Below are 72089 nucleotides of genomic sequence, written 5' to 3'. Positions count from 1 at the left end.
ATCATATGGTGCCCACCACTAAAGCAACGCCCGCGACGCCTGCGAACGTTATTCTAAGCATCCGTAATGTATGACAGCGCAGTTAGCAAAGTTAGCGCTATATATGTTGTCTTGAATGTGCCTTTTATTGTTCATGTCCTTTGTCTGTGCTGTCATATATCATCATGCGCTATTCTGTACCCGCTTGTTATGCTTCTTGAGGGAGTAGTTTTTCCGGCCTATACCTCACACTCTTCACTGTCATGCTATACCATACCAATTGGTATGGTAGCATGTTAGTAGAGAGTGTGAAAATTGGGTCCCCAAGGAGCTTGGGGAGCCAAGACGCTTGCAACGTGCCAGAGCGCATGCGCAGAAACCAAGCCAATCTTGGGCTCTTGCCTTCGTGCTGACCCAAGGCCCCAAACGCTTTGGTTCAGCACTACCAAAGCTATGGGCTGTAAAAAGCCACACAAGTGCGCAGAAATACATAGTCCCAGATACAATAAATGCCTTAAAATGACCGGGTTGACTAAAATTGGCATTTGCTTGGTGTGTGTTACTCCCCATCATTATGTGATACGTTTATTGTTCACATTTAGTTCGCACGCATGAAATTACTTTTGTCTCTTATTCCCGGTAACTGCGTTTGCAAGTCAACATGGCATCATCCATGCAGAAGCGACCGCCCGCTTCGATCCGTACTTGCTCCTGCAACACGCCCACTGCGCTGACAGAAACAAATGAATGGTGAAATCCACCATCGATTTGTTTCATCTTACTATGAGAATAAAACATCAGGTACGTGTTGTCGTTATTAGCGAGATATGCTGCTTGCTTAGCCACACGTGCTAAGACTAACGAGCCGAGGCAATGCTTGGGCTGTGTCGCCAGGCCAAGAACGCTGCATCTTCAAACATTAGTCATGCAACATGGCACAGTGCTTCGTGCGCGTCAGATCCTCTTTCGGTGGAAACACAACAAGAGAGAAAAGAAGAAATCCAGCGGAAGACGCGAAAGAACGCGTCAATGGAGAAGCAGTTATACGAGAACCACAATAAGCGTCGGAAAGAAACGGACACAGAGTAAAGTTATCCGCTGGCATGAGCGCCAACCGATCTTCAGCGTGCAGAGCAACAAATTCGTGGTACGCTTCAAGTTCCTGACGTGTCTGTTTGTTTCGGTTTTACGGTGTTTTAGGGGCGAAGCTCCTTATAGCGGCACCCGTTCGTCCCTCGTAGTCGTAGTAGTAGTGTGTAACCAGTCTTACATTTTGACCTCGAAGGTGGTGCCGGTGAGAGATTTCTTCTTGTTGAACAATAAAAAATTCTTATCGTGCGCTTTGACTAAAAGCCGAATTCTCTTGTCTCTCATCCCCCCTTAGCAGCCATTGGCATGTACATTAAGCACTATCTGACAAGAAAGGGTTGCTACTTTATACTCGCTGGGCGTGACCTCCTTGGTTTTAGAAAGGTTTAGGGAGTGTTGGGCCGCAGTGCCATGAATAGAGTGAACTAGTATATACAATGAACTCGAGGTGGTTAAAGGTGGGAAGTAGACACGAAGCGCAAGCCGTAAGAAAGTGTGCGTGTGCTTCCTCTCATTCAGTCCTTGGAATGTCCGCTGGATAGCCGTGCTTCTATATTAGGAATATATGATGAAAAGATGCGAGATGGTGGTACTTGGAGCATTGAATAGGTGGACGAACGGACACACACACAGATGCATGGACGGACGCATGGATGGCTGCACAGACGGATGGACGTATGGACGGTTGGAGGAGCGGTTGCATGGACGAACGCAGGGACGGTCGCACAGATGGACGTGCGGACGCACGAATAGACGCACGCACGGACGGGCGGATGGACGCGCGGGTGGCCACACAGACGCACGCATGGACGGACTGAAGCAAGAACGAATGGATGGATGGATGCTTCGCCCCACTCTCCATCATTCACTCCGTGGATATGCTGCCATTTTTTTAAGTTAATAAACCAGCCTTATCTGCAAAGTGTGTGTATTAGACAATTCGGGGGACAAATGCCGTGAAGACGGTGAGAAGACGACATCGAGCGAATGAATACATGTGGAGAAGCTAATCGCCCTTTCTATTGGCCTGGGGTCCCGTAGCCTCCACAGTGCTGAAGGGTGGGGCACCAAGGCGTCTTGGATTGCCAGCGAGACGAAGTGGACGCAGTGCGATACATCAACACCTCCTCTAGTTGGATACACGGTGCCGTATTTCCCGCGTCTCGCATAATTTCGAATTTGGCCACCGGTGGCGCCCCGTGTGTTTGACCCAATGCAGCCTGCGTTTAACCCAGTTCTCAAACTCTTCTGATCCTGCGAACGCAAGAGCAACCTACGCAACGAAGCTTGGGGGACCCAGTGTCTTGGGCCCCAATTCTCAAACTCTGTAGTATGGAGGTTTAGAATAGCGCACCACAAGCTCTTGCGGTGCGCTCACTGCTACTGCGCATGCGTCGTAACGTAAGCCACCATTCACGTTTGCGGCCCGCCCACAGGAATCCCACAGTTATGTTCTCGTTCTGGCTAACTTGTTGCGTTCTCTATACGAAGGTCACAGGTTCAGTCCCTGTCAACGGCAAGTTAACTTCTCCTGCAATTTTCATTCTTTTATAATATATAATTTTATTTGTTGGGTTTTAACGTCCCCACACCAGCATATGATTACGAGAGATGCCGTAGTGGAGGATTCCGAAAATTTCCACCACCAGGGGCTCATTAACGTGCACCCAAATCTGAGCACATGGACTTCAAGCGATTTCACCTCCATTGAAAATGCGGTTGCCATAGCTGGCATACAGGTCAGCAGCCGAGTGACTTGGCCCCTAGACAATGGACCGTAGCGTGTCACTTTTCTTTTTAAACATATACATTACGCTTACCACTAATAACAACCCCTAAACGTTTTCTGATGTGACTGCCTGTTCGTTTGCATGAATGTTATCGGTATGTATTTGAGGCGGTCGTCTTAAGGCTATGCAGCGCGGGATCTTGGTCTATGGGGAATTTACAGCATGCTCTGTTGTATTCATAGTTCAGAGCATACGTGAATCTTCTATATAGATGTCATCTGTGCTGAAATGCTCTCTTACCGGCATGCTTTATTTTCTTTATTCAGTTTCTCAGTGATAAACATGTTTAGGTTAATGGCGATAGTCCATGATATGTCAATTTTGATATTGTACATCCTTTTTTAGTATAAAGGTGTTAGCATGGTGAAACTCTCGTAAGGGTGTAGACTGCTTTAGTTGTGCACTGACTCTAATACTGGTATTTTTTATTGGCAGGATGTTTCACACTCGTCTTGCTGTTTCTTAACAGCATCACTTTCGTTAATAATTTTCTGAGCTGCATGTTAATAGACAACCTAATTGGAGACTTTGTTTTAAATACCTCTATTTTACCATCATGTCAAATACTCTAAATTGAATTCATTGCTGAAATACTGAGGCAGCGCGTAAACTTCAAGTATTCATTGTTACACGTGTCGTTTGCCCGAAGTATCGACTACACATCTTTTTCCGCTGAATCCTTCCAGAACATATGACTGACTTGCCTAATCGTACCACACCACACTTGGTGATTACTCTGAACAATAATTCTACGTGATTCCTCACTTTCATCGTGTTGTAGTGATGATCAGTGAGTGCTGGTGACAACTAAAGTTGGCAGCCCATTGCTTGAGTCAATGACGAACCGTCTTACACAAGAAAAGCGTCCTGGCTCTGTCTGAGGTGAGAATCTCACCGTAGAATGGGTTTATAACGCAATGGCTTTTTTTTGTTGCATAGTGGGACACTTTTATTGACATTGGCAGTTTTCTGAGCTCCTGTTATCCGCAACATCACAGGTTTGTTTGTTTTTTCTTTATGGCGTAACCGCTTTCTCGTGAAGGTGGAATAAAGAAGGGCTTTGATACGGTGTTGAACTACGGGCTTAGCGAAAACCTTACTGTCAGAATAAATTCGGAGGTTTAAAAATGAAGTGTTTGTAATAAGCAATCGACCACTTCTAGTCCTTGTTAAATTAAATTTTCTTTTTATTTTCTTTTTACGATTGCCAGTGAACACATCAATGAACTATATTTATATATATATATATATATATATATATATATATATATATATATATATATATATATATATATATATATATAGAGAGAGAGAGAGAGAGAGAGAGAGAAAGAGATGGCTTTTTCGCTGTGCCAGCCAAACGAAGATGTAAATTATTTCCGCGAAAAATGAGCATGTTTGTTTCTCTCACCTGACATTTTCTTCGTCCAGGTCTAGAGAGGCACTTTCTATTGAATGCAAGGGCGTAACATTCACTTGCGCTGAGTGGACGAATGCGCGTACAGCTTCGTCCAAGTGTTTAACGTGGATGTTTAGAGCCCAAATGTCTTGTATCCCGAGTTGAGTGGAGGCCTCGTCTAGCAACGCACTCGTCAGATCAGAGGCATTGCTGAGAACGAAACAGAAGCAGCAAGCTTACAAACGACGCTACATAGTGACGCCAGCGCGTTAAATATAATGTAATAATTGGGAGAGGGGAGTGCTTTTAAACTAAAAGAAAAGAAAAGTGGACCCCGTCACTGTCCCTCAGGGGGAGGACACCTCAATGGTAGCTCACGAGGGCTGGGGGTAAAGGAGGAATTTAAAGGATATGATTAGAAGGTAAAGATATAGAGAGAGAGGAAGGGAAGGGCGAGGCGCAGGGACAGTGAATGACAGAAGCAAGGAGAAGATAGGAAAGATGGAGACGGTCACAGGAGTCCAAGGACGGGGCACCACTCGGCGCGAGCTCTTGTCGACGTCAGGAGATGGCGTAGGGCGAGTCCAGTCGGCCAGAGCTGCGCTGTTGTCGGAGATCGCGGAAGCACAACCGGTCGGCACGAAATCCAGTGAGCGAGTCCGAAATTATGGTTAGGGTTGACCGTCCCAAAACCACCACATGATTGTGAGAGACACCGTGGTGAAGGGCCCCGCAAATTTTTACCACCTGGGGTACTTTAACGTACACCTGAATATAAGCAGACGAGCTTCAAGCATTTGCGCCTCCATCAATAATGCTGCCGGCGCGGTCGGGATTCTATCCCATGACGTGCGAGTCAGCAGCTGAGTGCCTTAGTCACTAGAACAAAGTGGTGGGTTGTAGCGCATTCTAATGCAAACGGAAAACTACAGTGACGCCAAACGTTCACAGTGAGAGGCTATACGTTACCAGACCATATATTAATGTCCCTAGTCAGGAGATGGGCGTACCCAACCGTCCTACGTACGCAGCACGATACGTTGTTTATGCTGCAAGTGAAGCACTCAACAACACTTTTAATTGATCGTATCGACCGTACCGAGATGCACTTCGTTCAAGTCGATGTGTCACATGCAAAACGAAACAGCTTTCGGGCGATTCAGGAAAACTTGTGTGTGCAAGTAAAGACAAGGACACGGAAAGACCGGAGAGAGAGAGCCGCATCAGGCGCTTGGTCTGTCTTTATTTGCACACATCTGTTAACCTTGGAATATGAGTTAACTCGCCCAGCTTCAAGTTTGCTTAACCAGATTCCCGGCGCTTCTTTGCGTCATCGTCTGAAAGCGACCGTGCTAACGGTACTGGCATTCAAGTTAAAACAATTTGTTGGATTGATGGTTTTACGTTGTGTGCCATCCTGCAATCTTACTGATCTTTGATTCAATATCTCGTGAAAGAGTATCGTAGCCAGCACTACATTTCGTTATGTTTGCGTGTGTCGGGCCTTTCTTTTTTTTTCGGACGTATGCACGCATCGGTAGAATAGAAACGTTATGTACTGCGCATGCACATTTCTCTCCCGTAGTCATGCTGCCTACGTAAGCTCGTTACATACGCCCAACTAAAGTTTCTAATCCCGTTGCTATCGTATACGCTTGCTTACCCGTACACGTCAATTAGGCTGCCTGGGTACACGTCAACTGTTCCATCTTTATGGCTGTGAATCATCAGAGCAGACGGCAGGTGGCTCTCCAGAATTCCACGAATCATAAGTTGAAAGAGCGCTGAGAAGGTGGACGCCTGCATCCATGCGTCCGTGTTCAATTTAGCAGCATGCCACATTGAGCTGAGGTGACCTTTGGAGGTCGTATTAGCGAAAAAGGCGATGCAAGATTGGTACGATCTGGCCACCCGAAATCGGAAACAAAAGTGATCCTGTAACAAGTTCACAGCGTTGGTATGCATTCCCAATGTAATAATCTGGCCTCTCCGTGGTGGTCTGCTACTTGGCTGCTGACCCGCAGGTCGCGCGATTGAACCTGGCTGCGGTGGCTGCATTTTTGATGGAGGTGAAAATTCTGTGACCGTGTGCTGAGATTTAGGTGCACGTTAAAGAACCCCAGGTGTCCGAAATTTCCAGAATCCTCTACAATGACGTCTCTCAATCATAAGGTGGTTTTAGGACGTTAAAACCTACAAATCAATAAACCATGTCATAATCTTCATGAGAATTGAAACTTAAGCAAGTTGGTACGTATTCATCTTTATTTTAGCAGCGAACTGGGGGACGAAGACAAATGAATTTTATTGAGAGAACAGGAGCAGAGGGGCAGAGCAGTGGGGAGTGGGGGAAAGCAGTGGGGAAAGCAGGGTCACACGATGTGCCAGTGAAATGCGGCCCGCTCCCGGAGAGAAGGTGAGACTGGGATGAGTGCGGAGACCATGTGACAGGAACAGCAGCAAAATACGCCTGAAATCGGACAGTCACTACTTCATTAGCCTAGTACATAGTACATTAGTGCAAGGACGCATTTGGCAGACGTTAAGCTGTCATCGTCACTACGCGTAGAAAAGCCGGGGAACAGTGATTTTAAACTACACATGATTCCAACCATTGCCACCGCACTCACCGGCTGAATAAAAATGGGAGACAGTGACGTTCAGAGGCGACGTGACTTGTTGTACTGCACCTACTGCACTCTTCAAGCTAGAGCACTATACAAACTGCTCCTCGCTTCTCTCGGCGCAGCAGAAGTGCTCTCGCTCAACCAATAAATGAAAGGGCTCTTGCACCTGTTCGACCACTAAAACACACCGGCTCTGAAGAGAGCACTTTCAGCGTTCTGTTGAGTGCACCAGCTCTCCTAGTGGAATTCACCATAGAAGATCCGTGTTGTGCATATTCTTTTTTTCTTAGTCCTCGTCTTCTGGTGCGCTGCTAAAATCAAGTTAAGTCATAATCTTCTATGTTTGAAAACTTCCGATAACCGCACGTTTAAGTAACATATGCGCACAATCTGTTTTATTGAAGTGGAAGGCTGACGATCACCCTTTTCACGTATATCGTTGTTTGTGGACGTGACATTGCGTTGCTTTTAAACATCTTCCACCACGATCGGAAGATGGAAATTTCATGCACAATCTTTAAAAATCGGCGGCTCATGCTTGATTCACGGTTAACAACCGCACAATCACCATTTCTTACATTAATACAGGTATGTATTTCACTATTCTTTTCGGTCCCATGACTTGCAGCTGGCAGTACCACCTGTTCATGCCTAAATCAGTGAATGCACTAAAGCAAGTACACACGTGAATATTCAACCTTTGATGTGTGTGCATTTTCTTGCATATCTATGAATAGCTGTATGCTTCTCTAATCCCTGGAAAACTATTTCGTACTTTGCCTGATCAAGTTGGCAGTAGAGTCTCATGAATTGCACAAGGTCTTGACACTCCCCACCATTGCACAACATTAGGATGTCTGTAACAAAAGAGCGTGAGCAATAGCATAACATTTTGGTACGTTCTGGTGTGTAAGATCTTCCCATATAGTGTTGGTCACCTTATTAATTATATCTAGATTTTAGCTCTTCCACACTACGATATGATTTTGGGAGATGTCGTAGCAGAGGGCTCCGGAAATTTTGGACTTCTGGTGTTGCTAACTGTGTTTCGACATTTTACAGAATCACAGACTCGCAGTACACGGGCCTCTAGCATTTCACCTCCATCTAAATGCGAATTTCACCTCCGGGATTGAACTCACGACTTCTGCGTCCTCGTACGTTAACCACTACACCAACGCGGCGGGTGAGGGTCGCCTTTAAGGGCCGATTAGGACGTTCGATCGCGACGTTAGCGGACGGACAGTACGAAGGCTGCAGCAGCGTTTCGCATTCAGGATGTGAGCGAGAACATTCGCTATGTTCTCGCGTTACAACTGAAATAGGTGGCACTCTACCAAATAAAACTCGCCGCACATGCATTAAACTGTCAGTGCAGCACCCGCAAATTCAGGTTCATGGTGTACCGCTCTGGAATCGAAACTCAGCTAGTACCCTGCGTGGGGAAGGATCGTTTCTGTCGTCGTCATCGTCTGTGTTCTTGGACTTGAGTAGTTCCAGCATCCTGGTGTTCACGTGGGCGACGTAGCAATCTTCAAGCCACTACTGATAAGTGCCCGAGTGGTTGCCGCCATCCTCGAGACCCTGCTGCGATACGTTCCAGAGTCCGCAGCAGAACTGGTAGAAATCGAAGCACGGATTGACACCACGAGTACAGACAGAGTCAGTGAGGGCATAGGCGGCTGTTCGGCAGTCCTGAAACGCAGTTATAGGAGAATGAAGCAGAAAAACATAGGCAGGAAAAAAACTATTATTGTAACTAAAATAACATCATTGCAGTCACTGAGTCTTCGGGTTGCCACTCTTTGTTCAACAATTATTCAGCAACATACGGCTATTGTTCTTGTTCGCATTTTTACGCCTTTGTTCTTCTAATCGATCGTCAGCTGAGTGTTATGACCATCTGTGTCCCGTGCAGGGTCCATAACATGACTGTAATAAAAAAAAATAAATAAAGAACTAAACACTTTTGATGAACGTGTTGCGTGAACTCCTGTGATGAAATCTGTGGAAATATGTTATTTTTTGCGTTTTCCTATCTTTTAAATTTTGGTTGTAAAATCTCGAAATGATTATTCAATATGAAATTAGCACTGAAGAGAATTCAGTATGTTTCCGGTAAGGTAGTCGTATTTCCTCAGGAGGGTAGCTGTAAAAATACACATGTACTCAATTTGCTCCACTGTCTGATGTTTGATACAAAATAGCACACTTTGGATATTTGGAGTGTTGTGCATCCGGCTTAATGCGGTTCCGCATGACGATACAGAGTAGAGTTGCTCTTCCTCAAGCCAGAGAGTAATTCGGTTCCGCATGACGATGCAGAGTAGAGTTGCTCTTCCAGACGAAATTGTGTATTAATAAATTCTCATTGCCAGAGAGTGGCGTCTGGCACATATTTAGGCTTATTTAAAGCTGTAGCACAGTAGTGCGGGCAACCAAATTCCGACCAGCTGAAGACGATGATGGTGCAGCAAGCACAAGATGATGGCGCCTGTTCCTGCTGGTGTCCGCAAAGATAGCTTCAGAATAAATACATCGTGATCTCGAAGCATCGTCATTTGTCTCCTAGTTTGCGGGAAACAGGTACACGTGTCACGCAGTTCATTTACGTACAGACCTACTGGAAGGCCGAGGAACGCCAACAGGCCGAAAATACAAAACAAACGCAAGCTCGGGTCGCACGCTTGCACCAACGCTGTGGCTTGCTTCAGGCGACTCACATGCACAGTTTCTCGGCCATGACGGCGTAAGTCATGAGACTTTGTCAAAGGCCCAATCTCGTAATTGACAGGTGACGTACGGACGAGAATGCGGTAGGGCCCGTGGTATCGTGCCAGTAATTTCGACGAAAGGCCAGGAGTGCTCGGTGGAATCCAGAGCCAAACGAGAGCATCAGTCGTGAAAGTAGAGAGACTTCGGTCGGTGTCATGCCGTAGCTTCTGGTGGCCTTGGTCCTCGGTTGTCAGTGAACGGGCCAATCGTCCGCAATCTTCTGCGTACCTGGCAACATCAGAAATTGCAGTGTACTCAGAGGAGTCGGGCGTATATGGGAGGATAGTGTCCAGCGTGCACGATCGTTCGCGTCCGTACAACAGAAAGAAAGGGAAGAACCCTGTTGTCGCGTGCGTAGCGTGTTATACGCATACGCGACGAATGAAAGGACAGTGTCCCAATTGGTCTGGTCTGAAGCTGTGTACATCGTCAACATATCACCGAGAGTGCGATGAAATCGTTCTGTGAGGCCATTCGTCTGCGGGTAATATGCTGTCGTCATGCGATGAACCATGTTGCACTGAGCGAGCAACGCTTGAATGGCGTCAGACAAGAAAACACGCCCCCGGTTGCTGAAAAGTTCGCGGGGAGCACCATGGCGAAGAACAAAGTTGCGCAGGATGAAAAACGAAACTTCCCTCGCGGTTGCTGCGGGTAGTGCTGCCGTCTCCACGTAACGCGTGAGGTGGTCCACGCCGACAATTATCCTCCTATTTCCAGAAGACGACGTGGGAAGTGGTCCGTATAAGTCGATACCGACGTGGTCAAATGGACGCGCTGGACAAGGCAGAGGCTGAAGTGTACCGGCAAGGCGTTGAGGTGTGACTTTACGTCACTGGCATGCAGTACAAGCACGTACGTACTTGCGGACAAATGTGTACATGCCGCGCCAGTAGTACCGCTGACGTAGACGGTTGTACGTTTTGAGAGCGCCAGCGTGAGCGCTTTGCGGGTCGTTGTGGAAAGCAGTACAGATTTCCGAGCGCATGTGGTTGGGTATCACTAACAGCCACCTCCGACCTTCAGACGTGTAATTCCGCCGATAGAGTAGGTCTTCTCGAATAGCGAAGTGTGTGGCTTGACGGAGGATAGTTCTTGAGACCAAATTAGCTAGCGGATCAGTCAGAAAGGCGAGAAGTTGGGAAATCCATACATCTTTGCGTTGTTCCAATGCCATGTCTGTGAAGTCGATTGGTGTTATGACAGCTGAAGAAGGTGACGAGGAGGAGGGGTTGGCCGGTAGCGGCGAGCGGGATAGCGCATCAGCGTTGGAGTGCTTGCGGCCGGATCGGTATACAACACGAATGTCGTATTCCTGTAGGCGAAGTGCCCAACGACTAAGGCGCCCCGACGGGTCTTTGAGCGATGATAGCCAGCATAGAGCGTGGTGGTCCGTGACGACTTCGAAAGGGCGGCCATAAAGGTATGGGCGGAACTTTGTCAAAACCCAGACAATTGCGAGGCACTCTTTCTTTGTGACGGAATAATTACACTCGGCTTTCTTGAGGGTTCGACTCGCGTAAGTGACCACGTATTCTTGGTACCCTGGTTTTCGTTGAGCCAATACAGCATCAAGACCGACACATCTGGCGTCTGTGTGGACCTCCGTAGGCGCATCGGGGTCAAAATGACGTAGTATTGGAGGTGATAATAATAACCGCCGAAGCGCGGTGAAGGATTCATCGCACTCTTTTGACCAAGCAGAAATGCCTTTGGAAGTTGTCAACAGGTTGGTAAGAGGCGCGATGATGGAAGAGAAGCTGGCCACAAATCGACGAAAGTATGAGCACAGGCCGATAAAACTTCGAAGCGTCTTGATGAATTTGGGCTTCGGATAGTCGACCACGGCGCGGAGTTTTGCCGGATCCGGGAGAACACCCTCTTTGCAGACGACGTGACCCAATATAGTGAGCTGACGTGTGGCAAATGGCACTTCTTGATGTTAAGTTGAAGGCCAGCAAAGGTGAGACACGTGAGAATACCACGAAGACGAACAAGGTGAGTCGAAAAGTTGCGAGAAAAAACGACGATGTCGTCTAGGTAGCAAAGGCACGTGTTCCAGTTGTAGCCGCGAAGGATGGTGTCCATCATCCGTTCGAAGGTAGCTGGGGCGTTGCAGAGTCCAAACGGCGTGACGTTAAACTCATACAGCCCATCAGGTGTTACGAATGCAGTCTTAGATCGGTCAGGATCAGCCATTAGAACTTGCCAATATCCTGAGCGTAAATCTAAAGAGGAGAAATATTCTGCTCCTTGCAAGCAATCGAGAGCATCGTCGATGCGTGGCAACGGGTACACATCCTTCCGAGTCATCTTATTGAGCCGCCTGTAGTCGACACAGAATCAGATAGACCCGTCCTTTTTGCGCACAAGTACAACAGGGGACGACCAAGGGCTCTGCGATGACTGGATGACACCACGCTTGAGCATATCGTTGACTTGTTCGTTGATAATACGGCGCTCTTCCGCTGAAACTCGATATGGTCGTTGGCGTAAGGGAGCATGAGTACCGGTGTCAATGTGGTGCGTGATGTTCGCTGTGCGACCCAGAGATGGTTGAGCGCAATCGAAGGCAGAACGGAACTCTCGAAGAAGGGACAAGAGTTCCTTTCTTTGTGTCGGCGATAGCTCAGCGGCAACAGAGGGCTGGAATGAGTTCGGCACGGGCAGTGTGGCCACAGGTGGCATCATAGCATTGAGCAGGAGGTGAGGTGGGTGTTCAGCGAACTCTAGAGGGCGCAAGCGGTCAACGTCTTGTATGTTACCCAAACATTCTCCGCGAAGTAAAGTAACTGGCGGCGATAGCGAGTTCGCGACGAGCATGGCGGTAGCACCGGATTTCACGGTGAGTACTGCAAAGGGCAGGTGTAGGCTATGGCGGCAGGTAAATACGTCAGACGGAGTGAACAAAACAGTTCCGGCAGAAGCGGCTGTACAGGTCAGGACTACAAGGGTGGATGTTCTCGGTGCTATTTCCGTGTCAGCAACAACGACAAGTTTGTAAGCTTCAGAAATAGAATCCGCCAAACAAGAGGTTGGCAGCGGTGTAAGGGCAACTTCTGCACGTGAGCAATCTATGATGGCCCGATGACGCGAAAGAAAGTCCCATCCGAAAATGACTTCGTGGGAGCATGATGCCAGCACAAAAAATTCAATGACATAAAGTTCACCTTGGATAATGACACGTGCAGTGCACACAGCTGTAGGTTCTATGCACTGCGAGTTGGCCGTGTGGAGCATCAGGCCCGGAAGAGGCGTCATCACCTTTTTCAACTTGCGGCCTAAGGTCTCACAGATTATGGAAACGGTGACCCCTGTGTCGATAAGCGCTTGTGCGGCGGTCCCCTCAACATTGACGTCAATAACGTTTTGCGGCGAGAAAGATGGAGGCCTTAAGCAGTTCGAATTGTATGCAGCTGTTGCCTCCTGAGCTGCAGCGATCAGTTTCCCTCTTCCGTAGCAGGTCGGCGACGCATAGGTGACAGGGAGCGTCGTCGGGGCGATGGTGACCGATGGTTTGCGTAGGGTCGAGGACCGTCAGTGGTGTACCTTGATGGTGTCCTAGACGACGCCACCGTTGGCCTGCCCACAGTGTCGACTGGAGAGGGATCTCGGCGACAGTGGCGGGCGACGTATCCAGCGATACCACAGGCGAAACAGATGGGCCTATTATCCGGCGTCCTCCAAGCGTCTGAGTGACGGTAAAATGGAGCTGACAATCTCACGTAGGGATACGGCGCAGCAATTGGGGTTGTAGGCACGACATAGGGGGGCGTGGCAGGTTGAGCATATGGCATACGCTGTTGCGTAGGCCGAGCAGCGACGGCGGCGTACGTGAGAGACGTAGTGACTGGTGGTTGCTGATGCATCGGCGGAAGGGCCTCAGCGACTTGGGTCCGAATGACGTGTTGGAGGTCCGGTGCCAAAGCTTGCGTGGGCTCATGTGCCAGTGGCAACAGTGATAGCTGGCGCGCTACCTCTTCGCGGACGAATTCATTGATTCTTAAAAGCAGCGGCTGCTGATCGGTAGGATTGGCAGCTAGGGGCAAGCTTGCGAGCGTGTCTGGCGTCGTGAGGGCTTGACGAGCGATTGCGTGCTGCCTACGCAATTCATCGAAGCTTTGACAGAGGGAAACGAGGACAGCAATTGTGGAGGGATCTCTCGCGAGCAACATCTGAAAGGCTCCGTCGTCAATGCCTTTCAATATGTGCCTGATTTTTTCTTCCTCAGGCATGGTAGAGTTGATGCTGTCGCATAGGTGCAACACATCTTCAATGTAGCCCGTCTTGGTCTCGCCTGGTTGCGGCGCACGGTGACGTAAACGGTGCTCGGCTTGAAGCTTGCGTGTCGCAGATCGTCCAAAGACGTCCGTAATAGCAGTCTTGAATGGAGACCACGTAGTAATGTCAGCTGCGTGGTTATTAAACCACAGTTGCGCGGTGTCCGCATGGTAGAATGTGACGTAGCCCCGCTTACTTGGGTCGTCCCATTTGTTACTTGTGCCGACTTTGTCGTACCTCGCCAACCAATCTTCGACGTCCGACTCAGTAGAGCCCATGAAGATAGGAGGGTCTCGTTGAGGATACACGGCGCCGCAAGTGAGATGGACGGTCGAAGGTCCCACCTGGAGAGGCGTCTCGGTGGCCATGTTTGTGTCACTTAGAGGGGGAAGCTTACGGGAGCGAAGTTCCAGGTTTGTACGGGAGTCCACACACCTCCACTAGATGTCACGCAGTTTATTTGCGTACAGACCTACTGGAAGGCCGAGGAACGCCAACAGGCCGAAAATACATAACAAACGCAAGCTCGGGTCGCGCGCGTGCACCAACGCTGTGGCTTGCCGTTTCATGCTGCTTCGTCGTCGTTCGCATAGATCCCTACACACAGAATAAAAACTTGACAACTGCGATTCAAACCCGAGGTTTTCGAAGGGGAAGCGGGTATTCTACCGCTGCAGCACTTTGGTGCAGCGGCGTGCCGCTTTCAAGGCAAGACTCATTTCAAACTACTGATTTAGCACCCCAAGTGGCTTGACCCTGTTTGGGCATCACTTTTCGACGCTTGTTCCGGATGCCCCCCTGTTCTAGTACACTCTAACATATGTGAACATAAAATCTCAAATTTCCTTTGGCTGCGAAAAAAACTCGCTATGAAGACAGCCCAAACACGAATTTCGCTTCCTAAGTTGACGGAGTCATATATTTACTCGGCCCCGTATACTGACTTAGTAGCAAGGAAGGTGCTGCGAAGGATGTCCCCCTTCTCTGCCGGGACACCCTGCTAACGCATATGACAAAGAATAACGTAAGCTACAACATCTAGCAACTCGTACCAAATATGACGTACCAAATCATCTCCATTAAATACAAATCTTACTTGGGAGGTACAAGATTTCATCACGTCCTTGATCAGGTGACGAAGTTTAAGTGGGTCGGTGCCGTTTAGCGCTTGGAGTGCCTTGGCGAGCATGATGCTGAAGGACCAAACGCCGAGGCAGAGGATAGCAAGGGCAATCACGAGAGCGCCGATGACAAGGAGCAGAGATATGTGCTCGGCAGCCTCTTCGTCATCATCCACATCCTCACCACCTGCATCGGTCTGGCCTTTCGTTTTCAACTTCACTGCATCAGGAGCAATCGATTAGTTAGAGTACAACTGCGCCTTTCGACAGCATGAGTAGCATCCGCTTTTGATCAATTTAATGGAAAGCTCTGAATTATCCAGTCGAATCAGTAAAGAGAGAATTTACTTCATAAAACAAGCTATTATTCCCAGCATCCAGAGTTAAATCAGAGACAATTATTTCCTTTAAGATATAAGACTGCATTAGTCGTTCTTTGTTCAGACTACAATTTGCCCATATATACTTAAAAAATTAGGTGCCAAAGTGAACTATAACTGACTGATAGGTTTGTGTGAGCAAAATTCAATATGAAAATAACAAAAGTAAAACAACGAACAATGCACTGTCGGCTGACCGAAGTATTGCAGGCTAGCACAATGAAGAATGCATAGAAGAAGTGTAAAGTAGTAATTTTGAAGAAGAAAATAGAGAGGGAGAAATAAAAAGTAAAAAGCATCACCACTGTCGCCAACCTCCTTCGAAGGAACCAGCGAGGAACTCGGCGATGTACTGTACAAAACTATATAACGTAATACACAAATAAATTTTTCGAACTCAGTCTTGATTTGCAAGTTGTTGACTTACAAATATACAAATACAATGTTTTCGCTCATTTTTTTTCTTTGGCTTGATATTATTTTCTATCTTCCAAGGTGAACCCTCCGTCTTCCTTGTCTCTTCCTTTCACGTGCTTCGCTCCACTTTCTTGTGTATCACAGTGAACCATAAATAATAAAGCTGTGTCGTGATGCACGTGTTCAAATGAATCGTTAACACCATTTGAGCTTAATCGAGTCTTTGTAGCCACCGCCACTGTACAAGTTAAAGCTAACGTTGGATTCAGGGCAGGGCTATCCAAACAAGATGCATTGAAGCTTATCAAACACCAGGTCGTCGACAACGAAACGAGAGACGTGAGAGCCATTCTGTGCCTAGATCTAGAAAAAGCGTTTGACAACATCCACCACTCATTCATACTCGAAGCAATTTCCAAGCTTGGTCTGGGGAAAGCCTTCTATGACTACGTATGGTCCTTTCTTACAGATCGGAAAGCTGTGATGAAGATTGCAGATATCGAGACCGCAGCAATCGAACAAGAAGCAAGGGGCACGCCGCAAGGGGCAGAGAATTCACCGATGCTGTTCAACATTGCCATGATTGGACTGTCAAAGAAATTATCGAGCATTGAAGGATTGAAGCACAGCATCTACGCAGATGACATAACCATCTGGTGCACAGGTGGAAGCGAGGGGCAGATTGAGAGCGCCCTGCTAGAGGCGATTGACACCGTAGAAGAGTACCTTCGTCCTTCTGGGCTCAAGTGCTCCTCGAGTAAGTCAGAACTTTTACTGTATAGGACTGCACGCCGGGGACCGAAACCCAGGGGACGGAAGCCGTTAAACCAGATAGACATCCACCTACGTACAAATCAAGGGGATTCCATCCAGAGGGTCGACTCCATCAAAGTCCTGGGCATGCTGATAGAGTCTACCGGCGCCAACAGCAAATCTATAGCCAAGTTAACTCGGAAAACAGACAGTGCGGTGCGCCTCATACGCAGAGTGGCCAACAAAAGAAATGGGATCAAGGAAGACAACCTCATCAGGTTGATGCATGCGTTTGTTCTAAGTCACTTCACATACGAGGCAGCAATGCACAACTGGTCAAGAGCAGAGTCCGAGACACTGAATGTGCTCCTCAGGAAAGTTATCAAGAAGGTCCTGGGCCTACCCATACATACCAGCACCGAGTGTATGCTTGAGCTTGGCATTCACAACACGCTCGAAGAAATAGCAGAAGCCCAAGAGAGAGCACAGCTTGCAAGGTTATCTACAACAAGGTCGGGGAGAATGATCCTGCAGGAGCTGGGCCAACACCCAATGGCAATCAGGTACAATTACAACGATATCCCCGACAACATGAGGGAGAATATCACGGTGTCTCCTATACCAAGAAACATGCATCCAGAACACAACGTCGGAAGAAGAGTAGCGAGGGACAGGACTATATTTCGTCAAGTCTCAAACGAGCAACGAGGGGTCGTATTTGTTGACGCGGCTTCCTACGCCAATGGCAAAGCGTTTGTGGCAGTGGTGGTCGATGGGGCTGGCCATGTCGTTAACTCAGCGACGGTCAAGACGAAAGACCCAATCATTGCGGAACAGGTGGCCATCGCCTTAGCACTCAAGATGGATAACATTGAAGTCGTCTACAGTGATTCCATGGCAGCACTACGGGCGTTCGCCAAGGGGACGGTCTCTGAACAAACGCTGAGAATACTGCAAGGCAAGAACATAACGCATCATCTTCTGAGTTGGTTCCCAGCTCACCTTGGGCAAATCAACGATTCCCCTCCCAATCTCAATGAAGCAGCACACGAGGCGGCGCGAGAACTCTCCAACCGCGCCTCCCCGGGGATGCGTTCTACCGGTGAAGAGGATAACCAGGAAATTCTTACAACATATAACGAGCTCACTAAACATTTCTACCCGTTCAGAAGGATTTTCCCTCCACCTCACAAAAATCTAACCCGGCCCCAAGCACTTACATTAAGGCTTTTGCAAACGCGGATGTACCCTACTTTGAAAATGTTACACCTCATGTACCCTGACCTATACCCAAGTAATCTTTGTCCACATTGTGAAAAAATAGCTTCATTAGAACACATGCTCTGGCAGTGCACCAAATTCGCTCATACATCGCACATCACCTCTGCCAGATGGGAGGCGGCAATCCGCAGCTCGTTCTTGGCAGATCAGCTCTGGGCTGTCCACCAAGCCCGCGAGGCAGCTGAGGAGCTTGGCATCTCAGTCCCCACGTGGGAGCTGCCCGCAGCACAGTGACCTGTGTTTTGGAGGACCAAATGAAAGTTTATCATATCCAATCCAATCCAATATATTCTGACGCCAGGCACGACCAGCATCCATCCATGCGACCCGATGGCAACCAGCGCGAAATGCGACATGCTGCAACTCGCGCCGATGCGTTACCCAGACAACACTGCGCATCCCTCGTTTCGTGACGGAGGGACGCCAGACGCGCTGAAACTCGCATGCATCAAAGCAACACAGTGCGGCGCGCGCCTGCGAGTATATGGCAAGACTGGGGCGTTGCGTGGCAACGCTGGCATGATCCGACGAAATGAACGCCGGTGAGAACGTGCACCGCGTCTCGTCGAAGTGTATGACTGTGGCATGTAGTGATGTTCTCACATGACGCGCATCTCATGATTATCATGTCTGCACCAATCACATACCTTCATCATTCATTGGCGTCACGTAAAACAAAATTTGGCACAAGTAGAGCTAGCGAAAAGGCCGCGAGCGCATCAAGAACGTGGCATGTAGTCATGTTGTTACATGACACATATGTCGTGATTTTCTTGTTTGCATGGGTCGTTTACCTATGTCGTCCGTTCGCGTTGCGTAATACCCAGTTTGGTACATCTGACGCTAGCGAAACGGCCACCAGCGCATCATGAGCGTGGCATGTAGTCATGTTACATGACACGCATGTCATGATTTTTATGCTTGCACAAGTCAGATACCTTCGTCACCCATTTACGTACCGCATATATAAATCCAAATTTGGCATATGTGACGCTAGGCAAACTCCCGCGAGCGCATCATGAGCTTGGCATGTAGTCATGTTGTTACATCACACGTATGTCATGATTTTCAAGTTAGGGTCTGTCACTTGTGTTCGTTATGCAATCATGTCATACCATACCAGTTTTGCAACATGCCATGTGAACGAAATCACCGCAAGAGCTGCAGTACCATGAAATGTAAATCATGACGTTCATGACATTCATGCCATACTTTTCATGTTATGACTAGCCAAATATGTCCTTCATACAGTCACGTTATGCCATACCAAGTTTGGTATCGATATCATTATCGAAACGGTCAGGAGAGCTAAAAGTCGCAGCGGCTATATAGATAGATAGATAGATAGATAGATAGATAGATAGATAGATAGATAGATAGATAGATAGATAGATAGATAGATAGATAGATAGATAGATAGATAGATAGATAGATAGATAGATAGATAGATAGATAGATAGATAGATAGATAGATAGATAGATAGATAGATAGATAGATAGATAGATAGATAGATAGATAGATAGATAGATAGATAGATAGATAGATAGATAGATAGATAGATAGATAGATAGATAGATAGATAGATAGATAGATAGATAGATAGATAGATAGATATGCCCAAAGTCACCGAAGTTCGCTAAGAAATGCTTCGCATTTAATAAACGCTTCAGCATTAAACGTGAACACCTTTTCTCTATTGTAATGTGCTTGCTTTTTCAGCTCGCTTTTCTGTTAACCCCACTACGGTTGTCTAATTTATATGGTGCTCGACTGCTCACCCGATGGTCACGGTATCGACTCCCCAGCGCTGCGGCTGCATTTTCGATAGCGACGAAAATACTCGAGGCCTTTGTATTTAGATTGAGAAACGCATTAAGAGAGCCCAGGTGGTCGAAATGTCCTGAGGTATCCACCACGGCGTGTTTTATAATCACAATGTGGTTTTGGAATGATATGAACAATATCGCTTTTCTGTTTCAAATAACTAGAGTTTCCTGATATATATATATATATATATATATATATATATATATATATATATATATATATATATATATATATATATATATATATACATATATACCGTGTGTTAATTTACACGCGCAGTGTAAAAAAACGGATTACTGACATCGGCTAACAAACAAAATGTTAGTAATATGTGGGTGTATGAGTGTGTGTGTGGAAGGCCGTTACATTTAACCATTGCATAAGCGTTCGTTAGAGATATCTCACACGGTACCGGAGGAAGTCAGCTGATAAAAAAGCAAATATAAAGCTTTTGTAATTTTTAAAGTAAAGTGTAGGACAAATAAGGTTAGTGCAAAAAAAGAAGGAAAGGGTTGGACTAAAATTGTGACCTCAACTTTGGCTGGCATTATATTTTTTTCTTCCACTGTGACCTACAACTATCTCATTCTCGCCTCTTTTAGTTAAAAAATACAAATGACATCTTCTATGCTTTTTTCACCTTTAGTATCTGATGTCCTGTTATTGATGAGTCAAACCAAAGAATGAACAGACCTTCGATTCATTGTTTTCATTCAGGTGTTAACTGAAAGGGACACTAAACACAAATATTGAGTCGAAGTTGATTGCTAAAAAATAGGTCCGAAAACCTCGTATGACTACTTTTGTGAGAAGTGCCTGTATTGAAATAAAATCACGTTTATGGGTCCGCATTTTGTTAGCGCATTTCGTATCACCATCCCAAAGTCGCGGTATCATATCACTGGTACCATGCACAGTGTTACCCCGCTTTACTGCGTGGCCACTGACACTAGTAGCAGCTAGAGATGCGAAGTGAGAAAATAAATCGCCCCCACATCCCCGAAGAGAATCGTTAGAAAATGCGAATACATTTCTTGTGCTGAGAGTACATGACGTAGTAACCTTAACAGCGTAAATTATTGGCGAGACGAGGATTGTACTCTTAGCACTTATTTACACATTTATTCGCCAGCTAACGGTCGAGAGTGAGGTGCGCTTTTCGCAATTTATATATACGTAGGGGCAAATTGACGGGAGAGTATGGCGCAGGAAGGAGAGAGAACGAACGGCGAGAGAAGGAGTGGCAAAGCAATGCACTACCCTCTCCTACCCCGCCTTCATACAGGTAACAGCTCCGCCGAGCTCCCGCGTTGCGAGTGCCCTCACATCCCAAAGTGCGCTCTTCCTCTCCACTCACTCTCTGGTACTCCACCCGCAGTACCTGCATAATGTTCTAGTTGCGAGGATAAGTGCGTGCGCTCGCAACTTTTGCTCTATGAAAGGGAGTGAGCGGAGAGATAACAGCCGGCTCGCGGACGCCGACGGACGCCTGACATACGCCAACTCAGAAATGCATTCGCATTTAAACAGAAAAATTTTGGCACTTTTTTTCTTTTTTCATGCAGTTGGAAAATTGGGCGGAAATTTCCGTGGGGTAAAACGACAGAAATAAAGCTAAGGCAACACTAAGCTTTCAGCGTGAAACCTAAACACAAAATGACGGCTAACCAGTCGCCATGGACATCACATAAAGTCAGCTCCAGCGTCAGTCTATTTTGAGTCTGTGTCGTTCGCGTGTGGTCAGCTTGGGGGTGGTTTCTGATGACCTGGTACAGGGTTATTGTTCATGTTTTTACTTTTTCTCGTGCACCTTTCCGATCAGTGGTTAAAGTACGCTTATAAAGCGATGTGCATGCAGATCCTGCAATGGCTGGGCTCATTTCTGACGTATCGAGGAGACCGGTGGTGGGAACGGGCATTTGCTGTCTGTAAGCCTTGCAACAGCAACTACGCTTTTCTAAATGCGACATCTTGACATGATGAAGAAATCTGCAGATGAGGCCAGTCATACTGACTCTGACTAAGAGTTCGAGCTTGATCTTTTTAGCATCTTAATCTATGTTTTATAGATGAAGCCACGACGAAGTACATATTTTTGGGTTCATTGTTTTAACTGCCGTAACAATTCTAGGAAGCCACAACCATTTATAAAGAGCTAAATAGGTTCGCGGTGATGCACTGGCCTCAAAACTGTTAAATGCCATATTCGATTGTAAAAAGAAAGTATTTCATTTCAGTTATGTATGCATATTGAAAGTTATCGCTTTTGAAACCTGGCAATCAAATGTTACCACAGGATAAAAAGTATTTCTTTTCTATTTTTTCCTAAAATTTGGAAAAATCGAGAAAAAAAACTGTTATTTCAATAGTTTGCATAAAGTAGCAGCAGAGCGAAAGTAGCGGGAGCCACAACAGTAACAACGGTCATTGAAAATCTTTAGTCATGGCCTCCGAGATAGCGGGTGTGCTTCGTTCAACTGGACCCCACTAGATGACACCACCTGTCCAGTTTAACCAGGTGAAAAGGGATTTTCGATATGGAATTTTCGCACAGTATACTGCGAAAATGGTCGTTGTGGATAAAGAAACCAAATGCCGTCCGCAAAATATGAGAGGCATGATTCGTCAAGGGTTGATGGAAAAAAAGTTTCTTCTGAAAAGCACCTGAAAATTTGCCTACTCCGACCCAGGCTCTCCTGGCATTTTGTGGGGTCGAGTCCTACGGATAATCATATGACCTAAAAATTAACTACAAATACGATTCAAAAGTGCTCTTTTAGGATTGTCATGGTAATGTCTATAGGTGCACCTATTTTTAGCTGTGGCACTGGAAAATAAAATGAAATGTTTTTTTCCCCTTAAGTAAGAAGTTGTAGACGACCACCCTTGTGTATCGTGCATTACTTCGAGACACACACATTTCGTTTGATGGGTGGGTGTGTGCAAGCACCCCCTTTAAAAAATTTGATTGATTGATTGATATGTGGGGTTTACCGTCCCAAAACCACCATATGATTATGAGAGACGCCGTAGTGGAGGGCTCCGTACATTTCGACCACCTGGGGTTCTTTAACGTGCACCCAAATCTGAGCACACGGGCCTACAACATTTCCGCCTCCATCGGAAATGCAGACGCCACAGCTGAAATTTCAACCCGCGACCTGCAGGTCAGCAGCCGAGTACCTAAGCCACCCTTCAAAAAAAAGGGGCGGTGACTTGTAGATTACTCTCAGAACGTGCTTTATTACGTGGACATGTTCACCATTGATGGGATAGGTGCATGGATGCTGTGAGCGTCCCTTTCATAACAAAGTGGTGAAATGTGGGCCACTACATGCTTGACGATAAAACAAATCGTTGGCCAAATCTATTGTCTACTTAGAATTAGTCGATGTCACTGTAGAAAATAACGTAAATTCACAGCCCAGTTCTCTGCTCATTTACGGCAGACTGTCCTTATTTTCCCGATAGTTTATCTTTTTATGTTTTCTCTTTACTTTCCTGTCAGCAGGACCGTTACCGTGTGCTAGTTATTTCTATCCCGGGCCTGTTCAGCTTTCCATTGTTGCCATAAAGCGTGACGCTTCATGTGGGCTCGTGTCCGAACTTACACCTACGCGATATCTCCAAACTCATATTGCTTGCGTAATATTGCTTGAGTATATGTATTCACACACATACAAAGGCGCTCACGAACATAAGTAAAGTACTGTTGAACATTCGACCCCTCTCCGGAAAAAAATTGTACAGTAGTGCCCTGCCCCCCCCCCCCCATTTTTTTCATTTTTGCCATTTGGTAGTTATTCAGACCATTTTTTTTCATTCCTGCCCTTTAGTGTTTAGTCTCCGCCTCTCTGACTTTTGGCCTATTTGATGTCATATCGCTTACGCTGACAGCGGTAGACAGCTAGTTATTTTTCTCAACTGTATGCAAACGCTTTTTCAATAGAAAAAACGGAAAACTTTCTCTGCTCATATACTTTTTTTCATATTCCTTAGCCTCTCTTCTAGCCTCGTGTTGGTCTAAGCACCCCTCTCTCAAAACTTTTCCTTACCATATCGCACTTTCCAGCCTCATTAGTTGTCTTCCCATGAGCGCCGTAAGCTAGGCGTCAAAGTTATTCAATCGTACGAGTTGCGAAAGCCCCCTTACCCTCCATGTATCGAAATCCGGACACGTCATCGGTCCAGTTCTTGGAAGTCAGCAGATTGTCGTGCCACCTGTTGATACTCACTATTGAACGAATTGTTTGTCTTCTGCGTCATGACTTCCAGATGATGTGACACTCTGCTAACTCCCGAAAAAGCGGGCAAACTGCATGTCCGGGTTTTAGGACGTACTTTCGCAACTGGTCATCTTCATCATCACTATCTTCATCAGCCTGACTTTGCTCACTGCAGGGCAAAAGCCTCTCTCACGATCCGCCAATCAAATTTGTCTGGTGCCTTCTTCTGCCACGATTTACCTGCGAACTTTATAATCTCATTGGTCCCCCTAACTGTCTGTCTCCCCATCGTGCGTTTGCCTTCCTTGGGAATCAAGTTAGTTACCCTAAATGACCAGCGGTTATCCTCCCTACGTGCTACGTGCCCAGCCCATGTCCATTTCTTCTTCTTGATTTCAACTATGATACTCTAAACCCGGTTTCTTCCCTCACCCACTCTGCTCTCTTCTTGTCTCTTAAGGTACGCCTATCATTTTCATTTCCATCACTCGCTGCGTCGTCCTCATTTTAACCTGAACCTTATTTGTACGCCTCCATGTTTCTGCTACGTGCGTAAGTACTGGTATAATACAGATGTTGTCTACATTCCTCTGGACAGTTAGTGATAGATTACCATTCGTGATTTAGGAATCCTTGCTGAATGTGATCCTCCCCATCTTTTTCTTCTAGTTATTTCACTCACATGGTATTGGCTGCGCGGTTATAACCTGTCCTAAGCAGGCATACTTTTTACAACTTTCAGCGTCTCTCCACCAATCGCATAGTGCTGTTTTCTGCTGAGACTGTTGCACTTTACTTTAGTTTTGTGCATATTATTTTTCAGACCTACTTTTAAGCTTTCCGTGTCCAGTTCAGAAATCATGAGCTGCAATTTGTAAACAAACGACAGTCTTCGTAAATTAACTACTCTGGCGAGGCTTTTTGCACTACTTTGATTCACCTCCATTCCTGATTGCACCTCTGACCTCATGCACATCACTTAGTTTCCAAAAGTAGTCCCCGGAACCATTGAAAGGAAACACATGGCTTCATCTTGTGACACGCTGGCAATACAACAATTCAGCATTGGTAGCCTCTATGCATGGTTTGATGGACGTGCGGGTGTATGTACACTATAACGGCTTATTTTTTAAAAGGCTGGTCAGTTTTTGAGCAATCGAGGAATGAACGTGATTTCGGCAACATGTGCACCTCCTTACTGGGTTTCCCTCGTGCGCAGCGGCGAGCAAGAGAAACCACGTCAGGCACCATATTCAAAGTGGGGCTTCAATTTCAAGTGGACGTACCGCGCCATCTTGTGACATCAGCGGAACACAATGATTCGGCATTCGTTGCCTCGTAGATCTGTGTACTCAGAAAAAAAAGGGAGCAGTGAGTTTTTGCTCGCTATTTTGCTCTATCCTACCAGGCAGTTTCTAAACTGGACGAGTAAGTTGCACAGGAAAACAAGCAACTATTCCAGCCTGTTTCTGTTTCGTTCCGCTGGAGGAAGAGCTTGCGTCGCAGCATGGAATAGTTGTACGTCGTTCCCAGAAGCTTTCGAAAATTCGCAATGGGGAGTGGGAGTGTTTCACGAATGGTGGTGGTTTAAGAATTAGTGCCTGTCTTGTAAGAGGTAAGGTGGTAGGGTGGTGTAAACAGTTTGAAGGGGTAGGATGCGGTTGTTGCGATCCTAAGGGGGTGATGCTAGGGGGTCACTCGATTCTAGAAAGGATAAAAAAAACGCGGTATACTGGTGTTTCCGAGTTTCCTCGTAATTTTGTCTCTTATGCAATCATGACCAGATAGCACACAATTGAATATTGTTTTGAAATAAGAAAATAATTGAACAAAGAAAAAATCAAGAAGCATCGCCGGGTGACGACGACCGAAGAGTGTGTTTTCGAAGAGTGTGTTTACGAAGAGTGTGTTTTCGTGAAGTCGAGATAATGCAAACAGCGACGCAAGCTTTATATCAGAAATATTTTGCGGCGTAGCTAACATAGCAGTAATGGAGAAATAGCCCACTTGATCTTCTCTGATTCTGGACAACTTAACTCATTTTCGAAATTCTGGCAAAACGTGATGTTTTCGATACTCACTCGTTTTTTTATAGCGCTATTTCTATTTCTGTTCATATTTGCAGCACTGACAGTCTCGTATGTGAATGATTATTCCATGCATTTTCATTTCTGTTATAATTTTTAAAGGTGTGAATTTTGTTGCCAGAAACAATAAACAATCAATACTCTTGGCTGATTCAAAAATTCATAATAAATGGAACTAATGTCTTGGATGCTAATCATTGCACTTTCTCAAAGCTTTTTCTCACCATATGCCACGCTGTCCCATAATCGCAAAGGTTTGTGTAGAATTCAAGGTCTCTTCGGTAAAGGAAACGAGCTTCTAGAATGCACTCTTCAAGACGTTGAGTTTTGCTGGCATAAAATTATACATTCTAAAACCTTATACCATTAGCAGTGTTTAAAACGTGTCGGTTACGTAAATCACGATGGCAGTACTCTTGACAACGGACCAAGCATGCGTTGCGTGAATATCACCTGCTTTGTGTTGGCAAACATATCGAGACGGGATGCGTTTTACGGGAGTAAAAAGTTTCCGCTACTTTTTTTTTATTTCTAGAAGCACTCAATCTCGCAGATAGGTCCCCTGATTCGGTTAATTTTGTTCAGCTTGCCTTTATTTGCGCAACCACTTCAATTGCTGAAGCTTCACAAAAAACCGTTTAGATGAGGGCTACCTTCTAACACTGTAATTAATTAAGAATCCACAAACGACGACAGCGCAACCGATGAACACTGCAACAAAACCTGAGGACCACAGCCTTGTGAACATTGTTGATCAAAAAGCAAATATTACGTGTATATGAGGCCCAACCCCACACCACTACGTAAGTATTATGAGGTGTGTTCTTTTAATAGAAAATGCATACCTATGTAATTATATGGACAATAGTGTTTTTACGCTACGTTGAAACTGTGACAAAAAGCCCTCTGCTGAAGATATGGTTCTTCCACCTGGCAGTGGCTCAGGGTTCTGCAAGGGCTCCGGCAGAAGAATTTGTCGTTCGACGAGATTTTCAGTGTAGCACGCAGATAAGAGGCCATTTTTCCCATTTTTCTCGAAGGAGTTCTGTCAACGTCCTTGTTTATGGGTCTAATATGAAAAAAAAACAATGTGGAGCCGCTTCGCTGCATGTAAATTCCAACAGTTCGATGTGCTATATTACTTTATTCTTACATCACACCGTTGTGGAGGCCGGCGAGCCGTTCCATGTTGAGGATGTTGGCAGCGTGGACGTGCCGCAGGAACTTGCGCTGACGTATGACTTGCTCGGGGTCCGATCTGCCGCTTCCATAAGATGCCTTCTTAGCGTGCTTCTCCTTGACAGCCTGAAAAATGTGGAGGATGGTGAAGCGCTAAAGGCAGCTGTGAGAGTACAATTATTAAACCGAGCCATTCTTTGCCTTCTTTTCTTTTCGGCCAATCTCTGTACTGTGTAGACAATGACTTTGTTGACTTTCATGAACAGCGATTAGAGGGCACGTAGAAAAGCGGCGTCAAAACAGGGCGCTTACGAACAACCACTAGTTTATTTCGGCGTACGGGAATGTGCACCCTCATGAAAGCAGATAACTTTTTGAATTAAAATACCAAGTATTGCAGGGCACGCTACGCAGGCGTCTGGTAACAGGGCTGCGGGCTCTTCTTGAATTTTAGTGAACGCCAAGAAGCAAACATTAAGATACTTCTTTGCTCTGCTGCTCTGTGTGTATATGGGGCTTGAGCAGTAAAACTTCTTGTCATCACGAAGCTTCATGGTGAACGGCGAGACCACAGAAAACATGCTTCGTCCTACAAATAGGTCGATTGCAACTTTCCTAATACTAATTTACTAAGAAAGTTATCTCTACGTATCTTTCAAAGGAAGGCGGAAAAGAAAAGCCTTTAAGCTATCTTGGACGTGGTTGTCGTGCTTCTTTATTCGTGCCTGAGAAGTTGTTATTGGTAGAAACTTCTCTAAGCTATCGTAACTTTTTATGTCATGTTCAAGTTCAAGTTTTATTCAACAACGATGTTAATTACAGAAAAGTGCGTACAGGATTGGTAATACACGCAAGGAGCCCAAAAGTTGGAAACTGTCAGGGGGGCTCCCATACATGATGTTAACGGGAGAAGAAACAAAATATAAAACATTCAGTTGTTACGGTATCTTCAGTAAGAAAAAAAAGCACAGTGTGAAAAAAAACGAAAGTAGAAATTATATATATGTTTAGCAAGCCAAAAAAGAAAAATCTGAAGAACAAACAAACGCAAGTTATAATACAGAACGTAAGGACAATATAACATGCAGCAATTGTTATCACAACATTAAAAAGCAGTTGCTAAAATGAAGACAGCTATTGCAAAAAATATTTCTTTATTGGTTTTTGAATGCATGTTCTGTGGTTGATGATTTTATTACGTAAGGAAATAATTCCTCTGCTTGAGTCCCGTAAATGTGGTAGCGAACTTGCCGTAGTTTGTGCGAACATTAGGCGGAAGGCGGTTATCGAGCTCAGAAAACCTAGTGATATTATTCTTTACAAGGCGTTCCATGACAATGCCATCTATATGCACATTACTGCGAAAAAGCCTATACATCACAACTGATAACTTCAGCAGAAAGAGGTGCTAAAGAGGATGTATATTTAAATTCTGATAAAGTGGCGTTGCATTGGTTAAGAAATGGCTGAAAGTCATGAGTTGAAGTGCTTGATTCTGTAGGCGTTGTAGTTGGTTGAGGTGGCTCAAATATGTGTTACTCCAGGTTGATATGCAATAAGATAAATGGCTGTCAATATGTGCGTGATAAAGGGAGTGGATTGTGTGTGGCTGAAAATATGAACTAGTTTTGATTATGGCGCGTATTCTAAAGGTTGTATTGAGAATGAGTGATTGCGCGTGAAGATTGAATTTCATATGCCGGTCAAGAAACACACCGAGAAACGTTGTGCTGTCGGACATGGCAATTAAACTGTCGTCCAGACGCACAGTAGATTTTGAAAGTACAGTCGGGAAGGAATGAAAAACTATAAATACGGTTTTTGATGGATTAATTCTTAACATGTTCATTCGACACCAGGAACTTATATTATGTGGATCCACGTTAATGTTTCATTTTAGCTCATCGACATTATTTGCATAAGTAAAAATGGTCCTGTCATCTGCATATAAGATACAGTCTGTTGCGGTCAAAACATTAGGTAGATCGTTAATGAATAGCAAAAAGAGCAAGGGGCCAAGGATCGAGCCCTGAGAAACAGCTTGATTTACTTTCTTAGCTGCTGAAACTTTACCGTCAACCTGAACAACTTGAGTGCGATTGCACAGATATCTACATATAAATTGAAGTGCAGGGCCAGTTATGCCATACGATTCAAGTTTATGTATAAGAACTTTGTAATTAATTGTGTATAAACTTTATGTTATATGTATGGGTACGCCACCAACTACGAAGCCTTGGTCGATTGCCCCTTTCATTTTATCGGTGAGGATTAGAAGCGCAAGCTCAGTGGAATAGCCAGGCCAAATCCGTACTGTTTAGATGTCAACAGATTAAACTTTGTCAAGTAGGATATTAATCTTGTATGCATAGGACGCTTGATCATATTGCTCAAAAATGGAGGAATACAAATGGGCCTATAATTACTCAGAAGTTCGCGATCACCTTTTTTGTGAACAGGTGTGATTCTACCAACTTTTAGGGAATTGGGAAATATGCCTGCTTTAAACATCTTGTCAACAATATCTGCAATGACAGTGGATAGCTCACTGGAGACTAACTTGATGTGAGATGGATGAACAGAGTCAAGACTAGGTCCTGTGGACCTGAGCGAAGTTATAACACGAAGAACTTCCTCTGCACTCGTAGGTCGCAAGAAGAAAGGATGAGGCTATCGAGGTAATGTTGGTAATGGGGTATTTCTCAGAGATTCACAGGTACTGCTAAAATACACCCTGAACGCATTGGCGATATCAGTTGGATGGCTGTATGTTTCTGTTTTAGTTCTAACTTTCGTTATCTGCTCAAGACATTTATTATTTAAGAATTTCTTCATGACCTGGCAGTTGCGCCTCGTATCATTGCCATTAGCTAAGTTTTTTTTCTGAAAATATTCTCGTTTTGCACATTTAAGTGCGGCTGCAGGTAGTAATGATCTCATAATGTAGCTATATCGAATAAATAAATACGAGCACAGAAAGAAAATTTGAGGAGGTATATCTGCACTGCCAGTTACCGGCTTAACACACTCCTCCATCCCAAGTTGAGTGTAACTAACTGCGGTCACCTCCTGCAGATTTCTTCGCCTTTCTTCTATCCTTTTTCTCTATTCGGACTGACAAGACACTAACCCAACAAGAAGCATACATAATCTTGATCCTCGTAGCGCAGTGTCATTCTTCGTATAAATAGGCTTCCTTAGCTTCTCACTCATTTTTAAAATATTTAAGGTGACATGCTTAGATCCCTCACTAAACTTGAAATTTGACCATCGGCTGCGACTGATATACAGCGTGGCAGCTTGGGCTAGTTGGTATATCATGACGATAGTCATATAGTTATACAGCGTCGGGTACGAGTGATTCAATTAATCATCATCATTACATATGGCGTCACTATTCAACTTCGCCATGGTGTCGCATATCGCAAAAGTTTTTTTCGTAATTATGGCATCACAAATTATGGTGTGATTTCATGTTACGTATTATAACTGCCACATGATGGCGTTACGAGGTGATTCAAGGCAAAAGACACATGTTTCTTTGCGATCAGGCATACAGCATATACCTAAGTATTCGTTTCGAAGAAGAAAACCACAAAAGAAGCAATGAAACTGCACAGTGACTGATAAGGCTCCTGCAAAGAAAGACAGCGTCCAATCACGCGTTCCCGGCGAAGATTAAGTTGAAGTTGCTTCGCACTACACACACGGGCTTCGAATCTCCGCGCTTGCGTTTCTCGCTTTCGTATACAAAAAGGAGACCCGTCGGGTAACTCATTCAGTTCAATCAGCACGGAAATCAAATGAACCAAGAGCACAGCAAGAAAACAACACGCAGTGAAAGGAACGAATTCGTCTTTGTGGAGATGGTCGTGAAACAGCTTCGCTGGACATTCACTTTTTGGGAAGACCGTCAATCTTTAGTGAAGTAAACCTAATGAAATACGAATCAGGATGACATGGATCATGCATCGCAGCCCACCGTATACCTGGCGGCTTACATTCCCACAATACATTGCCTTTTGCACGGAAACCCATATCTGAAAATGCGCGGCAGCTTTCGAAAACAACAAAGCGCATACCTCTATGGCGGGCCAGTTCAGCTGGAACTCGATCATGGCTCGCAACCAGTCGACGAAGCCCACGGCGGGCCACTTCTTGGAACCCAGGTGGAAGTGGGCGTAGTTGCACTGCAGTACCTCGAAGTCGCTGAAGCGCTGGTCTCCCGCCGAGCGCAGAAGCAGCTCGGCCGGCGGACACTCGGTCAGAGAAACGTACTCGTCCAGGAACGCGGCGGTCAGGTCCCTGAGAACATGCCATTTGTTTGGCACAGAGCGCAACTCTAGGTTCCTGCCCTACACTCCACGGGCAGTCCGCGACACTCTTTCCCGACACTTCTCTAATCCGCGTAGAGCTCCTGCCGTGATGGCCTTGTGGTCATGACGCTCGAATGCGAACTCGGAGGTCACGGGATTTTCGATGAAGGTGAAAATACTGGAGGTCCGTGCACTTAGATTTAGGTGCACGTTAGAGAACACCAGGTAGCCGTTATTCCCAGAGCCCTCCCCTGTGGCGTCTCTCATAATCATGTCGTGACTTTCGGAAGTAAAACTCCAACAATTATTATTATTATTATTATTATTATTATTATTATTATTATTATTATTATTATATTATTATAATTATTCAAAGTGCATGTCTCGCTACGTGAACTTAACGGGAAAGGGCTTCAGCGTGTCACAATAATTGGGATGTTAACTGTTTACTGCGTAAGCCAGGCCATAACCGGAAACATTTTTTTGCGTTAGGAAAAAAGAGGGTGACATTTTGCATGTCTATGCGCGTTTATCGTATGCGTACTTGAGTTTCACCAAATGACTTTTCAAACCATATCGCGGTTGATTGTTACACTACAAGGCCTCCTAATTATAGTAGGGTACTACTTTAGATGTATGGGGCATTTTCTCCTCAAGGTTGAACGCAAGTACACCTGCTGCACTAATGCGTGCGCACGCCAGGCTGACGTCATGAGCAGGACGGTCGGTGATCTCTCCTTCGAAGAACAACGCCGAGTGTACAAGCGTAAGTATTACTTTAGTCGAATAGGCGATTGGCTGCCGCACTTCGGTCGTCTGGGCGAGGCTTCTCCGGATTTATTAATTTGCGTACGACTCTAGCTTTGAACTCATTTACGATTACTTACTCGGTGTAGATGACTCCTTCTTTAACGGCCGTGGCCAAGTGCCGAGCCATCCGAGACATCTGGTACGTGGTATTGTAGGCAGCGCACGACATTTGTGTTCGAAGGCTGAGTGAAATAGAAAAAAGAAAAAAGTAATCAAAATGATCTACTTATGCCGTTATTTACTTGCTCGCTCGCTGATGCGACGAATGGTGTCCTGAGTTTGAGGTTTCAGGCAAGAGTGGCTGACAGTATACAACAGTGAAAGCACGCACGCTCACACGCACACACACACACACACGCGCACACATGAACACACGTGTGCGCACACACGTACACAAGCACACACACGCAAGCACAAATAAAACTGCCGAAGCTTACACTAAGCCACGCAAAGTTTGAAACAGCAAAACTCTACGACTCTGAAGATTAATCTGGTTGCTTCTATAATAGCTTATTTCTGACCCTTAAGCAAGTGACACTAGGTTGTTCCTAAATTTATTCTTAGCGCGGAGATGTTCGAGTTAAACCAGGGGCCTACACACGATGCGGATGTCCAAGCTCCAGGAACATAAATTCGCACTGGAACCAAGCGTTCGAACCCCTCAGAGATCTGTGGGCACATCTTCGTTTCCCGTAGGGCTTCCATCATTTCGGTATCTTCTTCTGCCGGCCGCCATTTTCTTCCCCATTTCCTGGCATTCTCCCATTGTGCATACTGGGGTCTTCGGATCGCTGCCATCGCTTCGCGGTCAATTTTGGGCTAAATGCTCTCTTTGTAATGAAGAAGTTCTAAAATTTTAGTGCGCCAGTGGTGAGGAGTGGGAGTTACGTAACCTCCATAGAACATAGCAGTTTGTTGATAGTTTCATGGTATACGGCTCACGGCACATGCCCGAAAGCCCACCAAAATTGCATCTAGCTTAAACAACTTCGCTATTAAAAGATTTACGACCCATATGAACTTGTCTTGAATGAAAGCGAAAGTCGTCTTAATTTTCTTCCAAGCCGATTGTATTGGTTCCTTCCCCCGATTTCTTTCTGCACCTGAAGTCGTTTTACGATGCCTCCGGAATTGGCCCAGCTTTGACCAAGAGGCTATGTGTTGTGATGGCGTCATTACGTAACGTCACAAAGTTTTGCGACATGTGACGTCTTGATAACATATTGTGACTCATTTTTCAGGTTGCCATATCTCGCATCAATTGCGTTGACGTCACCGACGGTGAAGTTTTTGCGACTGAAGATGCCTCAAAACATGTCGCCTTAATAACAAAAGTTGAAGATGAGATGTTTCTGAAAGGGCAACAAATTGAATGTCGTCTTCAAGGCACAAGCGTCTTCTGGCTAGATAGAGGGGGAGACTGTATAAATGTAAAATATGGCCGGTAATTAGTAATGAGTTTCGTAAGTACACGATGAAGTCAACCGGTTGCTTTGACGACATCGATTTCATGACTAGAATGAGGAAAAAGCTGTCGCACAATCGAAGACATTGGCTGGCTGCATTCACCTGATGGCAATTTGTTAAAATAGGTATGACCGAAAGTGTTACTGTCAGACAAATACTTCGCTTGTTCTCTGTGGCAATGTTACGCGGAATCCGTGAAACAACGAAAGCGAACAGATCCGAGCAAGTGACACGAGGGACCTACACAACTCCGCTATAAATGTTAGCCAGAGGATGTAGAAACCTCTGGAGCGCTCTTGAACGTACGGGCATGTGCGATGACGTCAAACTTACCTCTTCTCACGTATGCTCGACGTGGCGATCTCAGAGCGAGCCAGACTAGCGCGCAGTTCCTCGGGTAGCCGCTCGAGGTCGCCGCAAGCGCAGGACTGCATTCCCATGGCGCGGAACGCGTCTCTGATTGAGAAAGGAGATAGCGTGATTACCGGGCACAGACAAGAGTGCTTAACCACACCAGAATATTGCTGTCAGATGGCGTTCCGATCATGTAAGTAAGAATGATGCTTAAGAAGGTAATACTTATATTCTACGTCTCAGCGTAATGATCTGATAATGAGGAGCACTGTTATTTAAGCCTCCGAAAGTTTTTACCATTTGGGTTCTTTCAGCGTGTACCTATATCCATAGGTGTGTGTACGGGCAAGATGGAAGGGGGTGGGGCACCTTTGCCAGTGCTCTAAGAGGGGGTTTGGTGCAAAGCCTGCCTCCATACATCGGAATAATAGGGAGGGGGGAGTGTAGTCTGCCCCTTAAATAGAGCTGATAGAAAGATGATCGTTGTGACGAACCTTCGTCTCAACTTTCATGAAGGGGAGCCCTGCGACGCCTATGCCTATATCTAAATGCATCAGCCTCTACAGCATTTCATCATCTTTATCATCATCTTCATTATCATCACCATTCACTGCCTGACTACTCCCATACATGACAAATGCCTCGCCCCATGTTATGCCAGTCAACCAGGTCCTGTGCTTTCTGCATTCTTCCGCTTTATACCTGGAAGCTTCTTAATCTCATCTGCCTACCTGGTTTTCTTTATCACCCTCACGCATTTGTCTTCTCTGGGAATTCAGTAAGTTACCCTTAATGACCATCGGTTATCCTACCTACGCGATACTTGTTCAGCCCATGTTCATTACTTCTTGATTTCAACTATTATGTCCCTAACACCCAATTGGTCCCTGACCCATTCTGCTCTCTTCCTGCCTCTCAAGGTTACACCTAAAATTTTAGATTTCATTGCTCTCTGCGTCGTCTTTGATTTATGTTAAACACTGTTTCTAAGCGTAAAGATCTCTGCTCCGTAGGTCAGTACTTGTAAGATGCAGCTGTTACGTTCCTCTTGAGGGTTAGTGGTATTCCATTCGGGATGTGAGAATGCTTGCCGAATGTGCTTTACCCCGGCCTTATTCTTCAAACTCTTTCACCACGAAAGTTAAATAACTAGCATTTCACCTCCATAGTGATGCGGCCGCCGTGGCTTTGATTCGATCCCACAGTTTTCTGGCCGGATATTGAACACTGTCACCACTAGACCACCAAGCTGAGTGAACGCATGTGGAACACATTAGGACTAAACCCAACGTTTTATAGCTAACAGATAAGGCTTTATGAGCTGCTATGCTTTAGGGCGTCGGTTCCATTCCCCATCGAGCCCCACCACGGTGGTCTAGTGGCTAAGGTACTCAGCTGCTGACCAGCAGGTCGCGGGACCAAATCCCCGCATTGGCGGCTGCATTTTCGATGGAGGCGGAAATGTTGTAGGCCCGTGTACTCAGATTAGAGTGCACGTTAAAGAACCCCAGGTGGTCCAAATTTCCAGAGCCCTCCACTAAGGCGTCTCTCATAATCATATAGTGGTTTTGGGACGTTAAACCCCACAAATCAATCAATAAATTCCCCATCAAAGCTTATCCGCACTTCGATGCAGGCGAAATACGAGGACATTTATGCGCTCAATTAGGTGCAAGCGAAGGAAAACCCTTGTGGTGAACACTATCTCGCGGTGTCTCCCACACCTTGCTGCTTCATACTCGTGCGTGGTTTTGCACGCAAGAGAGCAGAATATTTACACTTTGCCTCATTAGAAAAGAACGCCGGCTGTGCACAAATTGCACTCAAATGCAGCTCGGAAGGCGGGCGAGGCTAGATCCGCCGGCTACCTACAACATTCTTAACCTTAACCATAAGGCGCGCGAAAACAAAAACGGGAAGTACAGTGCATGTGCGGGCCAGTTGGCACGCTCTTCAAACTGTTATAGCACGAACTTTAGCAACGGCGGACAAAAGAATACGACACACAAGTTTTGTGTGTCACACCCTCTTTTCCGCCGTCCCTGATGGTCGCGCTATGACAGTTGCACTGTAAATATATGCAGAGATATTCGCGAAGTACGTTACATAAGCCGCACTTATTTCGACAAAACTGAAGCGTTTTTCCAGTATTGTTTTCATTGTCAGTTAGGAATTGCTCTTAAATAACCAACAAAATCATACGAGGGCGGTAATTTGTATATGCTCTAAGTGAAAATGAAGTGCTTATTTGAGCTATTTACTGATAGAAAGGGTGGATCTGCATTGATGTTAGTTTTCTCGGGGTCTCTTCGTAATATTTAATAGTATCTTCCAGAAAAGCTCCTACATTCGCGTTTCATACATGACCAGGCCTGCCGCAGGTATTCAAACAAGCTGCTTTCTCTCACAGCCGCCTAATTATTGCATCATCGTGGCAGGTTTTCTTTAAAATTTCGCAGTACTCTATTTTCGAAGAAAAACAAGCAAAAAGCGATGAACTCGGCAATGTCCCGCCCAACATGAGTGGGATGTCCCGTTTCCTTCTACCTTTCTACGCTGTCGACTGTTCTATAGACAAGCGCTTTACTAACAAATCACACGGGAGCACAATGTCGCATACAAAGTATGTAAAGCGCTCAATAGCAAGCGCCAGGGAATCGACATTTTAATTGAATCCCCACTCACACATTGTCCACGATGTCGACGTGTATCTGATTAGCCTGATTCAGCGCGGAGGTCATGTCGAACGAGTTGCGGCTGAAGTTCCGCACGCTGAACATGAAGACGCTCAGTACTTCCACCCCGGCCCGGAACCACCACTCGCGCACCTGCAGAAAAGAGAAACGAATTGAATTTACTGAGAAAGATAGATTCCCTGCACTGACAGTAATGAGAACTCCAGTGCTGTGCACGTGATTGTTGCTTTACAAGCATTAGTACCTAGCAGGATCATTGATCGTTCGATTGCTTTTTTTTTTATGTTGTGGGGAAGAGTCGAGCTTGTACATGTGCAGGCCTTGGACCGATTGTGCATTGCACATTTGTTCTGTCGAACATTTGTTGTGTTGTTCGCTTCCTACTGAATTTCTGCCAAATTTGTAACACTTTTGTCTTTAGAATCTTCCTTGCACACGTTATAGGTAATAAGCAGCCAATTACAATTAACATCCTTTCCACAATCAGTGCATAAAAAGGACAACAACGAAAAAACAAGAACGTGCACAACTCAAGCGCTGCCTGACAACTTAAAGTTTATTTGAAGAAAACTTGTAATATATATGCAAACATGAAGGCATAAAGAAACCTTTACACCCCTATACCAAACACGTAATCAAGTGGGCTGTACATACGCAATCTCAGCATCTGTGAGAGCGATTGAAGGTTGGCTCACGCACCTCCCTCCTCCTTTACAATTTCACACGCTTCAGCAATTTCACGCGTGCGCTGTCTCTATGTCTCATCAACATGGCGGTTTCGTTAAACTCAGCTGCACAGCCGCACTGCCAGCAATGAAGCGCAAAATGCGGGGACGGTGTACCTTAAGAATATATTCTTGAACGCCTGCTGCAAGCACACTTGTTTAGTGCCCACTAAGCAATAATATTTATTTTGCGAATCTGGGAAGGGCCCACAACACTTCTATTGGGCAACACGCGAACCTGCGCCGAGTTCGCTTCGTTGACACATCTGCTGCTGATGGTTATATGAAAATGTCTGAGCACTCTGTAATGGGCGGGCCTTTAACACACTAACCCGTTGCGAAATTCGTAATCTTTGACACCTGGCGCGATTCTGTACTTCTGCCGCACAACATTGCATGCTTAAGAAGATTCCGTCTACTGTATACGTGACAGTCAGATAGTGTGTTTTTTTCTTCTTTTTTTGTGGGGTGGCTACAACCCCCCATCCACGTGCCCCACTGGCTCGAGTGTGGATACGCTCGCCTTGGACGCCCACCTACTTTTGCGTACTTGTGTGCCCCAACAGCATACACCCGGCGCAGGTCGGTGCTGGTGTCCCTGGAAAAGCGCCTGTGGCCATCGGGCACCAGGCACACGTGCCCCGGCACCGCTCCCAGTGACACGACCCACACCGCGACTCTCTGGCACCTGGCCACCAGGTCACGCCACAGCGGACTCCCGTCGTGCTCTAGCAATTCGTCGGCCGACGGGATGGTGATGTCGTCCTTCCTCACGCCCTGGGTTCCTGGAGGAGGGAGAGGGGGATTGTTGTTTTATGGGAAAGAAAAAGAGAGACGTGCGTTCATTGCCACAGAAAAACTAAGAGGTCCATCCGTATCAATTTTCAGACCAGCTACTCAGCGTTGCGAACAGGAAAGAGTCGGAAAAGAGCGGAGAGAAAGTATTGATGGTGAGCGTGAAGATGCCGACGAACCAAAGCCTTGAATCTTCAAAAGCTTTTTACAGTCTCTTGTCTACTTTCGTCTCGTGCATTAATTTGTTCCTCACTTTTGGAATACCGTGTGCACAGACTTGGGTGCACGTTAAAGAACCCTGCCTCCACTACAGCGTCTCTCGGAATCGTATGGTTGCTTAGGGACGTTAAACCCTGCATATCAATAAATAACTTTCGGAATATTGCGCTGGTTGAGGTCCCGACAGAATTTATATAAGCCATGCTGTGCTCAGTAGAGGCTTTGATGTCTGGAATCCACGGTAACGCAGGTGGGCATCATCAGCTGGTATGCGCCACAGGAATTGGGTAAATACCACCATACAAAGCTTCCACTATGGAGGAATATTGCAACAGTTACACCAACAAATGGCGTCAGCGTTGCCATAGTCACAGCACTGCTACGTTATAAGCTTCACAAAGAGAATTACCTAAAGAGAAGTCCTACAACATATCTGAAGAACTTGCGAGACATAAAAATGCATTCACAACAGCGTTGGGTAGTAGTCATTAGTCAATTACCTGTCCGATATTGGCCTTGTATGAAGGCTCTAATATAGTACCTCACAAAGGAAAGCCTTAGTATGCGGGATAGCCCAACAGTAAATAGTTCTATCGGGTTAACTCGGACCCTACAGATGTATTTATATAATTTATTTCATATTTTTCTTCTCTCTATTCTGAAATATTTTAGCCCCTTCCCTCATCCCTACGCAGAGCAGCATGCCAGCGGTATATCGACCCGGCAAAAATAAGTTTTTATAATAAAGCGTCTTTTCGTCTCCCTCTCGATGATCCTGATGAAGGGAAGGCTACGAGCGTTGGTGCTTCATCGGTGTAATCGAAGTGAAGCTGGTTAATTTTTGACAGGAAACCCTTTTATAAAAGAGTCCACCGCAGCTCCACTGAAATATTTAGGTCACGGATATGACGTACTAAAATGCACACGAACAGACCGCAAAGAAATAAACACGAGAAAATATTCGTATCTGGGAATCAAACTTACGACCACCCGCTCCCTAATGCTATAGTGAGCTTGAATAACCTATCAGCCAAAACCAGTTGCCGGCGAACACGAACAACACGACCACATTCTTGGCGGAACGTCAGAACATCTTCGTCATCGAGTGCGTTGAACGACAGCGTGCCAAGGAGACCCGTGACAAACACTATCCTTTTTGTCCCTGAGGTACCAGACGGTAACATGAAGCGCCTCAACAGGCAATCTGTTTCGGTGATGCTAGAAGGACTCGTGCCAAACGAGATCACAGACATCAGAGTGAACACGCGTAAGAACGTATTGGCCATCGACGTTTTACATGCTGCGGCACTTAATATACTGCGCAACGTCAACGAGCTGGGGGGAATGAAAGTTCACTGCTACATTCCTGTGAGCTCTAACGTCGTCACTGTAGTCATCTACGATGTGAATACTGCCATTCCCAGCTCCGACTTCGGTGTTCTGGTAAACCGGCAAATGAAGCCAGCGTCATCGCAAAAGTTGTCCGTTTGCGAAACTCACGCTGCTTGAAGATCATGTTCAAGGGTGACTCTCTTCCTTCACACGTAAAGGTGGGCCATTTTCGGCATTCTGTGCGACCTTTCGTACCAAAGCCTTTACAGTGTTATAAGTGCATGAAGATGGGCCACGTGAGAAGCGTATGCGAAAATAGGACGGTGTGCCCTCGTTGCGCGGAAGCCCATTCTGCGGATGACTGCGAAGCAACTACCCTCAAATGCTCGAATTGTCATGGGTCACATGCAGCCTCGTCATAAAAATGCCCCAAAATCCAAAGAGAAATAGCGGTATTGAAACAAATCGTCTGAGACAATTTGTCGCGTCGAGAGGCTGCCAGGACTGTCCGAAAGAGGAGTCATCGTCGCCGCAGTTCATCAAAGAATGCCGAAGACACTGCATCGAAAGCACCACTCCATCACCTTTCTCTTCCACCGCCCTTGCCTCCCAGACCGATGGAGGCCAGCGCGGTCAACAAACCAACCAGCAGCACTGTTGCAGATGAATCAGTTTGGCCTTCATCGCCGAAATCACAGCCACCTGCGAATTCCAAGCGCACATCGACAATCCCATCACTCCAGCCAGCCGCTGACAAGCTGCCTGGGGAGGACACAGAAGCCATCACAATGTTCCGAACACTGCTGGATGCCATGCGAAAGCTGTGCAGACCCCTGAAGTCTCCACTCGCTCAGAGTGCACTACAAGTACTGTATGCTCTAAGTCCAGTATTTGCAAGTCTCCAGTAGCAACCATGGCTCGACCAATTTTCTCCTTCCTCAACGAGGTCCGACAAGCGTCGATAATGCAGTGGAACGCGAGAGGCCTGAGATCCCGCATCTCTTCATTCCATCAGGATATATTCATGAATCGTTTTCCTATATTAGTTATACGTGAACCAAACGTGCAACAACCTCCTAAACTATCAGGGTATGAATCTTTCGTTTCATCAACGTGCGAGGAACACAGCAAGGTGGTTGTTTACATTCGCACAGATTTCACATATGTGCATCACGCAGTTCAACCGCATGATGGCAATCAATATGTCTGCTTACGTGTGAAAAAGGAAAAAAAAAAGTGTAATTCACACTCATTGGTGTCTACATATCACCATCCGGACGATTTGAACAAGGCCGACTACGAGACATACTGACAACAACTACGGGCCCGTCGGTTATAACTGGAGACTTCAGCACACATCACTTAATCTGGGGTAGTTCGAAAATCAACGCTAAAGGAAGAAACCTCGCGTCATTCGCCTCCAAGAATGACCTATTTTTCTTAAATGATGGCAGTCCTACATACCTGCGGGGCCTTACGTACAGCAGTTGCCTCGATTTGACTCTGGTATCCAGAAACTTCCGGTCGCAAGTGCACTGGTTTTCAGACACCGAAACGCATGGAAGTGACCACATTCCAACTTATATGCGAATAAGGGGTCTTACTAACTCCTCTCCTAAGACCACAATACGAAGAATTGATTGGTCCGAATTTCAGTGACTCATGGAAAATACATGCCGTAAGGACCCTGACCTGAACTTGGAGGATGCCATAAAAGAGGCAATGAGGGAAGCTTCCTGTCTCCTCCCGTTCACCGGCAAGCGTTCAGATTTCGACGTTGAACTGGAAAAATTGCGCACGCTTCACCGAAGGGCGGAAAGGAGATACAGGCGGACGAAAGCAATATGCGACTTGAGGCTGGCACGACGCATGCAGAAAAAAGTCCAAAGACGTTTAGACAAATTTAAACAGGAACGCTGGAAATCATTCTTCGAATCATTGGATCCTCGAAAGCCGTTGTCACGCATCTGGAGCACTATTCGTGGCCTGCGCTCGACTCCCCAACAAAGACATCCTTTCATGGCTTTAGCCCTACATTTAGGCCACACCCAACTTGAAGTGGCAAATGAGTTTTGTACGCGAATCGCTGGTGTGTCCGCCTCGTCCGCTAGCACCATTAGGAGTGTTATCCCTGTACCCCGCTTCTCCGAAATGGACAATCTTTTTACTATAGAAGAACTTGACGCATCTTTGGCAGCTTCCCGACGATCATCTTCACCAGGACCCGATGGCATCACCTACGCTGCTCTAGCCAGCCTTCAACAGGAGGCAAGGGGACAGTTGTTAAGCTATTACAACCACTCATGGCAGGCGGGCATTGTTCCCGAGAATTGGAAGATAAGTCGACTTGTGCCACTACTCAAAGCAGGAAAGTCACCATTTGATTTGACATAATTTCGCCCTGTTGCCCTCGCAAGTTCCGTAGGAAAAGTCATGGAATGGATGATACTCACACGCCTAGAATGGTACCTCGAGCGCTACAACGTATACCCAAACTGCATGACGGGTTTTCGGCGAGGTAGGTCATCTCTTGACAACGTGATTGATCTCACAACATTTATCCAGCAACAGAAGAGCCTCAAGCGCATACCACTGGCACTCTTCCTCGACGTCAAAGAGGCTTATGATAACGTAACACATAAAGCCATCCTAGACTCGTTGGAAGCTGTCGGAATCGGTGGTCGGATGTTCCAATGGATCCAGGATTATTTGACGAGAAGGTCCTTTTTTGTACAAACCTCAGATGGGCCTACCACCAATTACTATACGTCCCGTGGCGTCTCTCAGGGCGCCGTATTAAGTCCATTTTATTTAACCTCGTGATGATAGGACTTCATGAAATCTTGCCAAGTACTATTTTCATATCCATATATTCTGACGATATTTGTCTATGGACTTCGGCTGTAACTCGTCTACAAGTACGTGCAAGAGTCCAGCAGGCTGCCACCCTGACATGCTCATATCTCCACAAGCAAGGTCTTTCCGTCTCAACGGAGAAATGTGCATTGGTTGCGTTTACTCGCAGAGCCTTAACACAATACCCTGCTACCATCAACGGACAAAATATTCCATACCAGAAGAACCATCGCTTCCTGGGTGTGATGATTGACAGGGACCTTTCGTGGAGTGCCCACTGCACTTACCTGAAGAGAATACTAACTTCCATCGTCCATATAATGCGGTTCCTCTGCGGAAAATCTTGGGGAACAACGATAAGGTCAATGATGCGGCTATACAGGGCACTGTTTCTGGGATTTTTGCGCTACAGCTTGCCGTTACTGGCAAGTACGTGCAAGACGAACATCCGCACCCTCGAAAGTCTGCAAGGACAAGCACTACGCGCGTGCTTAGGACTACCGCGATGCACCTGAACCTACGGGGCAATTATGATCGCAAGAGAGCATCCCATTCAAACATACATCATCACTGACAATTTGAGAGCCCACATAAGACACCTCTGCCGAGTTCCTAGTCACCATGTTGCAGTGTTGCCACTTCAAAGACGACAAGCGATGTTTTCAAAGATTATTTCTGCCCATAGAGAATGCCTTCCTTTTCGCTTCACTCAAGCAACAAGACCAGCGTCACCTGTCACCTCCGTGGTGCCTACAACAACCACAGGTGTGCCTCACTATTCCGGGATTAACGAACAAGAGCCGTCATTAAACAGTGGTCCTGCGACAGGTGACATTGTCGCTACTCAACGAAAAATACGGCCAGAGGACCCACATTTACACCGATGGATCGGTCTCGGCTGACAGCTCCACAGGTGCTGTTGTCATCCCGACGTAACAGGTCACTATAAAGTTCAAAGTGTCGCATAGGACAACATCCACAGCAGCGGAGCTTGCCGCCTTACGTGCTGCTATACCTTATGTCGCGGAAGCCCGACCTCAAAAATGGGCTGTGTTCTGTGACTCCAAGGCATCCCTTCAGAGCTTGCAATCAGCTTTACGACAACGGGAGCATCAACAACTAGTGAATAAAATAGGAGAAGTGATTCACGAAGTTTTATCGAAAGGACATGACGTGGTGTTCCAGTGGTTACCGAGACCTTGTGGTATTGTCGGTAATGACCTTGCTGATAATGCTGCCGGATCTGCCCACGCGGACGCCCAGACAACCCTAATTCCACTGTCGAGAACCAACGCTGCAGGGGGCCTTCACTCGTTCGCTAACACCATGTCGGAAACTTGGCTGAGTGACACCAGTTTCAGAAACCACCGCCTACACAAATTGGACCCATCAAGAAAGCTTCAAGTTTTATCGGACCTCTCCCGCCAGAATGCAACTTTACTGTGCCGCCTGTGGTTAGGAGTAGCTTTTACAAAGGCGTACTCCTTTCGCATAGGAATGACGGATAGCTCCAGATGTGAGTCGTGCGACACTGACGAGACAATAGAACATATACTGTGCTCATGTGAACGTTTTGCGAGCGAACGCAACTTGCTACGCGAAACGTTAGAGACACAAGACAGTAGACCTTTTTCCGAAGAGAAGATCCTTGGCTCATGGCTCTACGCGTCGCTGCCCAGCAAAGCGACGCGGGCATTGCTAAGTTTTCTAAAGACGACCAGACTACGCGACCGCTTATAAGCGTGCGATGGACAAGGTCACATCTACACACACGTTGCCCTTCACTTCTCTCTGTCTTCTCCTTTAATCCCATCACCCCTTCCCCCAGTGCAGGGTAGCAAACCGGACGTGCGTCTGGTTGACCTCCCTGCCTTTCATTTCTTCCCTTCCTCCTCCTCCTCGTCGTCCTCCGCTTAAAAGAAACTCTGAATTCCTGTACTTTGACTCGAATCGCCAAATACCTAATTGATTTCTTGCGTATCAATTTATGTCATTGCTTTCTTAAATCTAGGTCAATTTGTGCTCTTACCATTTTATGGTCAGTGCATCGAATCTTGGTAACTACTTATCTATCCAGTACAAAGCCTGGGCGTACAGACAGATTGAAGTCTGTTTCATTTTTAGTTTTGCCCTTAGGACTATGCCACGTCCACTTATGGTTAGCCTGTTCGGTGCGTGCTTTTCACAGAAACCTCGCGAAGAGTACAGAAAGCGTATTAGAGACCCTCACCAGCGTCGAAGCGGCACAGATACTGTTGCCTACTTCCACTTGTTCCTGGCGGCCCTATTGTGTCTTTTGGCTGTGACAGATCTTTTTGAAGCAAGAATGAAAGTGGTGGATATGCGTCTACCATTACGACAACTGGTTCAACGGTGATCACTACACGCAAACGGGCGTGTGCACTGCAACATGCCCATCAAAGTGCGTCCCCATGTAATAATTTCTACAGACCGCCATCATTGCAACCACTGCCCAACTTGCCGAATCACGAGAAGTGGTTTCGATGGTCCCGCGAACCGCTTCGCGAGGCTCGAGCCAGTCCAAAGAAAACTCTAGACTGAACAAAGCATTTAATAAAACGCATGGTTGGGCGCATCTTCACGAGTCAGCATCTGTGGCTTAACTCAAGCTCATCGCACTCATCCCGGAGGCGGAAGCTCACTGCGACCGACTGTTTGGCTGGTTCACTCTAAGCACGCTAGAGCGTCACTCACATTTAACCTGAACACCACATGAGACTAAAGCCCGTATTCACAAACCAACCTCGGCCTTACCTGACGTTTTCCTCAACTTCCTGTACTCTTTACATGCGTTATAAAGGCACAAAAATAGTAACAGGGCGAAACACAAGGACAAGACTGGTTTTTGAATACTGGTTCATTTTGTTTATCATGTGCAATAAAAGTTTAAAACCGATAAGGAAAACTCGAGGAAAGGTTGAGCTTGGTTTGGGAATACGGGCCCAAGTCCCTTGATCTCACGTGGTGTTCACAGACAGTAGAGCACAATATTTGCGGGCGAGCAGAAGCTAGCGCGAACGCCGAGGACATTGGGGCTGCGGCTAGTCGAGTTTCCTCGCGGTAGCTTCTGGAACTGGATTAGAAGGTATTTCAATGGCAGCAGAGGCACCTGGCTGCAGGAGGAAGCGTTTACCACTTCCTCCCAAAGTGGTCTCTGTGGAGAATCATGACGCTGCAGTAGGGTGTTCTTTAGCTTTCTAACGACACTATACGTCTGTTGCCACTTGCGAAGCAGGTTTCAAACGTGCAGAACAGTAGAATTCGTGACATCGGGCACGCTTTGATGAGCATGTTGCAGCGCAGACGCACGTCTGCGTGCAGTGATCGCCGTGGATAGCATATCTATGGCTACACTCAAGCTCGTCGTACCAATCCAGGAAGCGGGGGCACACCGTGGACGACTGTCTTGCTGGTCCCAGCTAAGCGCGATGGTACGTAACTCGCATCGCCAGCTTGAATCGATACATACCCGATGGCTACCTTCGCATGTCGTCTAGCAAACGGCTCTCAGAACAACACAGCGAAAGTTCACGCTACACGTACAGCTTCAAACACACCAGATGGTCAAAGATTCTGGAGTCCTTCACTACCACATCTCACTCAATCATATTGTGGTTTAAGAACATGAAACTCCCGATATTATAAGTAGAGCCGGTTGTCCCGTCAGTACGATATTGTGACAGTATTGAAGAAAGAATAAAAAACAAGATAATTCGAAAACAAGCAGATTAAGAAAAGAGTAACCAGAAGCAGAACGTACAGTACTCACGGGTTCAAAGCAGGAATAAAACTTTCTTGTAACACGACCTATGTGCGCTGTTCCTCGAGACAACCTCGCCATGTCGCACCGAATCTGGTCTAGAAAGATTATGTTGGGTCTAATCTACACGTCATGGTTGAGTATACGTGAATATGATTCGAAGTGCAGACGATGAAAACGAACGTATGTGCGGAAATTGTCCTATTTCAATCCGTGACTACTGTACGTAAACGATTTCTGGTGTATAATTGAACAGCTGCCCTTGTTTTAAATAAGAGGCAGAGTCTGTGGACAGTGCCCGAGTACTCGCACAGAACACTGCGAAGAGTGTCGGTGCCGGTATCTTTTTTTAGACATTTGCATATAACACGACCATGACACATCTTCGTTAACATCCCCATATTCTGAAATGAAGAAGTAAGTAAGAACGATTATAAACATTTAATTGATTGTGTATTCATGTGCCTATATTTGGGTGGTCGTTGAATAAACTGAGAGTGGCAGTAGTCAAAATGGCCCAGTAGAGGGCAGCCTCTACTAGGCATGTCAATCATAGCGTGACGTTAACGCTGAACACGTCATACGAATTGTACCCGCATATAAACACTCAAGGACAAACTCAAACACACACACGCACACGCACGCACGCACACAAAGCGTACAAGATATAATACAACATATAATCTCAGCTTTTTCTCGGAATCAGCGCAGTGCTTTCATGAGCAGATTTTCCGTATACCTGGGAAATCGGTGTATAAGCTTCTCATCATTGCTTTCACAAGGATGAGGTGTCTTAACAATGTGAAGAAACAAACAACGAAGAAAAATCGAAAAATTACCACCACCCCTCCCCCTGCCCCTTAAAAAAAAGAAAATCACGCAAGATTTACGAAGTGCATTGTTCATCGCGAATGAAAAGCTGCAATCAGAAAGACCGCATATACAAAAAGCGTCACTCTGAACGACGCATGTCACGTGTAGTTCTTCACTATATTCGTAAATAATTATGAATTCTGTTCGCTTACCTGTTGATGCTGGAACGTTCATTGCGCCGACTGTGCGCGTAGCTTGCCAGCCCAACTGTACCGCGCGGTTATTACCCATCGGCCCATTTCCCCCTCCGCTCCTCCCCTCACTAGGGCACTCGATCCTGTGATGTTATGGCGGTGGCGTTTTTCTTTCCACCGCCGTCCGAAATACAACACTCTTATCGCGGTGGCGGATGTCGGTGTGCCCAACTTCGTCCGCACGTTCAGTATGCTGCTCGGGTGGCCGACCTCGTTTGATTGAACAGCCGATTACTCCCTGACCCGCTGCTTCCGTGTATAATCGAAGCCGCCTAATAAATAGTTTGTTAACGTGGTGTTGTCGTTAACGCTAGACCAGCAGCTATAAAAAGATATAATTTAACAATCACATTAACGGTATAAGTTAAGTATAGAGCGACACATTAAATCAGTTTAGACGGATGAATCGTTTTTAACAGTGGAACTATTTACAGCGACCGTTAGTCTGTGCGGTGTTAAAAGAAAACCATTATTGCCACGAACCCGCGCGCGCTTTGTATGTCACCATTTTCCATCTTATAATTATATCCCAGAACACGTACGCCGATTTCAACTGGCATGTGATGCAATAACTGATGGGCGAGAACACGAGTACGCAAGGAGAGAGAGAGAAAAAATTGAGAGAGAAAAGAATAAATGGCACGAAAGAGATAAATATAACATCGTGGCAAAAGAAATAATTCTTGGCGAGGCGGGATATGAACACGCGTACCCCGTTGTCTTTGATGAGCGTCTTAACCACTTTCCTTTAAAATTACGAGCCGGTGGAGCGTCGTATAGCCTAGTATGGTATAGTGCAGATAAAAGGTGCAATGGACAAATGAAAGGGAGGAGAGATGTGAGGATGAGGGGGAGGGGAGAAAGTAACGAAAGGTATTTAAAGAGGGACATTGAAAAGTAGAAGAGGAAGAAAAATATAGAGAGTGAGGAAAAGCAAAAAGAAAAAATTAACAGTAAAAGGGAAAGAAATGGAAAAAAAAAGAAAGCGAAAATACCGAGAATGAGAGAGCCAGAAAGAAGGCTAAGCAGGGAAAAGAAAGAGAAAAAAATAAACTCGTATATCGAAAAAGAAGTGCAAATAAACAGAGAAGAAAAAGAGAAAAGGATGACGAGAGAAAAAAAAATGACAGCATATCTACGGAGTGAATGATGATGAGTGGGGCGAAGCTTCGGAGAGTTTTATCGGCAAACCATGAGTACTCCGTCCGTCCGTTCGTTGTTTGCCGGTCTGTCTGTCCTTCCACACCTGCTGAGTGAGGCTTAGAACTAGGCGGTTGCGCACTAAGAGAGACATATGCGTACAGACCCACGGCTAAGGGAGCTTCGCCCCTAAAATAAAGGAAGACAAAACCGAAGAGACGCAAATAAGGCCAATCACCCGGAGTGAGTGCGAGCCATTCATATGGGCCGCCATCATCATCATCAAGGCTCCCCAGCTCTGCACTTATTTCAGCCCTGTCGCACTATATACCGGGCCTCGGAAACGCAGCGCTACAGTTTCGGTTTCAAGGGAACATGCATGCACGTAGCGGTTGCCGGGCGACCAGAGATCTGGTTGAACAGAGCAAGGTTGATAAGGATGTTCGAATTTGTTGGTTTTCACAAGTTTTTTACGCGTAAAGAAATTCAATACCACTGTGAACAACTTTTCTTTTGCTTATATGACTTTTTTATTTCTTCTTTTGTGAATTTTAAATCAAGTGGAGCACGCGAAGTGGTTGACTTAAGTTCGTAGCACTTCCCTCCACTCCTCGGTACTCACACAGAGATATTACAAGTGGGATCACGCTAAGTTATCCCGCTCGGTCGGGGTGCAAAATACAAACAAATAAAATGCAGCGTGCAAAGAACGGATGCCGCAGTGAGCTATACGCCGAGCAAGTCAACCATGCAAGCGTTCGACGAAGGTGACTATATAAGGCAACACACGTTTTTCGCGGCTCGGTGGTGTGTAAACGTGGGTGTTTTCAGTTCCGCGAAGGTTCTTCATATTTTGTAGTAAAAACGGGTGAACGCAAGTATTTTGACCCATTTCTTGAGCAGGTATTGATTTTGCTCAAGTACATGAGTAAACCCAATTCTCTGTGAGCCTAACTGCATACTGACGGAAGCGCAGTTTTATAGACTAATTGTCAAGATGGCAGCAAAGCTGCTGACGACAAAATGCGTTCAATGAAAGGCTTAAATTTGAGTGGACTCGGCCTCATAGTTTTCTATTCTGTTACTTTTGGCATGTTGTTCAATTGATGTACCAACTAATTATAGGCGGTTTCCTGTTCATAAAATTCGTGTAGCCGCGGCTTGAGAAATAATTTACTCCTAATACTGTCACTGAAACGCATAAGTGAACTAATGCTTTTAAAAATGTTTACAGGGAAGGCCGCTGGAATAAAAGTTTGGACAAGTGATCTTTTTCCTCATCAGGGCAACACGTTGACCTGACGAGGACAAGTGAGCTTGTCGAAACAATGTTTCTATATACATTCAATCGTATAAAGCTTCTCGTCGTATCAAGCCTCACTCTGCCTCTGAACTTCAGTCTCACTTGGTAGTGAAGTTCTGCAAGAAAACTATATCCGCCATCATAACAAACATGATTGTGTCATATACGACGTGTCCTACTCAGGATTGTTCGTGATTTTTGCATTGCCACGGATATTCTGGGTTCAATGTTCGCTCATTGTGTCCCTATGTCACTTGTAAATCGAAGCTGCTTTTATAGAATGACACTTTCATACTACGTGTATGTCTGTTTCTTTAACACTAGACGTGCAATAAAAAAATTCACTTTATTTGTGCTGATCAAGTTTTACCTTACTGAGAAATTATTCAGCTTAACTTTCTCCACTTCAAAACACAGGAACAAAATATAAATAACAGTTAACAAATCTTGAGAAATGGCCGCACAACCAAGCGACCAGCGGGCCTGAAAAAAAAAAAGTCACGAGCGCATTCCGCTTGCATGCGAAGTGGGAAAGGAGGGCTTCCGCGGCAACCCTCGTTCTCTCGGTTTTTCATCCTTTATCTCTCTTTGGTGACATCACGACGTCATGAAAGGAATGTTCGTCAGTTATTCCTAGTGTGATGCCCGACAACCGCCAGTGGCAAAAGTGGCGCTGCCGCTGTGTATCAGCACACGAGGGTGCGTACATGGCAGGTGCAGGGAATTTCCGCACCCTCGCAATAGTTCGAAAATTCTGTAACTTTTCAGTACTATGTTGCAACTAATCATCGTTGTGGTCCTGTGGTTATGATTCCCTACTGCTAACCCGAAGGTCGTGGGTTCGAATACCATCTGCAGCGGCCTCATATTGATGGACGTGGAATTCTAAAGGCTTGTTTCCCGTTTACGGTTCCCAGGCAATCAAAATCTCGTAAGCTTTCTTCTGTGGCTTCGCCTTACGATCATGTTAGGGTTTTGACACGTCAGACACCAGGAATTTTCATATTGTCATTTTCCTTCCATTTTGACATGAGAGGACAGTTTCCGAAAGCCCAAATTAAGGCCAAAGCTTCACGTTGAAATTTTTTGCTGAAACTTCAGCATGATAGTGTTTATTTGACGTTATGAGTTTCGAAATATTTTGCACGTTTCGGACACGTTGGTTCACTGCAATTTTTTGACGCTTGCTATGTGAAGATTTCGAGCCACGTGGCACACAATGTATACCACTTTAGCTACATAAAGTTACGTATAGATCCTAGCAGACACCGCCAAAATCTTTCACTTCATGACCATCTCAGGCTGCATCGGCATGTGCATTTTTTTTTCAAACTTTCGGCGTGCGTAATGCCACTGATGACGTAACTACGTGCTAAAACATAACCGTGGAAAGGAAACTGTTCTCTAGAATCAGCGTCTGCAGTTTAGGTCATCCTATATATGGCTATCGATATGTTTCTAGAATTCTGATGTCAATCCTCTTTGACAAAGAGACCTTGTACGAGATATGAGAAAGGCGTTCTTGCTGACACCTCGTTGAAGTTCCCTGATACCCCTCACCTCCAGCTTTTTTTTTTCTCCTGTGCCTCGACCTTTGTGCTAGAAAAAATCGCGGCCACGGCCTGCTGGCTGAGGTAAATTTGAGACGCCTGGTCTATGAGATGTGTAGTATAAACCCGGATAAGAAGTTTCAGATTCAACTAAAGTTAGCTTCATTGTGTTTTAATTTCTTGATCTTCAATTGAATCTTATTCCCTATGATTCAGTTCGGCCCCCTGTTCTTTCTTTACTGTCAAACAATAGTTCAGGTGACAGATACTTTCATCAAAGAAAAGAATAAATGATTCGCTTTCCTTTATATTGCAGATATTCTTTATTAGTTACCCGATTTCTGGCCAAATAATATACGTGGGTGTCAGACAACATTTTACTGTCTGCGTCTTCGTGAATGCTACCCAGTGGGCGCGTGTAACTTCTTTCAATATCATCATCGTCGTCACTGTCGGCGAAAGCAGTCTAAGCCGGCCATGACACGTCAGACAGCCGCCGTTCTGTGGAGGACCCTGGCGATCGAGTCCATCAAGCGCCACTACGTGCTGTCCCTCCTCGAAGTGCTGATCGTCCTCATTCTCGCGTTGCTCTTTCTGTCCACCAAGTTCGTCACACAGCCGACGACCGAACAGGGCCAGCTGAGACAGGCGGTGGTCAGCACTGGTGAAGACATCGCGGGAACCGGGCAAGGCGTCAGAACTCGCAGGTTCGATTGCCGTGTTCTTTATTTTTTTATGAGCTTGATGTTCTTAGTGAGAGCTATGTACACTTAAAGAAAAGGTTTCACTTATTAACTACCGTTTGGTAACTGCTGGTCAAGTGGAACACTCACATTGCGCGTGTTTGGGCCGGAGGCATATAAGAGCCACATTATCGATAAAACATTTATTAGATTTATCCGCTCTCTTTTTTTCTTTCTTGATGAGTAATCGATGGGACATACCGATCATTCTATGGAGAACAGTGTGTGTGTGTGTGTGTGTGTGTGTGTGTGTGTGTGTGTGTGTGTGTGTGTGAGAGAGAGAGAGAGAGAAAGAAATCATCACCGCAGGAGTGCAGCAGTTAATACAAAGGCAACACATCAAATGTTATACTATGGATGCCGAGTAGCTCAGTCCTTCGGCTTCCAACGTGGCGAAATTCAAGAAAATGCTGACGAAAGATATTGCGACCGCGGCAGCGTGGGAGGTGAACTTAGTTCAGTGCATCGCTTAAGCGCAAACTGGGTGTTGACAGCGCAGAACGTTAAGCTCCATGAGTAGTCTGCTGATTTCTGACTAGATATACTTAAGCGCTTCCGGCCACTAAAAGCACGCAGTTCCTGCCGGATAACATTATTCCCTTTTCGACACTCTCTACGGCTGTTTTATTTCCGCATGAGACGCTGCCGTCGTCTTTGGCGTAGAGAAAACGGCGGGCGAGTGTTGTTATCGCCCTTGGACATTATACAGAACATCACGGCGACGGCAACGGCAGATGTGCGTCTGCCCGTTTAGTTGCTGTTGCAAAGATGCACACGGTATACACACAGACCTAAGATTATGACGTAAGAAAAAGCGACCCAGTGGATAGGCAAATACCTGGATTTTATAAAAGCATTTATATAGTTCTCCGGCAAAAGAAAGCGCAACAACGTAGCGTGAGCACGTCCCTGAATGATCTTCATTTTTTTTTCAATTTCCTGTTCGCCATCAGTTCACATCCAGTTTGTTAGAAATCACGGTTCACGCTGGCAGCTACACAGCGGTCCAAGGCGAAAGAAAACACCGAAACGTGTGTCGTCTACTCGGCGTCACCGCCAGCCGGAGTCACGCGATTGGTTTCGCGCTTTGAGTCCTGTCGGTGTTGCTCTTTGGTTGTACGGCCACGGCCATTTGAGTCGTACCGAAGCGGGCTCTCCAGGCGACGAAAGGGCTCGACGCGACGCGCTTTTGTCGGGGCGTGGTGCCCGCCGCCCGAGGCGAGCGGTGGTCGTACTGTTCCTCGTTCATTTATTTTTTTTATGTATGTTATTAAATATTTACATGTACTGTTTTGCTGTACCTGCCTGAAGTGCCTCACGAATAGTGTGCCAAGTCAGAAGATCTCACTCTCCTTTTGCCAACATCGTGGACATTTTGTGAAATTCCTAAATAAAGAAATAAATAAATATCGTGGCACAAAAAAGAGGAAACGATAGCTTACGTTGAGAGTTGTAAATTACAGGCCACGTGCTGAGGTGCTATGCTTGGCTTGCGTGTTTTCGGGAGCTCAACTAGCGACCGGCGAAGTTTCTTGACCATAATGAAAAAGTGCTGTAGAATCCTTTTAAAGGGAACATTGGAGCGCATGTCGTCCACTGATTGCCACGGGTGGCTTCAACAGTTTAGTGCGAGCAAAGTGAGCTGCGGGCGTGGGGCCCATCGCTCACTTCGCTCGCACTTAACTCTTGAAACTGAAGTTAGTAATGACCTAGCAATCATTACTAACTTATCTTGCGCCTGCACAATTCTAGTGTTACTAAAGTGGTACTATAATGTTAGCAGCCGACTGTGAGACGAAGTAACGCCTCTTGTAACTAAGTTACTGCTTGCAGTTAAGTCTTTTGACTAACATACTTCAAGAATTTGAGCACGAACGAGAGGAGGTGGAAACGACATTGACTAAGCCATAGGGCCCCATGCCCTCCGAGATCTTCGCATTTGCCTTGTATACGAATACACGCTCGAACATGTACAGCCGTGGCCACGTCTGTGTAGAGCATGGGAGCCGTCGGTTTTTGCTCTGTAACACAAAACCTTGAGAGAGTATCAGGCTCTGAAACGGTCAGCCTGACAACTAGACCACGCGTGCTCTTTATACACCACTTCAGAGCCCGAAAGTGCCTAAAGCTTTCGCACCGCCGGGCAAAACCGGCTGCTCGCGTGCTCTACACAGACGTGGCCACGGCTGTACACGGGCTGTGAAAGATCCCCTTCCTGCGCATAAACACACATGCGAAACAACTCTGTCCCTAGGGACCAAGGCGTATCAATGCGTTACACCTTAAAGAGCGGCTCCTATACGGCGTATGCGCAACCTACATGCGGAGGAGGTGATAGTAGGTTCCGGAAAAAATTGGGTGTCGACTGGACTCCCTAGCCCCCCTCTCAAGTTTACATTTAAAGATCCAACGCAATCTTTTTGCAGTAACACCGCTCAGCCTCATCATGGCGCGTAAACACTTCGCAGGTATAAGTTCGACGATGATCAATACCCCGACGATGACGATGACGACGACAACGAAGACGGTGATGACGACGATAAGGAACATGACAACAGCGGTGGTGACAAGAACACTACCGAAGAGAAGTGCGGTCTTTACAGCCCCTGGGGTGACGAGCCCGAAAACCTTTTTCGCGCCGCCTTCCCGGGCATCAGTACGTATTAAGTATCGATTAGAAGGACTTCGAAGGGGAAAGTGTTTTGCGGATTGGGGTACGCTTAGCACAAGTGTTGCGAGTTTCGCTTGGTACACTTAGCGCTAAGCGCGGTACACTTAGGGAGAGAGGAGAGCAGGACGGATCAAACTGACGATTATTTGATAGTCTAGGTTTTTGCCTTATCTCATATACGAGTACTTTTAAATGTGCATTCGGTGTCAGGGAACTCGAACATTCTATCAATGCCAATCAGCAGAATGAATCGAATCTGAGCGCCCATACGTAAACGTAGCTTTATTCTACCAAAGGGTGCCTAAAAAAAATAAGAAACAAATAATTGTAGATCCCACGTACCATGGCACTCGATGTTTTGTAAGACATGTGGAGGGAGGCTCGCTGTGGTGTATTTTTTTTTACTGAGTGAAGCGTTACGAAGTCGCGTGAAAGATGTGTACAAATCATGTACGCACACATGTGTTGGAACATTCACTTGTGTTTCATATAACCAGGTGAGTTGTTGAACGATGCCAACAGCAACATGGGTAAGCTTATATGCAACGCTTGTGCTTGCGAGTGTGGCAGTTCTGTCTGGTACTACGTAGACCAACTTCAGTGGATGGCACCTAAATATACCATTGTCCTTAACCAATGTTTACAAAAGTATGCAACACAGGACAATTTATGTTTCAGCAATATTACACATGTGCAGGGTCTTTTTCCATAGCAGTTTCGAGACTCGGCGTGCCTCTGTCGTTGAAAGCCTGAATACCTCGCAGAACGCTTGGGTTCGACTCCTGCTGAGACCCTGGTAGTTATTCTTCGCATTCGTAAGGTCAACGCTGCCGATGTCAAAATTTCTTAATGATCTCGCTTTCAAATTACTAACGTCTGTTCTCGCCATTCTAGGGTCAATCACCTGTGGCGTATACGTGCGTACCACCTCCCATGGCATACTGGTATGTGCCATGCGTGTCAAGAGGAGAAGGCTTGACGACGTGCGCGATGCGATTTTCTCTTTATTTATGCCGTGTACAGTCAGACAAGCTTGTCAAAGCCTCTTGCCATCCCTTACTAATTTTTGTATGCCCCAAGTTAATGACGCCATCATGAGAGCACCCCGACGTGGGTGGGTGGGTGGGTGGATGGATGGATGGATGGATGGATGGATGGATGGATGGATGGATGGATGGATGGATGGATGGGCGGACGGACGGACGGACAGATGGACGGACGGACGGCCAGATGGACGGACGGGTGGGTGGGCGGGCGGGCGGATGGATGGATAGATGGATGGATGGATGGATGGATGGATGGATGGATGGATGGATGGATGGATGGATGGATGGATGGATGGATGGATGGATGGATAAATGGACGGACGGACGGACGGACGGACGGAGGAATGGATGGATGGATGGATGGATGGATGGATGGATGGATGGATGGATGGATGGGCGGTTGGTTGGGTGGGTGAATGTACGGAAGGATAGATGAGTGGGCGGGTGGGTTGACGGACGGATGGATGGATGAGCGGGCGGTAGGGTGGGTGGATGGATGGATGGATGAGTGGGCGGGTGGGTGGGTGGATGGATGGATGGATGAGTGGGCGGGCGGGTGGGTGGGTGGATAAATGGATGGATGGATGGATGGATGGATGGATGGATGGATGGATGGATGGATGGATGGATGGATGGATGGATGGATGGATGGATGGATGGATGGATGGATGGACGGACGGACGGATGGACGGATGGACGGATGGACGGATGGATGAGTGGGCGGTTGGTTAGTTGGGTGGATGTAAGGAAGGATGGATGAGTGGGCGGTAGGGTGGGTGGATGGATGGATGGATGAGTGGGCGGGTGGATGGATGGATGGATTGATGGATGAGTGGGTGGGTGGGTGGATGGACGGATAGATGGGTGGGTGGGTGGGTGGTGTGATGGATAAAAGGACGGACGGACGGATGGGTTATGCAGTTGGCACCGATGTTTTCAAGCGTTAGAGGGCCCCTTTAAAGGGGTCGTGAAACGCTCGCTCTAAAACGACAATGCAAAACCACCGGCGTCCACACGCACTAATTAGGTGACGTCATAATAAGTAATGCATTGCCTATGGAGGAACGCGGAACTCCTCGGTACTTGCGAGCGCGTGCAATTTGAATAACCATCAACGCCTCTGCCATACGTAATCGGCGCTAACTTGAACTATGACGTCCTATTAAGCAGCGTTCTTGTAGGACGCGCATTGCGTATTGCAGACGCTGATGAGCGCTTCTTGCGCGCGCTCGATATGCGGTAGAGTTCCACGTTCTTCAATAGGAAAAGCGTCTTTGCAGGTCCACTCGGGCTAATGATATAGCTAGCACGTGTGGCTGCCCATGGCGCCGCATTGTCGTTGTAAAGTGGCCGTTTCACGACCCCTTTAAAGGGCCACTCAACAGCCCACATAACGACAGTGGAAGTTCTTGGGTGTCCGATGAGCAACATTTTGCCACAAAAATGTTTCGTATCAGTTTATCACGAGCGGAGAAAACAGGTTTTTTTAAGCTGCACGAAACGACGATGAGAGGAGGTGAGCTCGAAACCCTTGCCGCTCCTCCGCGTAGCCATCGCAAGACATGTCTTTTCCTTAACCTCTCCAGCATCGGACCATGAGGTGACGTGCGCATGATGTGCCCGAACAAGTCCAACCCCTGAGCACGCTAGCAGCGTTGCTTTGTTGACCAGTGTTATTTTGTGGTCTTCTGCCTGTTTTTGCGGGATGGTTTGGAAACGCTAGCTTAGACGCGGTAGAGTAGATGAGCACAATGAGTGCGCGAACACTGAGGAGCGTTCTGCGGCGGTCGTCTGCTCAAAGCGCTGACCGCGGGGACACGAACGCATGCGAAACGCTGGCACATTAGCCGTGCATCTCACAGCATTTCACGGGAGAAAAATGAAAGAGAAACGCACACAATTTTCATTGCGTCTTATTATTTATTTCAAGTTTTTATTCTCTTAAAGCAACAAATCAATAAACTATGCATGTTGTGTTAAATAATTTTTGCCATGTCACGTAGTATATACTCTTGACAATGTCAGAGCAGAGTCGTCTACGTAGAGGATCAACGTCATTGCATTGCCGTGTACGTAGGGCCATTCATACGCCCACGTCATGCCCTCATTCTCTAGGCGTGCGCCGGCAGAGGGGGGGGGAGCAGCGTTCATCTTGAAATTCGACCCATTTCCGCGACGCTACTAGCGTTGAAAATTTTGGCAGACGTGATCGCGAACGCCTTATCTATATACTGTGCTTGTCAGCTCAAAATTATCAAACCTGGTGAGTGGCCCTTTAAGGGACGAATCAGTGGCACTGAAGTTTGTCCAGCTTTTGAATGCGCCAGCGTAAATTATGATTGAAAATCGGTTGTGATGACCCCTTCAATGACTAACTGCTATTGGAACACCGTTCTTTTCGCAGAGGCAATCAATTACAATGGTGAGGACCAAGTGGTGGCGCTGTGCGCGTACGAGGGATGCGTGGTGTGTGTTCACTTCAGGACGCTGACGAATTCGACGCTGGAATACGCGCTTCACCTCTACGAGGACGAGAACCCTGGTCAGAAGGGCTTGGACATCGGGTTTCGTCACCCCAGAGAGTTCTTTTCCGACCCAGAGATGGGCAGGCAGCTCTGGGGTGAGTTTCTTACACCGTGAAAAAAAAAAAGGGGGGGGGGGGTGACAGCTTTGTACTATAGGGTGGCGAAACAGGAAAGAAAAGCGCAGCTGCACTGCAAAAATGTTTTCCGAGAAAAACAAAATTTCTGGCAGCTATCTCGCCACAAAATTTTTGCAAAGCTATGTTTTATGTTTTGAAGTTGTAGAACTACGTTTGCCATTAAACTTTCCCGTGCTTAAAAGGTTTCCTTTGTTTTACTTTAATGAGAATTTTCTGCATAAACACCATTCTTAGTTTTTTGCTACATAAGAAATTCTGTGCTTTCTGTTTGTCAACATTCGGCAATTTTCCTTTTTTCTGTTTTACTGTGCACAAAGGCCATGCTTTTTTTTAACATGGTTACATCTTCAAAAGTGTTCTGTTGAGAGCCTTTGTATCTGTAATTGATTACAGCCTAAGAATAAATGTTAGCTTCACCCACAGTGGTCACCATCCCACCCAGGCAGAATTTCCACGAATGTCCCGCTAATTGTAATCGCTTATTTGCGTGACGTCCGAAACTTTCATTTATTTCAAGCAAATGGCTTGGCTGTACAGGCACATGTATTCGTTTCGAAAGTTCTTGGTCAATAAGATTTACTTAATGGCAAGTTTTATCGGACGTTCCGACTTCACTGCTTAACCCAACTTAACTTCAATAAGGAACGATGAGCTTTCAATTCATAGTATATGTAGTATTTGCTTTCTCAGCGAAAAATGCCACCCGCATCTTTGTACGAGGGGGGGTGGGCGGTATCGCGTGAATGATGTGTAATTGGGTATTTTTTGGGAATGCTTAATCGTTATGTGCTCTTTATTATCCTTATTTATTGAATGAAGGAGAAGCATTGCCTTCAAGGAATGGCAGGACGCTGATGTTGAGTTCTGCCCATAGAGTTTTATACAATCATAACTAGAGCGGAATCTGGTGCTAGTGTCAACGCGGGCTCCTTCAGGTGCGCTTGTACCCGCATGAGAATTATGGGAATATACAGGCTTCGGACCTGCTTCGGATGGATCATGTTCTTGATATTCGTGACGCTTGTTTGCTGAGCGTAAAACAAAGTAATTTAAAGTTATGCCTAATTGAAACATGCTTCATTTTTTTGTGCAAACTTTATTGAAACGGTTCTTGTGACTAGGCGGTAGAAGTGAAACCTTGACAATTTTAACAACCGGGGTATGCATAGCTCTGCCATTGTGCTCCAGATTGCATTGTGTTTCATCAAGATGCCATTGTGTTCCATCAAGATGTAATCAATTATTCCTTACAACGTTTGAAAACAAAAATTCTTGGTTTGCCTTCAAAAGTACGCAATATCTATTTATGGAAATAACAGCACAGTATTAAGTGAGGAATATTTAACCTTTTGTCTGCTGCGATCATTTACTCGTAGTTGATACAAAGTTCGTTCGCATTATTTAAAGAGACTCTAAAGATATGCACAATTTTTTCACGTATTAGAAAATCATAACTTCACAATATCGAAAACACCACTACTACCGTGAAGTAGCGTTTGATAAGTGAAAAACGTGCGAAACAAAAATGAGGGTACACGTGACAGCAGAAACTGCGGTAGGCAAAGCGTCTTTTGCCTACCAAGACAGCGCCACCGCATTTTCGTGACACAAGTCCGATGGAATTTGTATATACGGGAAGACCAGTAAATGATGGGGCAGCGTGGGCAATCGGTTTTTTTACTGTCAGACGCTGCCTGCGTCGGCCTTGCGAGGAAAGAGATGGGGAGGGGAGTGACAGTTGGCACGAGACGCGAATATGCGGCACGAGACGTGAGTGAGTGAGAAACTTTATTATGGTCCAGTGCAGACGCTGAGGTTGCCACGCGTCGCCCGGCTACTCCCACGTGGGGACCGGCAGGTCTAGCCTGATGGCCCTGTCGCGGGCACACTGGACGGCCAGGATTTGGTCATGAAGTTCTGGGCTGCGCAGAAGCGCATCCCACTCGGGTTTGCTATAAGTCGGTCCAAGCGACCCGCACTCCCAGAGCATATGTGCTAACGTAGCGGTCTGCCCGCAAGCGGCGCAGGCGGCATCGGGGAATTTGTGAGGATAAACGTGAAATGCGAGCGTGCGCAGTTTGGTTGTGAACGGCGCCATCGACAATGGATCCGTGACATCGTGCAACTAAGAAGTGCTCCGCATTTAAATATTGTTATGATTAGAACGGCAATCGTCAACAATTGCTCCGTTGCACAGGTGAATGACCGGCGCGCTGCAGTACTGGGGGTGGAGTGCTCATTCATTCTTATGTCTTAACCGGCTATAATGACGTTCACCATTGACTATGTTTTCAGGCCTTCCCTGTAATTTCTTTCGTTTTGCTGTCACCATTCATTACCGTTAAGGGCGTTTCCACACGAGGATCTCTCCGCGACTACTGAAATGCTTCTATAGTGTGACGTGATTTCTTGCAGAAATGTTTCGCACTCTGCGTTTTGCCGTTTGCTAGATGTTCGTTTTTGGCTCCACCCTTTATTATCAAAGGCTTTTTATTCTGCCTTGTGTCACACTTCTGTAGCAGAGGAAGCATGCTAGCAGTCTTTCCGGAGAATTGATTTGATGCACAACGCCTTAACAAATTTTCTGTTGAAGAACGGGTAAACTTTAATGATGTTGCGTATTCCCAGAAAATGACTGTAATATATAAACAAACTATTTTAGTGGGTAAAACTGACAAAAACACATTATTTGAAAATCATAATCTGCACTTTTATAACGCAGCCAATTTCATGTAGGGGAAACCGAAAGTACCTGTAAGTTTCATGAAAAAAAAATCCGTAAACAGATGTTGAGTGCTTGAGCCAGTGGTTCGACAAGTGCACGTGTCTTCTTTAAGCCTAGAACCTTCTGCGTTGAAAAAAAAAGTTCCTGTTGATCTCTATTCTTTAAGGCTTGAGCATTCAAGCCTTGAAAAAAAAAAGTCCACCTGTCAACCTGTCTTCTTTGCGGCTTAAATCTTCTAGCCTTGGAAAAGACTAGTCGACTTATCAATCTGTGTGTTTGAGGACTAAAATCTGCTAGCTTTAAAAAAAAGTCCACTTATCGACTTAATAAACAATTAATTGACCAAGTTCGTATGAATCTATCGTGTTAAGGAGGCGCAGAGCTTTTACACGAGAGCACGAGAAAAAGACACACGCGCTTATTTCCACTAAACGTTTATATTTGTACGTCAATGTATACAGAAAGGCATGAAAGAAAACAAAAGTGAAAGGCAGAGCAAAACACAAAAACCCACGTGCCGCGCCATACATTACTCATTCATTATTTACAACCACACCATCGAAAATAAAACCAAGTTTTTCTGCGTGAGTGGCATATATTCTGCGCTCACGCACTCTAAGTCATCACGGGTCGTTTATGCTGCCTCCACAATCAGACGGGCCGCCAAATTTCTGTCACAACGTAGAACGCATGTGCTGTCAAAATAGGGCACAAAACCACACTCATTAAAGTCGGCAGTCTTTTCTTGCGTTGAAGTATCCTAAGAAAGGCTGTCGTTTTTAAAAGGTATCCAAAAAGCCTTCTATTGGTCAATGGAAGGCAAGCGAAGCAAGGCATGTACGTGCATGTGTTTTCTTTCTTTCGCCTTGCGCAAGCCTCCATCCCATGTTTCTCGTTTATCCATGCCAAGCATTAGACCTTTATCCACGTGCTGAGCCCCGCAACACTTAAACACCTCTGAAGTTTGTAAGTCATGAAAACCTTCGTCTGTAAACTCTATTCGAGCGTCATCTCCGGTGCTTCTCTCTCTCTCTTTCTTGATCACTTTCTAAAATCTAATTTTTTTCTTAGGTGTTGAAATTGCAATGAGTATCATACTTCCAAGAGTCAAAACTCCGAGCCGCCCGTAAATTAGGTGCACCATTGCGTTTTTTAACAGTTTCTTTTTTTTGTTTTAACTTGCAGAAAGAGCCTACAAGATGCAGGTGGCGTTGAACAGTGCTTTCCTGAGACAGCGGGACAAGGAAGACATGGTGAATGTTAGTATTTCGTCTGAAAGTGTGCGTTAAATATAAAAACGTGTACTACTTGCACCAATGCACTCAAACGGATGCAGATTTTTGAAGAAAAAAACGCTGCATCTAAATGTACTTTAGTGCAGTTCATTCACGCAGCCTGACCGTACTGCATGCGTTGTTAAAACGCATGGACGCCAATGGCGACTGTCGCTGTACCCTTGGCAGCAGTTTTCTTGCTAAGGTCCTGCGCTGCTCTGCCAGAGGATGCGGGTATCATGCCAGGTCATGGCGACCGTATGATTATTAAGGCGATAAGCTAAAACTCACAAGTGAAGACTTATCCGCTATCCTTGAATGTTGATGTTAGGTAGTTGACATTCCACAGCTTTTCGCTAAGTATTGCTGGAAAATCCGCGCGGAATATTCGTAGAAAATTATTTTAAGAAGTTTGTCCTGATCTTGGGATCAAAACCAGGGCCAAGATATTTTTCAGTGTGGTCTGTTTACCAAAGATATTCAAGAGCACCATTTGGATCTTTATTCTCCGAACGGATTGACGTCAGTTTTTTCCTTTCACACATGCGCTAACAATTAGGTGAATGTTAAAGAAGCCCTATTGGTCAATATTAATCCACAGTTTTCTGCTACGGCGTGCATCGCATTCATTACATAATGCTGGTGCGTAAGAACCCTCGAATTTAATTTTCGTTGCAGATCACGATGAGAAGCTTTCCTGTACCTGACTTCCCGGAAGACGTTCTGCGGTACCGGTACGGCTTCTTCTGGCTGGCGTCTACTACCTTCCTTTTCCCGATGTACAGGATCATCAGTCGCCTTTGCTTCGAGAACAACAGCGGCCTCAGAGTAAATATGCCTAAATCGTTCATCCAGGCCCGTAGCAAGGAATTCTTTTTTCGGTGAGGAGAGAGGCCCGTGTTCAAAGCCTTAAAAATCCTTATTTTTGTTATTTGTCCTTGGTTCCTTGGTTAAAAAAAACCCTTTTATGCGAATTTCGGAGAGGGCCCAGGCCCACAGGGCAATGCACTCCCCCCTCCTCTCGCTACGAGTCTAGTTACGTCGTTATGGCGACGGCCCAACGTCTCTCGCACAGTGATGCCAAGAGAATTAAAGAGGTTGTTATTAGAATCAGTCGTATGTAAATGTGAAGAAAGAAGCGTACGAAAAGATAACTTGCCAGCGGCAGGATCCGAACCTGTGACCTTCGAATAACGTATCCGATGCTCTACCACTGATTTACTTACGGTGGCGGTCATTATTCCGTCCAATTTATAGCGTATGTGTGTAATAAATGTGGGAGCGACAGTCAGCGCTGCCTATGGTCATTGCGGTGAGTGTGGAACTCTCTTTGTTTATTGGGGTCTGATGTGATTACGAGCTAACAGCTGATCAGCGGTCTTATTACGAGCTGAAGATCCCTAAATTTACTATCTTTCCTTCATCCATACGAGGGCATTGTTCTGGCAGTTTTGATGCCTTCAGGTAGTAATCGAGGGGATGTTGGTCAGCTTCCAAGGTCGTTGGTCAGCTGCTCTGGAAGCACGACGATGTGCCAATGCCATTGCATATACCAGAACGCTGTACAAGCTTACTCTTCTCACTGTGTGATATCGTCACCTGCTCAACGTGTAAATGCGGCACGCAGGAGTACCAGCTGATGATGGGACTGGGCAACTGCTTCTACTGGACGGGCCATTTCGCGTGTGCCTTTTGCTTCTTCGTGGTGCACAGCGCCATCTGCGTCTATGGCGCCGTCGGATACAGGCATTTGGACACCGGCGCCCCCTACCTCGACCGCACGGACCCTTCGCTGCTGCTCATCGCGTTGCTGCTGCACAGCGTATCGCAGATACTACTCGCCATGCTCGCTGCCTGCGTGTTGAACTTGGGTAGGTGGGGGCGTACTTTTGTCCTTTGCTATACGCGACGTCCTGACTGTTATGGATTATTTATTTACTAATCAACTAATTTAATATGTACGACATTACTCTGTCCGGCAGTAAGCAGGGGGAACGCATCCCAAACACATGTGTTATCAAAAAGCGCTTAACAAAAAAAAACAGGAAAGGCTGCTTAAGAGAAACCTAATAAGAAGCAAAAAATAACAGCGTACTGATACCGTACCACGGAATATGCGGAATGCTGTTCCTCCTTGGTCCTCCCTTATTGGTCGTTTGAGCCTGTCAGTTAAACAAGCGACTGCCTGCGGCACAATGACCTCTTTTCGTTTGCTATACATAAATACTTCAGGGCCTCCTGCATGCGCACAGCATATCGTAGTGATATGGATCAATTGTAATAGTATTCCGTATTTCATGATAGGGTGCCCCAGAGTGCACTAATAGATCAAGGAAAAAAACAGTGCAGTATGACATATATCAGGTGCGCAGAAGCAGCATAACTGGCCTATCATATTTATTTATTTATTTATTTATTTATTTATTGATGTATTTATTTATTTATTTATTTATTTATTAAAAAAGTCCTTACATGCCTCGTTCTAGGGTTGGGTAAGGGGGGAATCTGAAAAAATTATCACACATAGTGAATACCTATGATTATATAGAGTGAAATGAATAAAATTATGCACATAGCTTCGCAACACAGTAAAATATTGGTTAATAATGAAAAAAGGAGCAAAAGAGTACACCAAGAGTACAACTAAAACGGATTAGAAAGAACATGAAACGATACATTTTTTTACACGCACAGGCAATTCAAAATGAAGAAAATATGGTTTAAGGACCAATTAGAGCCGTTCCAGGTATTTCCTCTTTAATTGCACTCTGTTCCGAAATTTCCTACTGAAGTACATAGGTGTAATAAGTCTAAACTATTCCGCTTTCCGGTTTCACTTTTGAATGACGGAGATTCGAATCTATGTATAGTCACTGGCAGGTTATGAGGTCGTTTTTAAACATAGTGCTTGTTTTTTTTTTCGGAATACTTATTTTCTCGCAGCGTAAACGTGAGCTTGTACATCGCTGGCGTCCACTGATTGCACGTGGTTGAACCAGATCAGACAGGCAGACAGACAGACATTTATTGTTAGAGGCCTTTTTTTGCCGAGCAGATATGCGGCATGGCGATGCTGTGCACAAAAGCTCCGGTTCGAGACCAAGGAGGATTTAAAAAATTGATGGAGTCGAAATGATTACGCAGAAGTGACACCGTTCCTTTGGCAAGCTGGCAGCTGTGGCGGCCATCTTACTGGGGGCGTGATAAAGTATCACCATTAAAAACAAAGCGTTTCCCTCGCACGCCCAACGAGTTCTATGTGGGAACTTTTTCGGGTCACATAGTGCCCCTAGTGCGTCTTACAGTTACTGGTTTTCCTTATTGAGCCTCTAATTGGAAGCAAAGTTCTTTGAAGATTCAGTCATCCATACTCGTTTCCGAAGGTTATTTCGTCAGGAACAACTATCTTTTAATATAGAACTAACGTAGCATCTACATAAAATATCAAAGCCACTTGATCTTTAAGTGCACACTATCAGAAAAAAGGATGTTTCCGCCATCTTGGCAGTGGCTAAAGCTGGCTTCACTTCTGCTGGCAAGGCATTGCGGTAGCTTGCACTCCAGCAGTTTTTCTTTAATCCTCCTTGTTCGAGACCCGGTCAAGACGGCTCATTTCAGCCCGATAGCTTTGAAGAGCTCGTTTCACAGGAATGTCGGGAATGGTGTCTGTGGGTGCATCCTCCGAAAAGGCATTTGTAATGTTCTTCCCCGGCAGTTGTTGCGGCGACACTGTCCATCGTGTTGGTGTCCGTGGCGCTGCCGTACTGCGTTTTTGAAAGCACGGGAAGCCTGGAGACGCTGGCCCAGTTCGTGTTCGGAGACCGCGTCTGTATGTTGCTCTCCTCCGCGCTGCCCACGGTGGCCGCCTTCAACGTGCTCACCATACTGGCCATACAGAACGATTTTGACGGTACGTGGAGGCCTGCACTGCACTTGGGCGAAAATGCTTGAGGCTCGCGTACTTAGCTTTAGGTTCACATGAAAGAACCCCGGGTGGCCGAAATTTCCGTAGTACTCCACGTCGGCGTCCCTGATAACTATGTCCTCATGTTCGGACATTAAACGCCGACAATTTTTACACCACCTAAAGTTTACACTACTAAAGGCCACGTTAGAATACTTCTTTTTTTGCCTACGAAAATAAGCGGGCTTCCGGTGTGCTCTTAGAAACGAACCCAGACCATCACGAATCGAAGACGAATGCTCTGCCATCTGACTGCAGACATGGGGGGGGATAATTGACATTATTAAGCTAATTGAGGATAAATTACTGGATTACAAAAGCAGCAAACACTCGAGGGGGATACAGAAAATTGGGTAGGCAGATGAGGCTAAAGAAGTTTGCAGGTATAATGTGGCAGAAGAAAGCACAGGACCGGGTTTATTGGTAGAACATGGGAGAGGTCATTTTCCCTACTGTGGCAGTACTAAGGCTGATAATGATGATGTGGTGATGGAATTGTGGTGGAGGGGCTTATGAAAATATGTGATTGAAGGGTGGCAGGTTGAAGAATGACAAGCTAGGGGGAAGTGGTTTTTATATTTAAAATGAAAAGGGCACCCCACAACTGTGTGCGCCTCAGTGCGACACCTCAGCAGTCGTTCACAGGAGAGGAGGATGGCGGCTGGTAATAGCGAAGAGTGGAGGGAGGAAAAGAGGAGAGAGCGAGAGACGGGACAGAAAAAAAAGGGAAGAGGTGGGGCTCACAGATAATCTACCAAAATTACGCTGGGCGAACTCTTTAAATTAGCTAATGCAGTCCGCTCCCGTCAACAAAGTTCAGCAGCACAGAGAGAGCACGGTTGATGTGGTTGCGGCGGCTGTTCAGGAACAGAAGGTGCTCAGGAACAGAAGGTGCTCAGATGATATCCGAGGCAGGCCGGGAGCTCCATACACTGCGAGCGTCACTTGCCCACGTCACCAGCCGGGCAATGAAGCAAGAGGTGCCCTCGTCCTGGCAGACTTTGAGTTATCATCCAGTAGGCTTATCGTTGACCTGCAACTTCTTGCAAACATAACCTGCCATGACACATCCTGTGGCAAAAAGTATTCCACACTCGTCTCATTGGTCGCGACTGCACCGGGTAGTACTCCCCTGCATTGCACGTACAGAAGCACCCGACGAATTGGGCGGGAAGCGATTTACGTTGTAATAAATGGGTAGAGCATTGAACACGTAAATCAATGGATTTTGGGTTCGGATCCCACTAAGAGAAAAAGCGTTTCTTTTTCGTCCACCATCATTCATTTCCCTTGAAACCACTGCTGCTAAGGACAAGAGTTATGACCCCAGTTGTTTTTAGCCTGTTTGTTGGAATAAGTTGGCTGTGTCTAACGAAGAAACAAGCCCACAATAAAAAATTCAGGCTTCGTTTATGCGAAACCGTCATTTCAGTACACCACACTTCTCTTCTTAAAGCCCTGGTGATTAGCAGCACGCACGACTTCATCACCTCACTCGAGGTGCCCCGCATTCAACGACGATGGTTGTGCGCGCAGGTGGCGCTGCATGGCAGAAAGTCCATTACGTGACCTTGGGCATCGTTCCTGCCACTGTGCTCGAAGTGTGGGTTGTCAGCATCCTGACGATGGCTGTCATGGTACTGCTCATTGGCTACTGCTCCAACGTGCTGCCTTGGAACACTGCGCTTCCACTGCATCCACTCTTCTTCTTCAAGGTAAGCACTATAGGGACGGGCCATTTTCGTCACAGTGCTTAGACACGGAGACGTCGCTTGCGATTCACCCATTCCACCAAGTATGAACCGAGGGCGCAATGCAGGGTCGGCTGAATTTCGCCTGAGTTTCGCGAAACTAGGGATATTCCCAAGCTCTGGAGACACCCCCTTCTGAACGAGTCAACAAGTACGAAAAAGTAAAATCCACTTCTCAGCCCACTGCGTTTCATTGGTTACGATGAAACCAGTCATCGCGTCGAGGATGGTCCACTAAGTTGGGCAGTGTTTTCAAACCCGAGGCATCTTCTTTCCCTTCTTTCTCGTTCCACTGAGTGCAGAATAGCATCCTTGTTTAATTTTTAAAAACTATAGCCTTTCTTGGAAGACCTTCGACGCAAAATTTTTGGTCTGTCTGTCTGTCTGTCTGTCTGTCTGTCTGTCTGTCTGTCTGTCTGTCTGTCTGTCTGTCTGTCTGTCTTTCTGTCTGTCTGTCTGTACATTTGTCTGTTTTTCCGCCTTTAACGATGCTACCCTAAACGGCACCAAACGTTACTCCGCACGGTCGACCCTATCCGCAGCGTCCACCAATATTGCTCAAGATTTAGCGTTCATACTTTTGCGATTGTCAATTAAAAAACTTGCCCCGTATCTGTAAGTTAATCTTCAAATGTAGTTGAAAGACGATAGTCTTGCGTGTGGAGAGAGTGAACAAAACATTTATTTGATGTTCTGCGCAAGAAATCGGAGAATGGTATTCTGGAGGCGAAACATTAGAGCGCCTCGAGCGTGCAGCGGAGGCGAATGAGCGCATCAAACCACGTCAAACGTGAGACATGAGCGCCACCTGGAAGTTTTCTTGAAAAAAGAAGCGCGTGGCTCTGAGACGGGCGTGCGCGCCCGTCTCACAGCCACGCGCTTCCACGCGTTACAGCAACTACGAGGGTGCGAGAAATTTTAAGAACTTTTGGGCAGTTTTTATCGTAGACTTTTACAATCGGAAAGGTAAAGGCTGCCGGAAACCGCAAATATGCTTTTGGAAAAATATTTTTTTAGCATTTTCGCGATGCGAAGAACGCGCCACCCCTTAAATGCAAAGTCCCATTAGGCTTGCAAGGTATAGCACCCACAACATCATTGATAACACTGGAAAGCATAAGCAGGAATTTTTTCTGGCTATGGGCCTGATACTGAGAAATAGGATGGGACATAGGATGGCATTACATGAATTTTGCCATCAAGCATGCAATAGCAGCATCACAACAAATCAATACAGAATACCATCTGTTATTAAAGTGCGGGAAGAGCTAAAAAAGAATGCAATGATATATCAAGAAGAAGTTACAAATCAATACGTCGTTTCAGTGGGTGGTTGATTAAGAGAGGACGCTTTATACGGGCACCGTATAACGATAGGTTTTGTTTTTCAGGTGGGAGGCTGGGAGTTGCAACATGCGCAACATTCTACTTGTAATACCTAAAATGCCTCCGAAGAACCGTCTCAGTCAATATGTGCACCATACCTAAAAGCAAGCCAGGGTTGAGATGTATACCATGTTTAATGCTGCAGCCATATTATATCGTCGACTCACACATGATGCCGTCATGCCCTTACTCCGCTAGCCTCACCATGCGTCATTGTCCTTTTGGACAACGGGTATGTTCACGCCAGCCACCACAGAAACGTCGTAAACATATCACACGCCAAAGAGCACTAATACTGCGTCCTCGTAGCCCGCCTTGCCAGTTTTGCGGGACTAAAGTGCCATTCGAGTTCTGAACCGACCACGAGCCGTCTCCTCTTCGGAGATTGAATTTCCAACCTGGGCGGTTCTCAACGCGGTCGACACGCCGTAGTTGTTCGGGCCTCAATGCGACGGGCAATGGACTACGATTAAATTCGGCGGTCTACCGCAACCGAGGAAGTCGTACGACGTTCACCCCTGTCCCGGCTGGGTTTTGTGTAATATTAGGGCCATTTATATCTTTGGAACGTGATGTAGTTAAATGGCACCAAGGAGGTTTAAAAAAATTGTTGTAGTGTAATTATCACCGACGAGTCAAGCCGTACCCATTGTAAGGTAGCCATCTTACTAGGGGCATGATGAGCTGTTGAGATTTGGCAATTAAGAAGGAGTGTTTTCCTCGCATGCCCAGCGAGCCCCACCGTGGTGGTCTAGTGGCTAAGGTACTCGGATGCTGACCCGCAGGTCGCGGGATCGGATCCCAGCTGCAGCGGCTGCAGTTCCGATGAAGGCGGAAATGTTGTAGGCCCGTGTGCTCAGATTTGGACACACGTTAAAGAACCCCAGGTGGTCGAGATTTCCGGAACCCTCCACTACGACGTCTCTCATAATCACGGTGGTTCGTGGTTTTGCTTAGCAAAAATTTATTTACAGCATGTACAGAACACAAAGGCTTCATACCATTCCAGTAACAGGGCACATACACTTCGGCACATCTATGTTTCACGACTAATATCACTACGTTACAGTGAAGACATTTGCTCTAATATACATGACAATGTTGGCATATATGTACACAAGAACTCAATGCGATATCATGATACAATGGTATAACGATACAATAGATGCAATGAAACACGATATGTAACAAATATAACACCAAATCCGTCAAAAAATTACTTGCATCCTTTCATCTTCAACCTTGACGAAAGGGCACGACCAATGCCGCATAAACTCCTGCGCCCCGAGGAAGAAAAGCTCGTCGGAGAGGAACGCGAGGCTCTCTCGTAGCATTCTCCCCAGCATCGGTCACAAAGCACGCCGGCGGCAATTGGCAGCTACGGCCTCACATCCGTTTCTCCAAAGGCTGAAGAGCCCCGCAACTAATAAAAGAGCAGATAAGTGGCCGTGCGGAAATCGGCCATTGGACACGAAGGTTCGCACACCCTGTCCCTGAAAACCAACATGAACCGCACGCCAAAAAAGGCTGGAGACCACACATTCAATCGTCGCGTGCTGATTGGTTTCTACCATGACGCAGTTTTGGCAAGTGGAAGTGCGAACCACCTGCCATCACTGCAACCGATCTCGCGTGAGGAGCAAGCCCCAGCCCAACCTCCAGACAAAGTCTCTGAGATACCCTGGCAACACTGCGGCAGTTATTGGTTTCCAAGCGCGGTTGATTATAGATTGACGATGCTGGGGCACCAAGGGCTGTAGAAGGGCGGCCAGCGTGTACACCACTTCAGAATCGGTCACCTCTATCTCTGGGCACGTAGCTTCCAAACTTCAATGAAATGCCAGAAAGGCTCGATACAAAGTTGGTAATTCAGTTGATTGGGGAGCTTGGTTAATTTGGCTAGCTGGCAGGAAGACACGTAGTGATGGCTCCAGATGGTAACGAGCCAGTGTCGGAGTGGGCGTGCCATAATTGCTTAGTATTCGCAATAGAGTGCGGAGGCACAGTGTAGAAGCCGTGACGGAAATGTTGGGGAATGCAAAACCGCGTGTATCTCACGATTGAGCTAACACCGGACGAGATAACAATTTTGTGCCACCAGACCAAAAAATTGAACTGATGCAGCTCTGCACTTTCCTGCAGACATGGAGTGGCGTTTAACAGAATGGCAAAGGTACCGAAATTTTTTGAGGTACACCATGTGATTTAAGTATCGGCGTTCCAAGAGAAAATTCCAAGTGCCTG

At 46.1% G+C, this 72089-nt stretch overlaps 1 protein-coding gene across 1 annotated transcript; it reads right to left on the bottom strand.

The window, feature by feature from the left end:
* Window positions 1-27157: 27157 nt before the first annotated feature.
* On the bottom strand, window positions 27158-47697 carry LOC119185708 (isoprenyl transferase-like). The gene is made up of 7 exons (XM_075875766.1): window positions 47589-47697; window positions 38121-38365; window positions 36845-36987; window positions 34139-34261; window positions 32416-32520; window positions 31295-31517; window positions 27158-27338 (listed from the first exon to the last, which is right to left on the bottom strand). The coding sequence occupies exons 1-7, from the start codon at window positions 47665-47667 to the stop codon at window positions 27183-27185; spliced, it is 1074 nt and encodes a 357-aa protein (XP_075731881.1). The 5' UTR covers window positions 47668-47697; the 3' UTR covers window positions 27158-27182.
* Window positions 47698-72089: the final 24392 nt, after the last annotated feature.

This window comes from Rhipicephalus microplus, chromosome 10, assembly GCF_043290135.1.
Source record: "Rhipicephalus microplus isolate Deutch F79 chromosome 10, USDA_Rmic, whole genome shotgun sequence".
Lineage (NCBI taxonomy): Eukaryota > Metazoa > Arthropoda > Arachnida > Ixodida > Ixodidae > Rhipicephalus > Rhipicephalus microplus.
Note: the sequence above shows the minus strand (reverse complement) of the source record. Positions and strands in the feature narration are given on the sequence as shown.

What these genes read in the sequence shown, in the direction of transcription:
- LOC119185708 (XM_075875766.1), bottom strand. Translation starts at nt 47,667, where the DNA reads ATGGGTAATAACCGCGCGGTACAGTTGGGCTGGCAAGCTACGCGCACA. An exon ending in TCGAGCATACGTGAGAAGAG is followed by an intron (nt 32,521 to 34,138) that starts GTAAGTTTGACG and finishes TATTTCACTCAG; the next exon opens with CCTTCGAACACAAATGTCGT. An exon ending in GAAGGAGTCATCTACACCGA is followed by an intron (nt 31,518 to 32,415) that starts GTAAGTAATCGT and finishes GCATGTTCTCAG; the next exon opens with GGACCTGACCGCCGCGTTCC.